The following is a 71,545-nucleotide window of genomic DNA, read 5'->3' on the forward strand; positions in this document are numbered from 1 at the left end:
TAAGCCCTAACCCTAAACCCTTTGGACTAAGGCCTTTGGGCCATGCTGAACCGGGCCTCCAGCCCGTATGATCCCAAGCCCAAATCTGGTGGAATATTCCTAGAATATTCTTGGAATATTCTCTGAAATATTCCTTTGTTGACTTTTGTTGACATTTCGAAATTTACCCAGGACTCTTCTTAGGGTAATTTGACATCATGAACCCATTTTCGCTATTATATAGTTTTATTAATTAGACCCTTTATGTGCTTAGGGGCAATTATTTGTGACGATTCTCTGTAAGCTAGTTTGCGTGGCTCTTGGCGGCTAAGTATCTGTGAGTGGATCCCTTTTAAAAATGCATGTTTTAACAGTAGTAATGCATTCCGCCCTATTCTGCTACAGGGCAAGGGATAGATTCCGTCCCAGGTGATGGTTATGGTGTTGGCATAGGGCTTGCAGATGGTTTTCCTCTGGCTATTAGCACAGGGACGGGGAGCTGGCATGGGGCCTGGGGATGATTTTCCTCTGGCAATTGGCACAGAGACGGGGAGCTAGCATAGGGCTTGGAAGGATATTGGACATTCATTAGTGATTACGATATATATGAGATATGTTTTGAGACATTGCATGGCGTGCTAGGCTTCGAAAAACCTATTTTATTTATCATGTTATTTGTGTTCTCATAAAACCTAGGGGTTAGTATGTTGATAATTATTTTATTATATCTATATCAACTTGGCCCACTTATGTTTGTTTTGCACCCCCTTCATAACTTAGAATCGAGGCATACAATCCTGGCATCCAGGCACTTCCGCATCGGCATCTTTGAGTCCTCTCAGTGTACGACCCATTCTTCATTCAATTTTATAGTATTTCTTTTAATAATCTAGTTAGTTGCATGCTCTAAACAAATTCCTGAAATGCATATTCATTATATTTTAAATTTATAAGTCTTATTTATTTCTTTTTCTCAACATTTGCATTCAATAAATGACTTTCGTCATTCTCGAGTGTCGGCCAGCATGTACCTACTCTGGTATTCAGGGAATATCGGGATCAGGGCATGTCACCTAAGGCCTTGTTTGTGATTAAACACTTATAAATACTTTTGCTAGAAGTTCTTTTGGTGGATTCAAGTTGAAATTTTTATTAAAAATTCAAGTGGCTTTCTAAAAAAGTACTTCGAAGTGCTTCACCGACAACAAATTATTCTAAACTTTGCAAATCCAGGTGATTTTTGTAATCGGGTGAGCTAATGACCTATATTTAGCTTATGTTAAACTGCAAGCAATAGTGGATTGCTTCTTGGCACTCCAACTAATCAAATTGGATCCTAAAAAATGCAATAATTATTTGTAGATCTTCTGTCAAATGGACAGCTTGCCTAGTCAGCATCTGAGAAGGCAGAGAGATGAATTGAACCATTTTTGAACCATAAACCTTGTGTGAGAGAACCTTTAAGAAATCTTAAGATTATTTTGGCTGCCTGCAAGTGAGATTCCCTTGGAGCATGCATAAACTGACAAACTCAATTAACTAAAAAGGATAAATCAAGTTGGGTCCATGTCAAATATTGTAAGGCACCAACTATAGACCTATACTCTGTGGGATCTGAGATAAGTGGTCTAGTGTGATCAAGTTTGATGCTGCTCAGAGGGGTTGTACAAGGTTTAACACCTTCCATTTTTGTTTTCTAAAGCAAGTCAAGTAAGCCTTTACTTTGATGAAGAAATAAACCTTCAGAAGTCCTCTGAATTTCAAGACCAAGGAAATAATGCAAAGAACCAAGGTCCTTGACTGGAAAGACTGAACTAAGCTTCTGAATGAAGAGTTTGCATACATTTGAATTTGGTTCAGTCACTAGAATATCATCAACATAGACCAAAACATAAACCAACACAAGAGCTTTAAGCACAAAGAAAGAAGCATCTGAAGTTGAGTATTGAAAACCGAAAGACTTTAAAGTGTTGAACAACTTGTCAAACCAAGCTCTAAGAGCTTGTTTAAGACCATAGAAAGATAGACTTGCTGAGTTTACACACATGGTTGGGAAAATTGGGGTCACAGAAACCAGAAGGTTGAGTCATAAAGACATCCCCTTTGAGATCACCATGTAGGAAGGCATTACTAATGTCAAGCTGATTAAAAAACTAGTCATATTGAACAGCAAGAGACAAAATAATCTTAATTATGACAGGTTTAGCCACTGGGCTAAAAGTCTCCTTGTAATCCAGTCCCTCTTGCTGATGAAATTCCTTGGCTACAAACCAGGCTTTATATCAATCAATGCTACCATCTGGATATGTCTTGATCCTGAAGACCCACTTACAACCAACAACATTTTGAGTAGAAGTAAACGGCACCAATGACCATGTATTTATGGACTGCAATGCATTGAATTCCTCTTGCATAACATTTCTCCAGTGTGCAAACTTGGATGCTAGAAGATATGTAGTTGGAATAGGATCAATTGAAGATGGCAATGGATGCTTAGTTGTTGAGTAAGCCTTAGGTTTAAAAACTCCCGCTTTAGACCAAGTGACCATTGGATGTATATTGGTAACAACCTGAGGAACTATAGCATTGGAAGAAGTTGCACTTGATGATGATGCATAATCTTCATGTATTGAAGATTTAGCAGTAAGATGATTACTTGGAGTAGGAGTAGACACTTGAGGAACTGGTGCTATAGATGGAGCACAATGAAGAATGTTAAACTCAAGACTAATAGGTGAAAATATTGAAGTTGATGAAGAAGTAGATGCAGCAGTTATAATCTTGTGATATGGAAATTCTGATTCATTGAAAATGACATGCCTGGAAATTTAAATGCACGTAGTAAGTGGATCCAAGCACTGGTACCCTTTATGTTGAACATTGTACCCCAAGAAAACACAATGTTTACTTTTACTATCCAATTTGGAAGAGATGTAAGGTTTGAGCCATGGGAAGCAACTACATCCAAATATTTTCAAATGTGAATAATTTGGAGGAATGTGAAACAAAAGTTCCCAAGGAGACTGGGGAATGCCATATATAGGAAGTTTGTTAATCAAATAGGCAGCAGTTGAGAATGCTTCAACCCAAAACTAATAAGGTACCTGAGATTGAACTAACAAAGTCCTTGCAGTTTCAACTAGATATCTGTGTTTACGCTCAACACAGCCATTTTGTTCAGGGGTATGGGGACAACTGAATTGTTGATTGAAACTGATATTACTAGTGAATTCACCCCTTAAGTTAGATCTGACAATTTTGATTGTATTCCAAGAATATTTTCTACATAACATTGAAAGTTTACAAAAGTGGAGTACACATCTACCTTAGATTCCAAGGGGAAAAACCAATAGTACTTACTAAAATCAACAATGACCAGATAGTATTTATGACCACTAACAGGTGAGGGTCCCCACAAGTCACAATGCAACAAATCCAAACATTTGGATGAAAATGAACTAGTACTACTGAGAGGAAGTTTTATGATTTTTGGCTAAAGCACAATCCTTGCAGAAGAAATCCACCGTAGATTTTCCTTGAAGTGCAAGTTGAGTAGTAGAGAGTATTCTTATGAAATAGAAGAAGAATGGTGGCCAAGTCTGCTATGCCACACTTTTGCAAAGGCTTTATTACTGATTAATACAATAGGGGAAAATACTGAAGAGTGACAGGGTGTAAAGGAGCTTTGAAGAGGGAAGAAACCATCCTTAACTGGTCTTTGTAAAGGCATCATCCCCATAGTACAATCCTTGACATATGATCCACCAATATCAAGAGTTAATAGACATTTGTTATCTTTAATAAATTGATAAGCAGAAAGAAGATTGTGTTACATTTGAGGCACATATAGGACATTCTGCAACTGACATGTAGAGTATGGAGTATGCAACAAAGAAGAACCAATATGATCAATGGACATACCTTTACCATCACCAATATATACTTTGTCTTCTCCATGATAAGGACTGAGAGATTGAATGTTAGAGATATCATTTGTAATGTGAGAAGTAGCGACATAATCAATTAACCAGGATGGAGTATTAGGCTTCATTCAATGATGAGTACACATTGTAGCCAACTTTGCAGAAGGTACTTTAACAACAATCTCAGGATTCATACGATCATAACAGTCGATAGCCTCATGACTAGTGGAACCACAAATTTGACATTGTGTATGATAACCAGTGTATTGAAATTGCAAGAGCCATGATAATTGCCACGGTGATTGGAATTATTACCTTTGGAATGGTAATTGGAACCATGATTGTCATGATTATTGTAGTTATGACCCTGATTGTTGTAGTTATTGTCTTGATTACCACGATTGTGCTTCACAAAATTCTGTGATTGAAGATGCTGAGCATCAAAGACTTATGGTGTAGGAAGAATAGGAGCTTAAGAAGCATAAGTGTGAACTGAAAAGACTTGAAATGGTTATGTGACATTGGAGGAAGCAAGTTTCTTTCTTCGAGACAGGGACAATTCCTTGGTGAGAAGTAAACCGTGTAATTCATCAAGTGTTGTGGAAGAAAGACGAAGCATGATAGAATCGATAAATGACTCAAAATCATCTGGCAATCCAGCACGTATAGCAACGATTAAGTCACGATCGATAACTAGAGCTACAGTAGCAGTCAATGAATCAGAGATCTCTTTGATTTGTTGCAGATATTCAGAGATGGACAAAGATCCTTTCTGAAGAGATTGAAGTCGAGATCTCAATTGATGAATATGTGCATCATAAACACCCCTAAATCGCTGTTTCATTTTGATCCACAGATCTCGAGATGATGAAACCCCAACAATAAACGGGATAACTTCTTCAGAAAGCGTAGAATTATACCAAATAAGGAGATTCTGATCTTTTTCATACCAAAGTTCAAAGGCCAGATTGATTGAACGATTTGAAGCAAAGGAAAGGGACACGGTTCTGTGCCATCAATGACGCCAAGGAGTTTGTAGCGGCGAAGAATCGGAGCAAACAACGCATGCTATAGAAGATAATTAGAGCATTTTAGCTTGATTGGAACCATGCTTCCAATATTCTAAATCGTAAAAGAAGTATACGAATTAGAGAAGTTAGAGTTTAAGGAAGATGAAATTGGGGCTGGATTTAGCACCGACTCGTGAGAGGATTCCGACGGAGAAGCCATTGATACGCACAATACAACTTTGCAAGATCACAAATAAAAGTAACAAAGAGAAATTTTCGTCGAGAATCAAAGAGCGCGAGTGGAAATTGGACGGATCGAAATCCCTAGGAGGCAAATGGCGAGTGATACCATATTGAGACTTACATAGGAAGCTTAGAGAGGAAGAAAACTTTTAACTGAAATACTTGTATTTCTCAATAAAAAATAATTAGTTTCTCAATAAAAAATAATTAGTTATGCACTTGGTACTTATAGCGTAAACATACTTTACATATTTACCCTCAGTAATACTAATAATTACATGTTCAAGTATAACAGCTATACAGAGAAGAAAAGAACATTATACCTATATTTGATTACTCTTTAGTAGTACCATTAAAAGTAGTCCCTTCTCCAAAAAAAAACATTGGACTACACTAAGTGTTAGTCCAGTCTAGTCTAGTGAGACTTAGAGAAGCCAAAAAAATGGGCCCTTAAAAGAATTAGCAACTACTTCTTCAAGTTAGCAAATTGGGTTAGGAATGGAAACTTTTAAAGTAGCACGAAGTGTCAAGTGAATTAGCAAATGACACTTTTAAAGAAAAATTTTGCTTACTCTTTTGGATATGCTCTAAAGCTGACTTAAAAAAAAAAAAAATCACATGAATAATACTTGCATTCTCATTTAAGGATGAGTTTATCCCCCCAATTGCAAATAACATATTTTCACTGTAAAAATTTCATAATCAAAATTGTTGAATTATTTAATCTTCATTTAAAGATCATCCTTGTAAAAAATTATTTGAATCCAAACTTGTTGAGTCATTATCTACAGTGTAGATACTAAATATATTGATGATGAACTGTCCTTTGATATTTTTGGATGACTAAACAATATTTGATTCGAATGATTTTTTTGTAAACATAATCTTCTTTTGAAAATTAAGAAATTATACGATTTCGAATATTGTTAGGAGATTACATTTACCAAAAAAAAAAAAAACATTCGAATCGAATATTGTTTTCAATTTGTTAGTAGATTGCCCTCCTGATGTAATTTCAATTTGGGTCCATTTTTGATTCAATTCAATACCCATTGATCATGGTGTTACAAATTATATAATCTATGTTTGAAATCTATATTTTGAGGCAACTAATATTAATGTTAACCATAATATATCTAGTTGGTGGGTTTTGAATATAAAGGCTGGAACGGGAGTTTCAGTGGCTGAGCAGGTTGAGCTTGGAGGTGGCAGGGCTTGATATTTCCCAATCTTAATTTTGTTTTCCAGTTTATTTGTTCATTTATTTATTTATTTTTATTATTTCATCTTTATGTCCTTTTTGAAGTTATTTTTATTAATATTTTAGTGTTTATGTAAATTAAAAAGTGGGATTCATTGTTGTTACATGCATATTTAATGAGAAAATTAATTGGCACTTAATGAATATAACATTTTCAATAAATTAGATATTTATTTAGAATGTTTATAAATATTGAGACTAATTTGAATCAATGTAAAAGATTGAGGAGTTTTAAGGATTTAAACTTGAAATTTTTACTATCCAAATCGTAACGTTCAGACAAATAAAAAATGTAAGGTAAGAAATTGACTAAACAAGGAAACCGACTTGACTGTGCCCGGAGTGAGAAAGTTTAACCATAGTCCGTAGGAGAGAACTGGATTTTATACTGTGCATGTTTCACGTTTGGCGATGGAAGCAAAGCTGCCGCTACCGAATCCGCCATTATTTTCCCCAATCCTTCTTCCCATTCCCATTCCCATTCCTATCCCATTCACCCCTCCTACTCTCCAATCCCCCAATCCCATTCCCGCCTCACTCTGACTGCACCACCATTCACACCCTCCAAATCCAATTCCATTCCCACGCCTAACCAAATGGACGACCCAAATTCTACCCTTTTCATCACCGGCGGCCTGTTCTTGGAACCCACGGTTCCCAATTCCCTGCTCAATTCCGTCGTGTCCTTTCAGAAGAACTCTTCGTCTGCGGCTGTCGTTTCCGGGTCGGGTTTGTCGTTCGGGTGTAGGCTGAGAGCGGTGGCCGGCGGTGGGTTCTTTTCGGTGAGCTTGAGTAGCGATGGGGTTGTTCGGGAGTCCAAGGGGTGTTTGGTGCAGAACGGAGATGAGGGTTCGGAGGAGGCGGAGGCGGAGGCGGAAGCGGTGGTTACAGAGAGGAAGAGAGAGAAAGTTGGGGTTAGGAGTGGTGGGGCCATGAATACCACCAAGCATTTGTGGGCTGGTGCCATAGCCGCCATGGTTTCCAGGTCTATGTTCATTGCCTTTTCTTCGTATTTTTCATTCAATTTCTTTTTGTGTAATTTGAGTAATTTGTAATTCATAATATATATTGTTTAGAAGAATTATGGAATTGATTTTCCCATGAATTATTTCGGTTGATTGCATGAACTGTTAATTTAAGTAGGTTGATTTTCCCATTACTTTATTTTGAACGGGAATTTTATGAATTGAACAAAACACGTGAATCGAAATTTGAAGAATGGGAATTTTATGCTTTGTATGTTGCTGACTGAAGGTTATTGTATCGAACTTTGAATGGGTTTTAGAGATTATCATATCGAACTTTGGAGTTTCTTTTTCGTTAACTGCGATTTAGTGCTTTGTATGTTGCTGACCGAAGGTTATTGTATCAGAACTTTTGTGGCACCTCTTGAGAGACTAAAGCTGGAGTACATAGTTCGCGGCGAACAGAGGCATTTATTTGAGCTAGTTAGGACCATTGCAGCTAATCAGGGCTTGAGGGGGTTTTGGAAGGGGAACCTAGTCAATATTCTTCGTACAGCTCCATTTAAAGCAATCAATTTCTATGCTTATGATACTTACAGAAAACAATTGCTCCGCGTCTCCGGAAATAAGGAGACTACAAATTTTGAAAGATTTGTTGCTGGTGCTGCAGCCGGAATTACTGCTACCATACTCTGCTTACCTCTTGATACGGTAAGTGATAGTTTCGAATTCGGCCATTTGACCAATTACTAGCTGAAAAGTGGTTATTCTTCCAGGTTGATATATAAATTCAAGTATCTGTTTAATTCCAAAATGTGGTGATACAGCTAAATGATATAGTTTCTTCTTTTCCCTTCCATAACCTAAGCCAATAGAAAGTACACGTAATTGGGAGTGTTTAACGGAGGTATCTAACGTATGATTTACTTGGGAAATGTTGGTCATTTCTTCTTTTCGAATACACTTTATTAAAGCAGAAGAACATACTGCCTTTAGGTATATGAGTTATATCTTTGAATATGCAAGCTATTGTCATCTCAGGTCTGAGATAGTACCTGTAGCATGGCATTATAGCAATAATATGAATCTCAACATCCTTTTCATAAATTCTGCTATATAGCATTAATTCAGGCTTATGTATAAAATTGGGCGTTGTGGATCTTTTAAAAGTATTTGACGTGTCAAATTCCCTGAAGAAAACTCTAAAAATCCACAATTAAGATGCTGTATGGAGTCCCTTGCCTGCTGAAGGTTGTATTGTATCTGTATGCCCACTTTACACGGCTAATGCCACTGTGATATTTGCTGTGGTGAAGCATAAATTGATTGGGATTTGGGGTATGGTATTGCATAAATAGAGAGTTTCCTTTGCATATTGTAAATGAGGTTTAGGGCACGGTGTTGCACATATATTGTGTTTCTTTTGCATATTGAAAACAAGGTCTTCCTTTTGATGCTTAGATTATTTTTAAGGGAAAAAAAATTATGGCTGGCCTTTCTAATAAAAGAGATACAAAGATCTCCTACCTGTAAGCGAAGCACTTTGTGGATCATGTCGGCATTGAGTTTGTGTTCTTCAAAGTTAATCGACTATCACCTAAGACTAACACTGAAATGATTTACATCTAACTTAGTTGTTGTGTGTTTCAGATTCGGACTCAGTTGGTGGCTCCTGGTGGGGAAGCCTTGGGTGGTGTCATTGGTGCTTTTCGCCACATGATCCAAACTGAAGGGTTCTTTTCCCTTTATAAGGGCTTAGTACCCTCCATTGCAAGCATGGCACCTTCAGGTGCAGTTTTCTATGGTGTCTACGATATATTAAAATCAGCATACCTGCATTCACCTGACGGAAGGAAAAGAATTCACAAGATGAGCCAACAGGGGCAGGGCCGGAGTGCTTTGGATCAACTGGAGTTGGGACCGATTCGGACATTACTATATGGAGCTATTTCTGGTGCTTGTGCAGAAGCTGCCACATATCCGTTTGAAGTGGTGAGGCGACAGCTTCAACTTCAAGTCCAGGAAACTAGAATGAGTGCCTTGGCAACTGGTATTAAAATAGTTGAACATGGAGGTGTCCCAGCTCTCTATGCAGGACTTATTCCCAGCTTGTTACAGGTATGTTATTACAAGGATCACCTTTTGCTTAACTGCTTTAGTGTTTTATGGAAGTTAATATGGTCAATTAGGTGCTTCTGGAATCATAAACATGGTCATAGCTTCTGCATTTAAATTGGGGCAATTTAGCCAATTTGCTGGCATATTCTTAGTTAGATCTTGGTTTCCATGGCTTTGAATTTTGATAATATATCTAGATTCCTTGGTTAGAAGTTCTGCTATTTGATTTTATCATTTTGTTTTTTATCATATCTTTGCTCTTGCTATATTATGTTGTTGTGATTTGGCTCATCAAAATACCAAGGCCAAACGACTTTCGGTTTCATATTCCAATTGGTGTTGAGAAAGAGTGCACAGCTTATTTCCCATAAGAATTGTGAAATAGGTTTTTCTTTGTTATCCCAATCAGTTTAGGATCGGGAAATAAGTTAGTTTTCCCTATTCTAAAGGGATTTAGGAATCCTATACTTGTAAGGCATGTCACCATTGGTCTATGCACTATAAATAAGCTTGTCAGTTTCTGTTCATTCACATGAACATCAGAGAGAATACAAGGGTTTTCAGTAAGTTCTTGTAACCAACTTATTATTCTCCATAGTGCTGGTGATATCTCAAGGGGGATCACACGTGGAGTAGGCAAAGTTTGCCAAACCTTGCTAAATTCTTTGTGTTTGTGTGTGGTATGTTTACTTTATCGTTCATATATTCGCATAGCATCATCTTATAAGTTTACCCTAACCCCGGAGACTATCAATAAACAAGATAAACTAAGGGAGATTAAAATCTGCATATGTATTACAGTTGAGATGGTACATCATACATGGCTCCCAAACTGAGTGATTCATTTCCAAATATTGCGTTTCTGTATTAGCCTTCCAAGAAAAACAACATTTTTATTGGGCCATACTAAGATTTGATGTGCTTCCATGGAATCATTTATTCCATTTCCGTAACATTCTCCATTCATTTCCCGTGGTCCATTTCTCTCAAATTTCAAGCATTAAGGTTGTGTCTTTGTTCTTATCCTTGGTGTTTTGCATACTCAGGTACTTCCTTCAGCCGCAATAAGTTACTTCGTCTATGAGTTTATGAAGATTGTTCTCATGGTAGAATGAAGAGATACAATGGGTTATGTCTGAAGGTATATGATTGGAGGTTTCATGGCCAGCTCGGAGGAGCACCTGCTATAAATTCAGAATGGTAGGATTATAGTGATTTTTGCATTGAGTAATGCTGGGGAAATCATCAATTTAAACCATATGACGTGGTTGTTGATGATCGGATTATTATTGAGTGTTGATTATCGAGCTTATATCCTATTGGTGACATTGACACAAACACATCACATGGTTTGCAAATATGGTCAAAAAAATTGGTCCACCTTTGCATTACCACTTATGTTCCCACAAGCTTCATGTATTGCGAAAGGAAGGAAAATACTCCACAGCTGAATCTTTGCTCAATTCATACTAACTCATTTGCAAATCTAACCCTTTGCTCACCGCCGAACTTTCAATGTCATTCTAGTCAGGAAATAGTAATATTTTGGTGCTACTTTATACATCTTTGCTATCACATTCTCATTTACTTGCTGTAACAATTGGGTTGTCATCACTTTTCGTTCCATTTTCCCTTGGGGCATTGATTTTTATGGTATCCTTGTGGGCCTGTTTGGTGGGCTGAATCAGATTAGGTCTTAAGGATAAGGTTAGATTGGCAAGGACGTGTAAATATGACTTGTAATCTATGTATAAGAATAAGTTAGATAATTGACTCTATTGTGGGCTCATAAGTTATAACCCATCATTTTTTGTCTTGTTCATCTCACATTTGACACAACAAACAATAGAGTGGACTTAAATTAATTTTAATTAATCACAACCTATTTCATCTAGCTCACCAAACGATCATGTAGTGATAACTGTGGACCTAAATGCGGAAGAATTTGTGGTATGTGGTACACAGTAGTAAATTTAATGTGGACCTAAGTGCTACTGGTATATTCTTATTCGCTATTATGTGTCCAAGATTATAAATCTCTTTTTGTTAAGCGGTTGGGAATCGAATGTCAAACCTATTCTAATTATAACTCGTTACCACAGCGTAAGCATATGGTATATGTTAATGCATGTGCGGGTATGGTAGAATTTTCGGTATTTTTTGTGCTTTTGGAGGGATGATGGAGATTTCTTTTTTAGGTATATATTATATGTCATCAAAAGGTAAAGCTAACCAAACCAAACAACCATTATTTTCTTATACAATTATTTCTCAATCTCCCAACAAGAAGAAACCTCTTAAAAAGGTAATAAATAATTAATACAAAAAGGAAAGTAGAACGAATGACGTCATCATTTCCAAGTTCAAACCACCTAACTGTCGGACGCTTGTGCGTCTCTGGCTCGCCCTGTGGATTATCGCAAAGCCCTTCCCTTCTCCTTCCTTTCCTACGAACCGTCTTCGGCTTCGCAGCCCCATTCCTGCATGCAAAGCCCCTACTCGTTCGCCGCGATGCTGCCGGACCGCGACCTCTGCACGTGCTTCGCCGGAGAAAATGGTGGCCCCGATGGCGACCGCCACGGATCCGCCGATCCCAACTGTACGCATTGCAGGAAGTCCGATCCTTCACCCTCGTTGCTTTACTATTCTTCCTCGCTCGGATACGTTTCGGCGCCGTTGAGCGACTCCGAGAAGCTGCGGAGAGTCGTGACTGCTTCGGTCAAGGGATTCACAATCGGCGCCGGCCTCAAGGGCGGCCTCGCCATTTTCTCGATCCTAGCTCGGCTGAGACGACGGAAGCTCTTAGCCTCTCTCAGGTGAAAAGCTCACCCAGCTTCGAATTCTCTAAAATCCAGAATTTAAGTGTAATTTTGTTTAAATATGGTAATTTAAGTAAAATTCTTATTAATTATTCAGGACGGAGGGTGTGATCACAAATAGAGAAGCAATTGTTACCGCTTTGAAGGAGACATTGAGATATGGTTTATTTCTCGGAACTTTTGCCGGCACATTTGTTTCGGTGGACGAGATTATTGGTTCGTTGGCAGGTCACCGTAGGCAAGTTCCTTGTTCTTCCATGATTCAACTTCTTATTTTTTCGGGTTGGATTCGATTTCTGTTTGCTCTGATTTAATTGATGTGTTTGGTTTATTCTAGTTCAGGACAGCCAAATGGAGGGCTTTGCTGGCAGGTGCTATAGCAGGGCCGTCTATGCTTCTTACCGGACTGAACACGCAGCATACGAGCTTGGCCATATACATTCTTATGCGTGCTGCTGTGTTGGCGTCGCGGTGTGGGATCAAAAGCAAACGGTTTGGTGGCATTTGTAAACCTCTCACTTGGGCTCATGGTGACATTTTCCTTATGTGCCTCTCCTCTTCACAAATTCTGTACGCACCCTTTACTGCAAACTGTGTAATATTTTGTTAGTGAAGCCTTGAATGTTTTGACATGGATTGTTTTTTTCCCATTTCCATGTCAAAGGTTGTGTCAAAGATGGAAATGCACTTCCGTCAGTTCCATGTATACTTGTATGTGGAAATCAATGAAACTGACATGACTTTTGGATCTGTTTGTGAGTCCATCTCGTTGATCATCAAAGAAGATTTTGCTACTCTGGTGACTGCTCACCAAATCTACTAAAAAGTTGAAGGATATTGTAGTTGGCTCATTTAACTTTATGTCCTTTTGGTTGTGGTGTCACGTTCATTCGTATGAAATTAGAAATGTCTTTTCAGTGTTTTATAGATTATCAAACTTGTGAATTGTTTCTGATTACCTACTGTTAACTTTAGACTGTACTACAACTGAAAGGAGGAAAATTCCATTTCTCAGGTCTGCTTACATATTGAAGCAGGAAAGTTTACCTCCATCATACAAATCCTTTCTCAATAAACACGGAGGAAAGGATACCGTAATATTGCAAGGTGTAAAAGAGATTGCAAGGGGCATACCTTTTACTAATTTGGAAGCAATAGAAAAGCATTACAAATCCATTGGGACAAATATTAAACTAGATCCAGGCATGCAAGTTCCCTGCTCGGTATGCATTCTTCAATTATCATATTACTTCCTTTTCCTACCTACCATGTGAAAACAATTTAAATTTGTTTCTCATTCATATCATAATTATTTAAACTTCCTTAACTTAATTCTCTATGATTCGAAGTGTTAAGCTCTCAAATTCATGCAGATTGTTCATGGAGATCAGTCATGTGGTGGACATGTTCTTTCTTTCCTTATTCAAGCCTATAAGAGAGCATTGCCGGTTTATCTTCCAGTGTATCTGATTCCGGCCCTTATAGTTCATCGCCAAGATCTCTTGAAAAGGTGATTCATATGATTTACCTTCTTGATCATTTTTTCATATACCCGTGATGCTTTAAGTAGATGTGATCAAGTGCTTTCTTCTTCTAGTTGAGGTTTCCAAGAAAACAAAATTGAATTTAACTGGGGAGATGTGTCTTACCGTAATTAATTTGCTACGTACATAAATGCAAATTCCACTTTGATAATCTTGTCATGATTGAGTTTCTTTTAAAATATTCAAACTGGATACGTATGTGCATGTTAATGTAATCTTAGCTTCTGTTTGTGCTCTTATGATTGCTGTTTATGTGCAGGCATTACTCTATACTACTAAAGGGCCTTCTTGGTACTGCAAGATCAAGCTTGTTTCTATCCGTATATTGCTCATCTGCCTGGTTAGCAGCTACTTTCTTTTATCTTGCATTCTGATGGTACCATTTACATGAACGTTGCTACTAGGAAACATGTAAATGAGAACCCAAGAAGTGTCCTGATTCGATGATTAAAACCTAGGTCTTTCCTGATACCCATCATAAGTGTTCAACATTGTTTCTCCTTAGACAATTTTTCATGGGGCATAATTAACCTTAAGGTATCAAGACCAGATGTAGGAACTGATGAAACTGCAAATGAAACGCAGTATTAAATCTTTTAAGCATAGGATACCGAAGGAAATCAAGACTAGGACAATGACTCACATGAAATGAGGATGCCAAGGTGGCAGCGCTTAAACAATTCATGCGATGCCACATGGGAAACTTAAAACACGTGTTCTGTTAGAGATTGACTATACCAGATGAAATATTTTGGACCCTTTTGGAGACTAGATTAATAAGGTATGTTTGTGCACGTCTCTTTTTCCTTCTCTGTTATCTACGATAAATTTTCGATAAATTTTTTAGAATCTGATTTTTCAAGGTAGCAATACATTGTTATATAACATGGTGATGTTGGGAAACATACTGAAATAGACTCAGCTAGTCAAGTGGTCAGGCACATTGTTTGCCTGCCCCGAAATCCCCTCAACCTGCTTCATGAACTGGGATTCGATACTTATAACTTTATTCAAAATGGTGCATCATTGTATTTTCACATTCTCGATACTTGTCATTTCTAACTGACAGACCCAAAAAAATAATCACTTCTAATTATGTTGAGAAAATTTATTTTTAATATTTCTCTCCAGGGCATGGACATGCTTTCTGTTTAGGATTTTCAGGAGGTGTAACGTACCAATGGTCGCAATGGGGACGGTATGAACTTTCTTCAACTCTTTAAATTTGGTACCAAGATTAACTTTATATGTTTGCTCAAGGAGTCTCAATTGTGTTGTTGGGCAGTTCCCGACTGGTCTAGCCTTGGCCATTGAGAAGAAAAGCAGGCGGATTGAGATTTCACTCTACTGCTTTGCTCGGGCCATCGAGAGCTTTTTCACCTGCATGGCTGATATCGGGTACTTGCCGCCTTCAACAAAATTGAAGAGAGCTGACGTAGTAATCTTCAGCTTATCAACAGCAATCATAATGCATTGCTATGCACAAGAGAGAGAAGTTTTCAGATCCAAATACTTGAATGTTCTCGATTGGGTTTTCGGCGTCCCACCTCCATCTTGTGAAACCCCTCGCTGCAAAAACAGTTAGGAAGTAGTGTCTACAGCATTTTCGGTTTAAAGTCATTTTGTTAGAGATTTCCTTTTGCATTTCCTCCAAACAGAATGGAAGGAAGTTATGTACCATGACTCTCACATTTTGTTACTAAAGTTGTAGGGCATTAATTTATACTTAGCGATTTTTGACACACTGAGTTGCATCATATTCCGCACGAATACATGCGATGTTACTTTTCAGTCTAATCTAAAATGCTGGAAGGGGGATTTGGAGTGAAGATCCTCTTCGGATCCTCTTTGTGAGGGTCCTAAGATCCTTACATCTTATCCGTTCATCGTGCAACCAGCTTTCGTTAGCTACAATTTGCGTTTAGTTTTAACTAAACAAATTCAAAATGATTTCTGACCATCCAATGTACAATGAACGGATAAGGGATCCTCACAATGAGAATCCAAATGGGATCCAAATCCGGGGATTTGACCTCGGTTGCATGTTCAGGACTCGATGCTAGTTCTACATGATTCTTCTACTACTACATTCAACAATCCTCAATGCTAAAATGGTTTTCAACACATAACTAAACAAAACGAAAGCATATTCCATTTCATAATGCCAAAATCTGCAGTGCATAAACCCTAAGTTTTAGCAAGTACAAGAAGAGCAATGGCAAGTCCGATCCACCATTTGATGCGAATCACACTTCGTCTTCATGAAGTAGCATATTGGGTATGCCCTTACTAACTGGAAAGCGGCGACCAGTCTCAGGGCAGACAAGCGCCCCCTCCTCGAGATGAAGCTCCAAAAGGGCGTGATGGAACTTGTGAAGAAAATCTTCAGAATCAAGCCTAGACGGCTCAACCTCCTCAGGGAGCTCAACATATCCCATACTATGAGAGGCATTGACAAGTGCCTTCCACTCGATCTTAGGGAACATGTTCTTGAGGAAGTCGGGGTTGAATTCAACCTGCTTTTCGACCACCTTCTCGATTTCAATGCGCAGAGGGAAGCCGTTGGTCACGCCTTTGATGTTGGATGATAGCATGTTGTGGGTTAGCAGCCTCATCTCTCTCACTATCTTAGCCTAAAGGGCAGAGAGTGGCTCTCTACGGTTTTGCCTAACGACCTGAAACCACAAACTAATACCAAATTAGGCATAAATGTTTGGTGTTTTCGCAATTAGATCCGGCAATGAGCAGTGTGTTTTCGCTTGATCGTGTTGCGGAAAAATGTACCAACTCAAACATGGCAGTCTAAACCCAGAAACATTGGCTAAATACATCTGAAAAGGAAGCTAAGGAGACAAATTAAGATGAGTTTTCAGCAAAATTTACAAGGCATATCAATAAAATGAAATGGCAAAACTGATTAAACAAATCCACAGCTAATATGATTACGGATCAAAATTACAAACACAGGGAGCACAAACAGGGATGAATCCTAAAACTACAGCAAGCAAAGAACAATTCCAACTTTCGTTTGCACAATTTCATGAACTTGCTTCTGATTTTCCAATAAGTAAAACAGAAAAAAGGGGCAAGTTTGAGGAAGTTGGGGTAAGCTAAATACCTGTGAGTCTGTGACTCTGCAACGTGGGGAACTGCAATTCCGGCCGCCGGCAATGGAGAGAGAGAGAGAGAGAGAGAGAGAGAGAGAGAGAAGGCGAGAGAGAATGCAGTGAGTCGGGGAGAGAGGTGAGCGTTTGACTGTGGAAGGAGAAAATAATTAGGGTTTATTACATGGTATAATTACCTGAATATCCTTAACTCAAATTTCTAGGAGGTATCGAGTTGGATTTCTCACTTTTACGTTATGGCCTGTATATGAAAAATTTTGCCGTTAAATTAAGGAAAATTCTATTTAAACTTATTTAACCTCTTTCTAAATTCAATTTAAATTTTAAAAATTAATTGTCTATTTTACCCTATTACATAATTATTAATAAGTACAAAATGAAATTAATAATAAAAATCAAATTTATCAATAGACCCATATACCATAACAAAACCTTAGCATCGCTCTTTGTTTATCCTATGTTCATTCCGACTAAAACCCTAACACTATGTTTGGGTGAAGACATTTAAGATTACTAAGGAATTTAAAAATGACGAAAATTGAAACGACGAGATTTTATTTTCTAGAATTTGTAAATTTCCTTGTTTGGTTAACTTAAAATAACAATGGAATTGAATACGGAATTTGTTATTTTTAAACTCTCAATCATAGAAATTGAGAAATGACACATATTTACATGGAATTTGAACTTGGGATTTGGTGGTCCAAAATTCCAAGTTTTTTTTCCACGCGGAAATTCTAAATTTCTATGTTTATGAATCCAAACAAGAGAATTGGTGTCTGTCAATTTATAAATTCCAACTTTTACCAAAATTCCATGTTTATTTCCCTCATCCAAACATAGTGTAATAGTTCTGATACAGAAAAAGAAGCTTTCTATTAATGGATGGTGATTTTGAAGTTTTTAATCCTCTAACTAAGGTATGACTCGATTTATGGATATTTTGTTTGTTTGCTTCTTCTTTGGATTAAATTTCATACTTTTTATATTAGATTGTATTTGTTTCTCTATGTCGTCTATATGCGCCCCAAAACACCAGTGCAAGAACTTTTGATTAGTACTGCAAAGACATAAAACTTAATTCTTGGTGCAAATAAAGATTGCTCAACCTTAACCACGAACTAGTGGGTGGCATGTCTTGCACCTTTTTTATTCGAAATAGCTCTAATTTGTTTATTTGTTTATTAACATAGCAGTAAAACACCCAGTCCTATGTCACTTCAAAGTTTCTTAAAAAGTACATGAAAATGCTTGATTACAAAGGACTAAACTGGAGGTTGCATAACATTCTCTTGCAAATTCAAGTCTATGGAATGATCTATTGGATCCCAAGTCCATGGATGGGTTGTGGTAGCAGAAAGAAAAAAAGTAGCCATGGAAATGCTAGTCATATACGGCAAATGCAATTATAGGGGGCAAAGGACGCCTCTTTTCAATTAGATGTGTTATTTTATAAAGAGAATGGGTGTGCATATAATTTTATATTTTGAATTGGGATTGAGAGGGTAGTTTAGGTAATAAATTTGGGTTTAAAGAGATATTAATTCTTTAATAAAAAACAATATGGGTGAAGAGAGTAAGTTGGATGTAGAAAGAAGTTAGATGGGTTCAAATAAAATTTTCCTTAAATTAATTTTAGACCGAGAATTGTTGCAAGGGCTTCTAGCTTATGAATATTTATTTTGCATTCAAGTTTGATTATTTCCTCTCTCATTTTATCAGATGGTCAAAACTTAAAAAATAACATTTTTGTTGTACAAGCGGTATTTATATTAAATTCATTATATTGCAGGGAGAAAAAATGAATATTATTTTAGTTAACATTTAATATTATTTTAGTTAACATTTTCTTTAATAATATTATTCTAAGATGCCACTTAGTATTAGGTCTTGTGATATACCTTTTCACTTTGAGTGAGAAATCTTAAATTTGATTCTTGTTGAATGCTGAATTTGAGTAGGATGCAACGATGGTCCTCGCGGCTCTAAACATTCATGCAACAGATGACACTTTTTTGATGGATTATGTGGTGAAAGATACGCACTATTTTCTACGCTCAATATCTCGAACAAAACTTTTCCATACCCGACAGGAGGCAAGTAAGGTGGCTCAGAGACTGGCGTTAATGGGACTCATGTTAGATAAATGAAGAGTTTGGTTTGAAGAATTGTAATCTTAGACCTAATTTTGGAGGAGAGTTTAACTATGTAATTTTGGTGCGAGACACTTTTTTTTCTTCGACCAGGTTGAAATTCTCAACAAAATTTTTATTGAAGCCCATTTAATTGCACAATATCCTCTCTTTTGCATGTATACAAAACCTAATTTAAATGAATATCATACTTAATTTGAAAAAGAAAAAAAGTTAAATTAAAGAGTAGTAGTCTCACTTAAAGTAATAAGGAAAAAGTAAATTATTATTATTATTATTATTATTTTTAAAGGATAACTAGTGGCAAGTAAAGGTTATCTAAAGAGGGTGTGTAATCAAATTAGGATTTCATAGGATTTTAATAGACTTTAAAATCCGGATGTAGTCAATTAGATTTAAAAAAATGATTTTAAAGGACTTTGAAACATAGTATAGTCAAATTAGGATTTAAAAGGATTTTGAAGAATACATCAAAATCCAGGAGTAATAAATTACAATTTTAAAGAATACATCTAAATTCAAGTGTAGTGAAAATGTCAAAGATTTGTTAGGATTTTAATAAGTGAAGAATTTAGACGGTTTTGAATGTGGGTGGTATATATACCAAAGGGCATCAAGAATCCAACCCTACCTCCTCAGATTTCTTTTCATGCGACCACATAAACCAACTAAAACCTCCATTTTTCCAAATCATCATAATTGACCAAGCCAATATTGGATCCATTCACACTCAAATCATCAAAATTGACCAAGCTAATATCACAACCCATATTCCAATTCCAAAACCTACTTCACAGAAACCAACTAAAACCTCCATTTTTCCAAATGCCTAGATTCCAACTTGGCGAACATTTCTAAGAAATTCAATACTCACTTAAAATTTCATAGAAAATAAATAGCTTCACCTTTTCGTGCCAAAGCTAGGGCTTTATGTATCGAATTCTCTTTAGTACTATCGGCTTTTGGTGCTTCAGCCATTGGAAGGCACTTTCTTTGGAAGCCATTGAAAGGCACACAAGAGAGGAAAATAGGCAGAGGAAGAAAGAGATTTCTTGAATTTTTGTTAATTGAAGGGATGGAATCACTCTTTTTTTATTTTTATTTTTTTGACATAAAAAATTATAATTTTTTTTGAAAATCCTAAGAAATTGACACACCCCCATCGAGATCAGGCCATGCTGGCCGTCACGTGGAAGTGACGTAACCATATGCACAGTGCGGAAGCTAAAAAATAATAATAAAAGTACGAATAAATAAAAACCAGCTATACACAAAGTAAGAACATACATGTGTGTGAACACGAAAAATTCCTGAAAACAAGAAACAAGAATATGTGTACAAAATAATATTTTTGTGTTTAATGATTTTGGGGTTACGATCTCTCAAATTTGGTCCTCTGATTCGATCTCCGTAAGATGTAGATTTGTTGATCCAAGGGCCGTCGAGGCTTGATCTTGGATGAACAGTTGTAAGTTTCTTCAAGGGCCTTCGTGGCTTTGATCTTAAAGGTTGATGGAAGTTTCTTCAAGGGCCTTCAGGGCTTGATCTTGAATGTTGATGGATAAGTGGATCTTCAAGGGCTTTTGGGCTTGATCTTGAAGAACGGTTGGTTTTCTTCAAGGGCCGTCGAGGCTTGATCTTGAATGAACAGTTGGTTTTCTTCAAGGGCTTTTGAGCTTGATCTTGAAGAATAGATGTGTGGATTTGTTTGTTGATCCAAGGGGCCGTCGGGGCTTGATCTAAGGATGAACAGTTGATGAATGGATCTTCAAGGGGCGTTGGGCTTGATCTTGAAGAATGGGTGTATGGGTTTGTTGAGGTTGTTGATCCAAAGGGCCGTTGGGGCTTGATCTTAGGATGAACGGATGATGAATGATGAACACTTTCTTCAAGGGGCCGTCGGGGCTTGATCTTGAGTTGGTGGGAGTTCTTCAAGGGCCGTTGGGGCTTGATCTTGTAGGAGGATTTGACGAAGAACGAAGAGTGCTTTCTTGATCCTTCGGGATTTTCTTGAGAGCTTTAGAACTTTAAGGCTTCAAGGTTTTGGTGTGTATATTTGTTGATGTTGTTGATCCAAAGGGCCGTTGGGGCTTGATCTTAGGATGAACGGATGATGAATGATGAACACTTTCTTCAAGGGCCGTCGGGGCTTGATCTTGAAGGAGGATTTGATGAAGAATGAAGAGTGTTTTCTCCATTCTTCGGGATTCTTGGGAATTTGGGGGTTGGATGCTTGAGAGCTTTAGAGTTTCAAAGCTTCAAGGATTTTGGATGTGTGGGGAGTATTCTCTTCCATTTTGGGAGTAGAGAAATGTATTTGTGAATTGGTGTGTCAAGGTTTTTTGTGTGTGTCTATTCCTCTTGATGGAGAAGCCTATTTATAGGCTTTGAGAGTGAATCACCACCATTCATTTTTTTGGTGAAGTGAGTGGATGATGTAGGTGAAGTGAGTGGAGGTTGTAGGTGAAGTAAGTGGATGTTGTAGGTGAAGTAAGTGTGTGAGGTTGGTGAAGTAAATAAATGTTGTAATTTTAATACATTGGTTAACATTTATTTTACTGAAATTTCGATGTCTACAAATGCCCCCACTTCAAGGCGCGTCGTAGACATGTGTTTGTCACGTGTAGAAGATGCGTTTTGAAGTCCCTTAATGTAGATGTCAACCCAAGGGCCGTCGAGGCTTGATCTTGAATTGGGCTGGAAATTTCTTCAAGGGCCATCGAGGCTTGATCTTGAGTTCGACTGGAAGATTTTCTGGTTTCCTCCAATCGTTGATTTTCCATAGGCTTAATCTTGAACTGGGCTGGAGGATTCTTTTGGTCTCCCCCGAAGGTCTGAACTTACTCCTTTTATCTGGAGTTGAATTTGATTCAAGGGTGGTGAACACTTGATTTTGAATCGGACTTGTGATTTCTTCAAGGGCCATCGAGGCTTGATCTTGAGTGAAAATAGGACCATGAGCGGTTTCAGGATTCAGACACATGGCAGGCAAGCACGAGGTGGAGGTGATGACCTGTTTCTTTGTTCAATCTTTCCAATTCATATTGAAGAGGGTTAGAGGATGACTCAGCATATGCAGTTGTTGCGTTTGCTGATGATCCACAAGATTGATGTTTCATTGTCACTCGTCTTAGCTGTTCTCCAAGCAGATGTGGTCCCTTCTCTGGAAGTGTATCAACCGTTGATGATGACTACTCGAGAGCAACGCTAGGTAAGCAACCAGGGAATAGATTCCAGGTAGTCGGTTCCAGATCGGAATACTGACTCCAAGTGCCGGCTGATTGCTCTCTTTCTCTTTGCCCTTTTTTTTTTTTTTTTTTTTTTTTTTTTTTGGTGATTTTGATGATGATTTTGCCGTACACAGTTTATGCTCTTGCGGGCCAGGAGCGTTTGGTGCCGTTTGCAATATCAGCTCGTGCAAGCAAGGAGCGTTTGGTGCCATTTGCAGTTTCAGCTCGAGCAGGCAAGGAGCGTTTGGTGCCATTTGCAGTTTCAACTCGTGCAGACAAGGAGCGTTTGGTGCCGTTTGCAGTTTCAGCTCGTGCAGGCAAGGAGCGTTTGGTGCCGTTTTGCAGTTTCAGCTCGTGCAGGCAAGGAGCGTTTGGTGCCGTTTGCAGTTTCAGCTCGTGAGGCAAGGAGCGTTTGGTGCTATTTGCAATTTCAACTCGTGCAGGCAAGGAGCGTTTGGTTGTCACCTTTTAGGCTCGTGCGAACGAGGAGCTTTTTGAATTTGTCAAACGATCTTAGAGAGGCATTCCTTGCAATCTTCATAGCAAGGAGTCTTGACTGAGTGATTGAAGAAGTCTTTGGGGAAGAAATCGCGCATCGTGATGGCAACGGATGATCTTTGTGTCATAATTTCATCATCCTCAACACTTTCATGTAGCTTTGAAGGTTGACGGTAGCTGCTTTGCCCCCTTTCCGATTGGTGAACTTGTGGAGGAGACGTATGTTTCTTGTGCATTTTCTTTGGAGTGACATAAGTCCATCCTTCAACTTCACTTGAATTGACTGACATGGTTTTGGAGCATGCCCCCAGCGGTTGAGGTGAAGATTTTGAGTTCAAAGAGCCAGAAATGACGGTGGTATAGTTTGACTTCACCACATCATTAAGATCTAGCTCGATGATCCCTTTTTGAGCCATTTGCATTTTTCGATGATTTGAGGATAGAGATGAGAGGTAGAGATATCCCACCAGGCGTGCCAAATTTGTGAACACGAAAAATTCCTAAAAACAAGAAACAAGAATACGTGTACAAAATAATATTTTTGTGTTTAATGATTTTGGGGTTACGATCTCTCAAATTTGGTCCTCTGATTCGATCTCCGTAAGATGTAGATTTGTTGATCCAAGGGCCGTCGAGGCTTGATCTTGGATGAACAGTTGTAAGTTTCTTCAAGGGCCTTCGTGGCTTTGATCTTGAAGGTTGATGGAAGTTTCTTCAAGGGCCTTCAGGGCTTGATCTTGAATGTTGATGGATGAGCGGATCTTCAAGGGCTTTTGGGCTTGATCTTGAAGAACGATTGGATGTGTGGATTTGTTTGTGCTGTTGATCCAAAGGGCCGTTGGGGCTTGATCTTAGGATGAACGGATGATGAATGATGAACACTTTCTTCAAGGGCCTTCGTGGCTTTGATCTTGAAGGTTGATAGAAGTTTCTTCAAGGGCCGTCGGGGCTTGATCTTGAAGGAGGATTTGATGAAGAATGAAGAGTGCTTTCTCCATTCTTCGGGATTCTTGGGAATTTGGGGGTTGGATGCTTGAGAGCTTTAGAGTTTCAAAGCTTCAAGGATTTTGGATGTGTGGGGAGTATTCTCTTCCATTTTGGGAGTAGAGAAATGTATTTGTGAATTGGTGTGTCAAGGTTTTTTGTGTGTGTCTATTCCTCTTGATGGAGAAGCCTATTTATAGGCTTTGAGAGTGAATCACCACCATTCATTTTTTTGGTGAAGTGAGTGGAGGTTGTAGGTGAAGTGAGTGGATGTTGTAGGTGAAGTAAGTGTGTGAGGTTGGTGAAGTAAATAAATGTTGTAATTTTAATACATTGGTTAACATTTATTTTACTGAAATTTCGATGTCTACAATGTGCAAGCGTAAGTGTGAAAACAAAGTTCAGAGCACGAAGACCTAATGTAGTCCGAGAGAAACAACAGTACATAAACACACCCAAATGTGGTCTAACACTGGTGATAATCTGTCAGATATGCCGGGAAAATCCTCTGGGAAGCCACCACAAGTGCTAGCCAACTAGAACTTGGAGGGGCGCAAAACAGAAAGCGTGAGTGGGCAAAAACAAAGCTTTTCAAAAACCATTTCATAAACAAAGTTCTAACCCCTCGCCGTAAAACCTGTATACTTCCCAGAAAAATAGAATATATACATATATATAAATCATGCTCGGAAATATGCCATGCAAAATGCCTCGATATAAAATGCAAGTACTCAGGTAATGCCAAACAATGCCATGTAATTTGTCAGCCGGAGTCACCTAACGTGCCAGTACGGCTGAATCTAGAGCCCAAATCTCCATCTCACTAACTATACCTGCACACGAGTCGGAACCACCTAAAGTGGTCTGTACGACAGGACTGGGTGTATAATAAGTACGCTCAAGTGCTACGATCACGTGAAGGCTGGGCGAATGATCGGGGGTCACCTATGAGTCGGAACCACCTAAAGTGGTTTGTACGACAGGACTGTGCACCTAACTTGGATCCAAGATGAGCGTGTGGTGCGAGAGGTGAATATCACGTGAAGGACTGTGCCCAACTCTGGGCGGGAGCACTAACACCGGGGGTGCAGGTTATGAGCTCTCTATACATCTCAAATCACTACTGAATATAAACATAAACCATAACTTACCTAGCACTTACCTGTGCGTCCGCAGCACCAACACACATATAAATATGCAACAATAATGCATAAATAACTGGGCAAACAATATACGTGGCATATAAACATATAAGCATTTCATTTCATTTTATGGGAAAAACATAAGTATATAGGTATATACGGAAAACCAAAAGCCCACTCACTGGTATGTAGAAGGGTCGTAACCCCCTTGCCTCAAGTGACCGCACTCGTCCTCGGGATAGGTCTCACCTATATGCGAAACAACTATAAAAACGTTAATTTTAAAGCACATAACCAACCTTACTAAATAACTTCTCATACAATGCTCAAATGGGGTGTATGAATACACCAACGTGATCTACTCAACCTCAGGAACATCCCCATATTTTTAGAAAAAAATTTCGACGCCACACGCGCCCCCACGCTCTGGCCAAGGCACAGCCACACGCGCTGTCCACGCGCAGGCACGTGCCTGGCACACTGACGGCGTCAGTTAACGCCGTCAGGAATATTCCGTTAAATCTAACTGATGTCGTTAATGCCGTTAGGAATATTCCGTCCAAACTGACGGAATATTCAGTCATCTTCTCCGGCCAAACTCCGGCGCCGTCGCCAGCACCGGAAAACCGGGACATTTTCAAAACTTTGTATCTTCTTCGTTTTTCAACCAAATTTCACAAAATTGGTACCAAAATGAAGCTTACAACAAAGGGAACAAATCCATGCCACTTTCAAGCACTAAAACCCACGAAATCTCGCCGGGAAAACACCACCAACTCTGGCCAAACTTGTAACTCACGATCCCGACGTCCAAAACCTTCAAAAGAACCACCCCGAGCCTCCTAAGGACCTCACCAAGCTTCCTACAAGCTTGAAATTCCCAAAAACACAAGAATTAACGTGTGCATGAACAGTGACCAAAATCGGGGATCCTGAGTTCGACGTGAAAACGAAGGTATCCTTACCTGAAATGGGTATGGTTGAACTCCTAAGGACCTCACGAGCACGAATATGTAATTTGTTTCCTCGATCTGTGAAGGTTTCAAGGGTTTTGGGTGTCGTCCGTACAAAAAGAATAGGAATGGGAGAGAGAGAGGGACTTGGGACAAGGCAGAGAGAGAGGGTGAGTGTGAGGGTGTGTGTATGGTCCAAACTCCACCAACCAAAGCCCAAAAATGACCACACAACGAAACAAACATACTAGGGGCAAAACTGTCATTTCACCCTTACAGTACGAAAAATCCAGGACGAGCTGTCACAGAAATTCATGGAAGACAGTTCATACAAATCCATAGAAATATATATGGAAATTCATATAAATCTGCCGAAATCCATGCACAATGATAGAGTCTATTAAAATCATTTGAAATTTGTCACTTAAAAAAAAAATCTATTAAAATCATCTGAAATCCAAATCGACTACACCCCTCTAACTCATCGGAACCCGGAGAGATTATGGAGAATTTCATCCTGCCCCGTTGCCACAGTCAAACAAACTTACTAGGTCGAAACATCAAACCCAAAACCTCTCATATATTTTTTTTATTGGGGCAAAAATAAAACAGTAAAAGTAATTTATGGTAAAATCATAGTAAATTGATGCATTGATTTGTGGATCATGACCGAAATGCAGTTTTCGTCCTTAAATGAACAATTCACAAAATTGAAATTGGAAATTTGACAAAATGTTGATTATTAGTCTTTCACGCCAACTCGATATATACTTAAAATGGGTTCATTTCATGCGTGCGCGTTTCCCCTGACGTGCACAAACCCCCTTTGAAGAACCAATACTCACTTTTCTCTAAATCTTTGCTCATAACCTATTTAGTTTGGGAAGTGTTATTGACACTCCAAAAATCTCATTCTACACTCCTCACAAGTGTATTTTTCTTTCTAAATATAGAAAGTTTGGAGTGTAGAATGAGAAATTTGGAGTGCCAATAAAAATTCCCTTTAGTTTATTTATTATTACAAGCGTTATTCTAAAGGCATGGGGAATGGTTTGAACGCCGAATGCACCATGATGAAGAAAAAGACTTTAACTACAAGAACAATTCACCACTTGTCATAATCTTTTTAGTTTCCAATGGTCATTTTCAGTTGTCTAATTGAAAAATGAGAAGGTCAAAAAATAATATATGAGTTGTAAGATATAATTTGGTTTAGCAATTTTTTTTTTTAATTTTTATTATTAAGAGGAGAGAGGATTCGAAGCTACTACAATAATTTAGAGGATAAAGGAGTTTCGAACTTGAAAAGCATGAGTTAAAATCCAATACTCTATCCATTAAGATATTGAACCATATGCTTTTGTAACAACTTATTAATTTATTTCCACTCCCAAAAAATACAACAGATTACAATTGTGACTGCTTATAGTCAATGTCCGATGACCTCGTCTTCCTTTCTCCACCGTTATAATTCAATCTCCATGTGTTCAGTGATACCTGCAGTTCATTCATCCAACCATCACTTAAACAATGTGCACCATGTAATGTTATAGACTAAAAATGGTATCCCTTATAACCTCTTCCATTGGGAAGTGGGCAATTCGAACTTTTAACCTCTTGCAATATTACGAAGAGGATAATTATACTAGATTAATAGCTAGTTCAAACTTTTAGATATATTGGATTAGTACATATTTGAATGAGAATTCAAAACTATTACAATAATTTAAGGAATAAAAGAGTTTCGAACCCGGAATGCATGACATAATATCATAATATTTAAGCCAAATTAAGCACGTAAGAAACCAAGAGTAACCAATAAAATAGAATCACAGCATTAGTCTTAACTGTTTTGATATTAGGTTGATACGAACATCCACCACTTGTACAGAGCAAACCCATAAACTGTGGCATAAGCAACCAATCTCATGGGATACTTTCTAAATCTGCAAAAGGGAGAATTCGTCAGAACTCAGGACTGCCTTATAACTTTCTACGCAATCCTTAAACTAATTAATTTACGTTATGATTTTCTTGAAGGTTTATGAATTGAGCACACGCGAACCCTAAATCTCGTTCGATGTTTTTCACTCGTGCAAAATTATTTACATGCACGGCTACAATACCATGTTTATCAACCACTAGCCCCAAAAGAGAAATATAGTTTCATACTCGCCATCTACAAGTTTTGAATCTAAGATTCTTACTTACGAAGTAAAAAAAAAATATCATTAGACCTTAGTATTAAGTGACATATGAAACGGTCCTATTAAATTTATACAAGTCTAGTTAGTATAATGTTTAATGAGGTTGGATAACCAATAAATTTTAGAAGGATTGACCTTTACTATTGACCTAAAAAGTAAACAATTCTTGGTAGTAGGCTAAAACGAGTGGTTAATTAGCACAGTATAATATTATACAAATAAAAGAGAAATTAAATTGGGCAAATTTGGGGCTATAAATAAGCGGAGTCAAATTGAATATCACTCTACTTAAGCCTTAATTGTTTAAACTTTTTTGAGCTCAAGCAAGGCTTGACTTGCTTCTTAAACAAGCCGAGCTCGAGCAAGCTTAAAATTTCAAGCTTGATACCATACTCAAGCTATTTTGAATTATTTACTATAATGTGTTGGTCCCTTCTTGTTAAAAAATTTGCAACATAAGAACATCTCCAAAGGAGATGCCAAAATATACACATGAGCTATAATAGTAAAAAAAAATACCACACTAATATTCTCCAACCAAAGTGCCAAATTCTATGCGGTGATGACATGGATTGGCAGCAAAAGAGGTTGCTATCAAATGTTTTTTTATTAATTATTAAATGTATTTTATTAATTTTTAATTAGTTTAATCATTTATTATATTTAATGTTGAGTTGACCGATGCAATTATCCTACTTTTTTCTTCTTTTCAATCAAGGAAGGTGAATAGATTACTAATTAAACTTTAAATGTCTTTTATTAAATTTTAATTAGTTTAATAATTTATTTTATAAAATAATAATTTAATAATTTAATTTGACATATCGGTTAAAGAATAAAACTTTAAAAGATGTCAAAGTGCAACATAAACTGTCAAAATTTAAATTTTACGTTCAAAATTTGACATCTCCTTTGAAGATAGTCTAACATCACATTTCCATAGTAAAATACATTAAATATCAACAATATACACAAAATATTCAAACATAGTTTTTTTTTTTTTTTTTGATAAGATTCAAACATAGTACTCTAAGATAGGGAAGTTTAATTTGAAACAAAAGAAAACCAAGGGGACTTAATGTCTTCAACAAAAGTCAAATTCAAGATAGGCAATCTAAACTTAGAAAGACATGAACATTACTCTTGAAAAAGAAAATCTCAATCATGATCTTTCATAACTTCTCATATAGAAAATTTAGCTCGATTTATCTGGTGAAAACATATGAGCTATTTACGAATTTTATGAATGGAACATATCAATTTTCAAGCTTAGCTTCTTGTTATTGAGCCGAACATAACCTTGACTTGCTTTTTTTAAGAGCTGAGCTTCGATGAGCCAACACGAGCCAAACCTAACGCAAGCTCAAGTTGCTTCGAGCTGAATTTACAGCTCTAGCTAGGCGATTTCCCGTTCGGCATGGAGATTAACTACAGCCTGAATAACCAACTAGTTCTTAATTTGGTAATACGTTAATTCAATTCGCCTGCCGGCCTGATTTCGCCTAATGAACTATATCGTTCTGTCAAATAGTCATTTTCTTGATATTCTTAACGACTTCAAGTACAGGACCTTTGCATCAGCCAAATCATAGAACCAATACGTATGAACACAAATACGCATGTATCAGTCAATTCCTAGCTAATTTTTTCTCTCTCAGCAATATCAAAACATTAATTAGAAACGCCCCAAAAATCCCAAAAATTCAACTAACCTTGTTATTAATCCAGATCTTTGAGCAATTTCATAGGCTCTCTCCTCGAAGGAAACCGGAGAGGTCCACCGCGAGAAGTCGCGGTCAAAGTAACCCCAATCAGGCAAAAGCAGCCCAGCAATTCCCAGCACACCAACCACGTACGTTAACATCATCTTCTTGAACGACTGAGTATATATTCCAACAACCGCCATAATTACAGCTAACCAAACAAGTGAAGACCTGAAAACGGCATCGTTTGCCATGGGAATACTTAGTGACAGAGACCAGAGAAAAGCTTACTGAAAACGACAGGGACGAAGGTGAAGAAGATGGATGGAAGTAGTAGGAAGAAGGACTAGTGTGGTGGTGGGGATGGAGAAAGTGGGCATGATCAGGTTGTGGAGGCGGCCATGCTACATCAAAAAACCGAACCGAATGAAATTGAACCCGCCCTTGTTTTGAGGATTTGCTTCACAAAATTAAGTGCAGATAAGTGGTTAGAAAATGCTTTCAATGTGAACCCAACTGTTATTATAAATGCATTTATGTTGTTATCACTCTTTCTTGTAAATGAAAAGTTCTAGTGGTATTATAAATGCATTTATGATCTAGTGGTATTTATTCCTTGTAAATGAAAAGTTCTAAGTTAGAATTTTGTGGACTACGAGTTCGATACTAAAATATTCTCTCACTCCTTAGTTTAAATATATCATTGTCTAAATAAAAATAAATAAACAGTAGGCGAGTTTTTGATTTTGACCTAAACCAATTCGGTTCTTGGTTTTGTTATTTGAAAACTAAATTGGATCATTATGTGTCACTTAATACTATTATCTAATGTATTTCTCTTTCTTTTTTAGTAAAAGTTCTTAGGTTCGAATTTTGTGAATTGAGAGGTCGATATTTATTTATTATGGTCGGTCCATCGTATGGCTTAGCCCAAATCATATAACAATTTTGTTTTTAGTTTTCAAATTTCGTTCACTTTTTTCTAAAACTAAAATATTATGTGATAATATTTTTTAGTTTCAAAAAGATAAAAACCAAAAGCTACTTTTCCGCATTTTCAAAATTTGCTTGATTTTGATTTTTAAAATAAAAACAAAAAACAAAGGGATTGTTTGATAACACTTCGTTTTTAGTTTTCACTTTTTTGAAAACTGAAAAAGTCTTTTATTTTTTTATTTTTTTAGCTAATGAAAACTAATATCTTGTTTGATGACTGCTTTTAATTTTCAGTTTTTAAAAAATGAAAATTGAAACCCAAAAAGTGAAAACTCAAGGTAATTTTGAAAATTCAAGAAAATGTTGCAGTCCTATTAGATTAGGAATGTGACTATGTAAATCCTAATGTATCTAGGGATATCTTTGAATATTCCTTTTAGTAGTTAATATTCTATTAGAGTTGTAATCTTATAAGGGTAATGATTTAACCTATCCTACTACTATAAATAAAGGCACAATGGGGTGATACAACACACATCTCAGAATTACATCTCTCTCTTCTTTCTCTCTTGCCGCCAACCCTCTCCCTCTCTAGTCCTAAATACAGTTCAGTAAATTAGGCCTATAACACGTTATCAGCATGCTCTTACCAGAAGCTAAGGAACTGAAGGATCTTGGAGGAGGCTTTCTTCTACAACATCAAAGGCTTTCAATTATTTCTTTTCTTTTAACCGTTGACTATCTTTCGTAGTCTTGACGCACTTACACTTGGGTTCCTGAAGCAATCCACAAATTCACTACACTTTATTGTATATTGTATTCTGTGTTCTTGCAAGCACCCCTATATATGAACCAAACGTTCATAACTAAATCTAACCTGTAGTTTCGAATTTAGTGCCTTTGAAACCCGCAGTTTTCATTCAAAACTTACCACATGAAACCCGTAGCTTTCATACTTAAATTAAACCAATACATGTCTATAAAACCCGCATGGTCTACGATATATGTCTATGGTTTTCCATACAACTAACCACGTCTTAATGTACCCTCTGTTTTAGGGACATGTCGAACTTGAACAAGCTCAATCTCAACACTCTGGAAGTGTCTAGAAGAAACTATCTAAAGTGAATTCAAGACGTGAAGCTCCATAGCAAAAAGTCTTAGAGCTTGATAGGAGCATATTTATGCGACTTACTTAGCTTGTTTTCTTGCATTTACATAGCTAACTTCTACTTATTAGAGTGTTTTAGACTATTTTCATGTGTTTTCAGGTTTAAATGACAAAGTTGGCAAGAAAGTGCAATTTGGAGCATTTTACAGCATTTTTGGGCTTGGAATGGATAGCACATGCATGGAGCAAGATAGATGGATGTTTTTGAAGATTAAAAGAGGCTAGGAATGCGCTTATGAGTTGAAGAAATTAATTCAAGATCAAAGAAGATAAGGAATCAGCTAAAAGGAGGGAATATTATCCAAAACCTTATCCGTTCCTATTTTATCTCAACATTATTCTAACCTTATCTACCTTAATTCCAGCTGCAAGGAGGACATCTAAATGACATTAGGATACCTACAAATCAGGTTTCTAGAAGCCAAAGCCCTATCCCTAAATCTATGTCGCATACATCCTTTCTAGAAGCCTTGTTTTCTACCGCAAGCACCATTCCTTTTCCTCCCTGGAATCTGAATGAAAAGTGTCATTTTTCCTTGTTGATTTGGAGTCCTAATTCCCCTCCTTTTCAGCCTTTGCCATGCCTTCCCTTCTCCCTATAAATACCTTATGTCGTAGCAATCATAAATCACCCATCTCTCACATCAATTCGCACCACACATCCATCATACATAGAAATCTCTCTAGTGTCGCAGCCTTGCAAGGAGAAAGGAGAGGAGACCCTTGGAGCCGTGCCCTGCCATTCAAGCTTGGATTGCTGGAACGTTCTTAGGTGTATTCTATCTTTTATTTTCAATGTTTAATTTAAGTTATCTTTGTTTAAGTGCGAACATGAGGAGCTAAATTCATTTTAGCAATAGGAGGATTCAAAGCCATGAACATATATGTGATATGAATTGATTTCCTCTAGTTATTGTTTCGTAAAACATGAATGCGATTTACTTATCTATTTGATTGATAACTTATTCTTGTATGTTGATTAAGGATGCATACTTAGTTTGCATGCATTAATTTGATGCTTAAATATAAGAGAATTTCACCTAATCGTTATGACCTTATATTTATAAGTAGTGGAAGTCACTAGTCATGATTATGTTAAGTGAATCCATGGCAGGAGTATCATGCAGTTTATAGTTACGAATGCCTTGTCATTGCTTATGATTTTCATAGAACTTAATGATCTTTGATATGTATCTCTATCATGCTATTCATATAGGGAACTTGATAAGAATAATTTGGTTGCGTCACTGAGTCCAATTCAATGAAATTAGGAAAATCTGAGAGTTAATTTGTGCAGTTCACGGTTAACTTGGGGCATTGCCATTCATGGTTTATATGAATAATAACTGGAAATCGATTTGCATGCATATGTGTCATGTGTGGAGATGAACCCTCTAGCTAGCCATTCATCCATTAAAACACCCAATTTCGTCCAAAATTGTTTAGAGTCTTTAAATCTGTTTGCTTTTACTTTAAATTCGTTAAAAACCACTTCCCCTTTTATATTTCGTGTCTTTTAGTTAGAATATGTTCAAATTGGTCTTTTTAGTGTTTTGAGTCAAGTTAAGTTAAAATTCGTCCAAATCACTCCTTAGTGCTTGTTTTGGGTTATTTGAGTCAGTTTTGTGTTATTTAAGTTAGTTTAGCTTGTTTTGAGTTGTTTAAGTTTAGTTTTCTGTTTTTGAGTCTAGTTTAGTGATTTAGAGTATAATTTGTGTAGATTAGCGTCTCTTCAAATCCTTGGCCTAAAACGATCCCTACTTTCATATACTACAACTATCTAAAAAGGGTTTAATTTGTGTGCTAGTTTATATCACATCAAAGCTACTATCGAGGAAAGTATCGACGATAAACCCGTCGACGAAGCTCAGAACTTTCTGCTATGATCTTCATCCGAAGACACATCCCTGATGCACTGCAGTCCGAGTACCTCGTAGAGGAGGATCCATGTACCCTCTGGCTCGCTCTAACTAATCGCTTCGATCACCAAAAAGACATTTACTTGCCTGAAGCAAGACATAACTGGCAGCATTTACACTTCCAAGACTTTAAGTTTGTGAATGAATACAACTCTGAAGTTTGTAGAATCCAATCACTGCTTAAGTTTTGTAAAGATGACTTAACTGAACAGGATCTCCTAGAGAATACCTATTTGACCTTCAATGCCACCAATATTGTCCTACAACAACAATATAGGGCACAAAAGTACACCAAATTTTTGGATTTGATATTTGTTTTACTTCTAATTGAAAAGCAGAACTAGCTTTTGATGAAGAATCATCAAGCTAGATCGACTAGGTGGAATGCTCCGCCTGAAGCGTATGCAACTAATTTTAGCAGCCATAACCGACGGAAACCTAGTCCTGGCAATGGAAAGGGGCAACAAGCTCCACCACGGGCCCAAGGTCAACAAAAAAAAGGCATACCTAAGGGAGAAAATTTGACCCAAAAGAGCCAAACCATTTCCTCTAAGGCCCCAAACTAAAAGAAGAAAGGAAAAACTACCATTTAATCAGCTTCCACTGAACTAGACATGTGCTAGCACTATGGATCAAATGATCATTGGTCACACATATGCCGAGCTACCCTCGAGGTTATTGCCAAGTATCATTCCCGTCGTGAGATTAACTTTGTGCATGTAGAACATCCCGAAGATGTTATTATAACTCTGGAGGTTTCAGAATTTCAGGAGGCATTCGTTCCCATAGAAGAATAAAGTTTTATTTTTCTAAGACATGTTAGTGTGTTTTTACACCCCTGGTGGCCAAACCCACCCACCCCCCCCCAAAAAAAAAAATTTAGGTTTACGGTTTAATTTTTGGACAATTTTTCTAAGTCTTTGGAATTATTTGTTTTGAATTTTGGATAATTATTTTATGGACATTATTTCTCGAATTGATTAATTGAATGAACGGAATTATATTTATGCATGTGACCGATTCAATTAATTTATTGCTAGGTATGATTAGTTAGGAAGTTAGTTGTCTGGCTGATAGTGCCACCACACACATCATATTGTGTGAGGAGCACTATTTCACTAACTTCGTACCTAAAAATGCACATCTTACAACTCTTTCATGACCATCCAACCTGATAGAAGGAAACGGAAAGGCCCGTATTATGTTGTCTAATGTTACTAAATTAACCATTAAAGAGGCACTTTATTCTCCACATTCTGGAAGAACGTTGTTGAGTTTTAGAGATATTCGAGATAATCAATATCATGTTGAAACCACTGAAGAAAATGGTTCTGAATTTCTTTGTATCACTTTTTATGAATATGGCCGCAAGCATATTCGCAAAAAGCTGGAACCTCTCCCGAGTGGGTTGTACATAACAACCATTTGATCGGTAGAAACCCATCATGTGGTCGGCCCTATGGCTTTCCTGATTTGGCATGATCGAATGAGACACCCTGGACGAGATATGATGTGACGTATCCTCAAAGTATCACATGGGCATCACTTAAAATCTTATCTCGCCCATCCGCTTTGCAAAGCATGCTCCCTGGGGAAGTTGAACATTTTGCCCTCACTTACAAAGATTATTCATAGACCCCTTAAGTTTCTTCAGAGGATTCAAGAGGATATTTGTGGACTTATCCAACCAACATGCAGACAATTTAGATACTTCATGGTGTTGGTTGATGCATCGACTCGATGGTCACTTGTCTGCTTATTGTCTACACGTAATACTGCATTTGCAAAATTCCTAGCATAAATTATTAAGCTTAGGGCTCACCACCCTAATTATCTGATTAAGTTGATTTGACTAGATAACGTTGTAGAGTTTACGCCATAATTTTTTTATGATTATTGCATGTCTGTTGGGATTAAAGTTGAAAATCATGTACCTCATGGTCACACTTAAAACGACCTGGCAGAAGCTTTCATAAAGCGCCTTCAAATGATAGCTCGGACTTTGGTTATGAGAACCAACTTGCCAGTATCTGCCTGGGGCTATGCAATATTGCACACAATTATGCTGGTCCACCTGAAGCCCACCGCCCTCCAACCTCATTCACCGTTACGGTTGGTTACTGGATACGAGTCTGACGTCTTGCATTTACTTGTGTTTAGGTGCGCAGTCTATGTGCCAATAGCGTCGCCATTATGTACCAAAATAGGTCCTCAGAGAAAAATGGTAATCTATGTCAGTTATAATTCACCATCAATTATTCACTACTTAGAGGCCTTGACAAGAGATCTCTTTACCGCACGTTTTGCAAATTGTCACTTTGATGAGCCAGTCTTCACGTTGTTAGGGGGAGATAATATCACTAACGTTCTTGTAGAACACCGCGAATTGTAGTGGAATACTCCCACTATGTCTCATTTAGATCCTCATATCTTTTAGTCTGAAACTGAAGTGTGATGTATTCTAGATCTTCAGAGCATCGTTCAAAGCATGTCGGATGCATTTACTGATCTAGAAAAGGTAACGATATCATATATATACCCGTTGCAAACACACCTGCAAAGATGGACGTACTCAACGTACACTGTACCATTGCCTTAGAAGGCCGGATCGTCCCCGAGGGTGGGGCGGCTGCACACCTACGTGGCCCGGTACACTAACGATTAGCCAATCATTTACTTCTACCCTGAAACGTGGCAAACCCCCTGGTTCAAAGGATTCACAACCCTAGAAGAAGAAAATGGCATAAACTACTTACCCTAGTTTGAATCCGACCGTTGCTTATTCATCTGTTCCAACGCATGAGGTTATTCTAGATTACAGTGATGTCTTAGATGAAACAAACCAGTATCCCGAGAATCATGAGATTTTGGTCCATTACGCAGCTTTGGATGAGGTTTGGAATCAGAAAGAGATGATTGTTGATGATGCATTTGCGTATATAGTTGCTTCTGACATCATGTTTAGCTATGACATGGAACCATATTTCGTTAATGAATGTCGATCCAGGCTGAACTCGATTCGCTTGCGAAACGTAAGGTGTTTGGGAATGTAGCTCCTACTGCACCACATGTGAAGCCCATGGGCTATAAATGGGTTTTCGTTTAGAAGCGTAATGAGATGAATGAAATAGTGCGATACAAAGCACTCGTCGTAGCGCAAGACTTCTCTCAACGCCCTGGGGTTAATTATGAGGAGACGTATTCCCCCGTAATGGACGTCATAACATTCCAATTTGGTAGTTTCTGAAAAACTAAATATGCAGCTTATGGACGTGGTAACTGCGTATCTCTATGGGGATCTAGATACAAAAATCTACATGAAAGTTCCAAAAGAACTTCCGTTGACTGGTTCAAATAGTTCTAGACCACGAAACACTTTCTCAATTAGATTAAGGATATCACTCTACAAATTGAAACAATCCGGGCGGATGTGGTATAACCGTCTGAGTGAATATTTGACAAGTCAGGGTTATGTGAACAATGAATTATGCACATGCATGTTCATTAAGAAGTCACATTCCGGATTTGAGATCATTCCAATTTATGTCGACGACATGAAGCTAATCGGAACTCCCGCAGAGCTTAAGGAAATTGTCGTTCACTTGAAATCGGAATTTGAAATGAAACATCTTGGGAAAACTCAATATTGTTTCAGCCTGGAGATCAAGCATTAATCAGATGGAATCCTAGTACATCAATCGAACTACACCCAAAAGGTGTTGCAACATTTTAATGAGGATAAAGTGAAGCCTTCGAGTACTCCTATGGTAGTTCGGACTCTAGATGCTAAACGAGTTCCATCCTAAGGAAGATGAGGAAGAGATTTTGGAGCCTGAAGTTCCATACCTAAGTGCAATTGGTGCTTTATTGTACTTGGCTCAATGTACTAGACCTGACATTTATTTTGCTGTTAATCTTTTGGCTAGTTACAGCAACACGCCTACATGCAGACACTGAAATAGTGTTAAAGATATTTTCCTCTACCTCAAGGGTATGATAGATTTGGGCTTGTTCTACAGCCATGAATCCTTGAGAAGAGCCTTCGCCCTCTTCGGTCATCGGGTTGATTCCCGTCTTGTTGGTTACGCAGATATTGGTTATCTGTTTGACCCACATATGACACGTTCTTAAACGGGCTATGTGTTTACTGTTGGAGACATCGCTATATCTTGGAGGTCTACGAAGCAAACGCTAGTTGTGACTTCTTCGAACCATGCTGAGATTTTCGCTTTGCATGAAGCATCGCATGAGTGCTTTTGATTGAGAGCAATCATGGAACATATTCGAAGCACTAGTGGTCTTACTTTTGTCGTTGACCTTCCTACGACGATCTTTGAAGACAATGCAGCATGTCTCGAGCAGTTAAAGAAGGGATACATTAAGGGAGACAACACTAAGCACATAGCGTCGAAGTTCTTTTATTCTCACCAGCAACAACAGCATCAGAACATTGTAGTCAAGCAAATTCATTCTTAGGACAACCTAGCCGATCTTTTCACCAAGTCATTCCCCAAGTCTACTTTTCAGAAACTCGTCTAAGGAATCGGTATGCGTAAATGATCTGAGTTGAATTGTTTGTAGTTCTCTTATTTGGAAGTTATGTCAAACTCAGAGAAGTATCCTGAAGCATACTCACTTGATCTTAATGTACTTATTTTCCTACGATTAGGAGCATTTTTCCCACTGGGTTTTTGCTACTTAACGAGGTTTTGATGAGGCACCCATCCTAGGATGATCATACTTCATTGAGTTCACTACTTTCGTCCTGTTTGACGTTTGTTTTAGACATTATGCATATTTCTCACTTTTCTCCTTAGTCTATAGGTTTTTACCTACCTTAGGTTTTACCATAACAAGATTTTATGAGTTTTACTACCCATGCATACTTTCTTTTAAATTTGAGACTTTCATTCACCCGTTGTGCTGACGACTTCATCAACTGTTCTACCTCACCTACTGAAGATCTAATGTGATGTTTTGTTTTAGTATTTACACACCCAAGATGGAGTGTTGCAGTCCTATTAGATTAGGAATGTGATTGTGTAAATCCTAGTGTATCTAGGGATATCTTTGAATATTCCCTTTAGTAGTTAATATCCTATTAGAGTTGTAATCCTATAAATAAAGGCACAATGGGGTGATACAACACACACCTCAGAATGACATCTCTCTCTTCTCTCTCTCTTGCTGCCAGCCCTTTCCCTATCTAGTCCTAAATACAGTTAAGTGAATTAGGCCTACAACAGAAAATAGTTTTTAGTTTTTTTATTTTTTTATTTTTTAAACTAAAAGTAGTTATAATATATATTTTTTAATTTTTTTAATTTTCAAAAAAATAAAAATAAAAGTTCAAAACAAAATAGTTATCAAACAGTCCATAAATATTAACGAACGAATCTTTTTATTTTTTATTTTTTATTTTTTGATGTGAACTTATGTGAACATCATGTCGATAACACATAGATTAGCAGATACCAGATGTAGAGTAGCTTAATTCTGAATCGCATTCATTAAGAAGCTCATCAACAAACAAGTGATGATGTTCTGGTTGGAGCTAAAGGGGGATAATAAAGTAATTGGGCCATTTGGGCTCAATAATTATAGGACCTAGTCGACCGAGTTCGAAATTTAGATGTAAAATTTTTGCTGCCATGAAACCCATTTCAGAAGGTAAACAATTGGTCAAATTGACAGCAAAGAGATAGGTAGTTATGGATCAAGAAGTTAAAGTTTCATTATAAAATCAAGGGAGTTTTAATGAAAAGCCCACGGTAATGTTTACTTTAACGAAAAACCACATTTTTACACTAAAAAGTCAATCCTAGTACTATTCACTTTACCCTTTATTTTGTCCTTATCATTAAAACTCAAAGTTTTCAAGCCTTTTTCATTAGTTTTCCTTAAAATCAATTGGTGATACAGAGAGCATCTCAATTTACTTATAAGCTTATACAAGGTTCCTCATCTCATTAATGTGAGATTCATTCTCAATACGCAATCTCATTTGTGGTCAAATTTCAAACCTAACACATGAACAACACAAACATGGTGACATAGAGGACATGTGACCGTTAGGCTTCACACATGAGACAACTTGTTTTGATATCATGAAGAAGTTAAGATCCCACCATAGAATTAATTAGTAATATGAGGAGTAGCCAACTTACTAAGAAGCTATGTAAAGTCGCTTCTCTCATTATTGTAGGATACATTCTTAATAACAATAAAGTCGGGCTCAATCACTAAAAAGAAGTCAACTTTCATCATCCTTCAAAACCTTATTCACAGATAATTGGTCACCTGACAAGTAACACTGGCTAAGGACTAGGACTATATCAAACTCATTATTCACGTAAGTCGAATTTAATAAAATAAATTACAATTTATATTGATGATTCTGCTCCTAATTGTAGTGGGGACTAAGGAAATTCCACATTGAAAACTTAATAAAATAAATTACAACTTATATTGAAAATTTCATTGAGACATTTTGCCATATGGCTGTTATGGTGGCCACTAGGTTGTTAACTTGGTTTATATTCATTTTGTGATGGTTTCTTAGTTAGTTTATAATCATTGTATGATTTTGTGCATCAACATACATCAATATAATGGATATCAAGATCATTAAGATCAAAGAGACTAAGCTAGAGCTAACTCCTTAAATTTGATTTATATATATTTTTATACAAGCGATATTAGTGAAAAAGTGATCGAACTTGATATCTCAGTTTTAATTGTTGGTGCATTATATTTCATTTTGCATTGCCTTCGTGCAAAGGACACTGGCTTGAATTAGGGTTATGTTATTTTCTATCTTTCTGCTTATTGTGGGCTTTTGTGCCTTTAGATTCTTCCAATAGTTTAGATTTTCTACCTTCCTTTGAGTTGGCCTATATAGCCATTCATTTTATGTTTAACGAATTTAATTTGAGAATTGTTATTAACACTTCAACAATCTTATTATATACTCTACATAAATGTATTTTTCTTTCTAATTATAGAAAGTTTGGAATAAAAAATGAGATTTTTAGAGTGCCAATAATAATTATCTTTAATTTTTTACCCTAAGAAAAAAAAAAAAAAAAAAGACACTGGCTTGTACTAGAGGATAACCTTTTACTTTAGTGGTTGATTCAAACCAGAAGGTTATACCAATATATAGGAAACATCGAGGGAAAGTATGCATAAGAAACAAGATGAAAGAGGACAATCGCTACCAACAAACACCATAGATGAGTTCTCAAGCGTGTCGAGAATGGTTGTGTGTTGCACTGAAACAAAAGAGGAAAAATTGGTGCAAATTTGGGGCATTTGCTGCACCAACTAATTCCCCTCTAACTGCCCCACCCTCCAAGTCAAATGGGCCCCATGGAAGCAATCTTCTACTGTCTCTTTCTAACAATATATCTAAGTGTCTAATAATTAACACCAATAATTTTTTAATTTTGTATTTGTTGGGTAATGCCAGAAAATCATCTATTTAAATTGTATTTTATAAATCATACGATGTAATTGTTAATAATTGAATTATTATTTAAGTGTTTGATGAACATGTTTGTTTTTTATTAATGTCACATTACATAATTTACAAATATGGTCTAAAAAGATAATTTGCCTAGCATTTTTCGTATTTGCTATATGTTCTTTTGTTTTGAGGTGGAGAGGGGATTGGTACACAGGGTTTTCATGGACTTTTGTGGGTTCTTTAGATTAGGTGATTGATTTAACTGAAGAGGTTAGAAATAAGTGACGTGTGCCATTTTATGATTGTTGTATAGGCATATCATCAATGAGGTTAAAACACATGGACAACATTGTGTGCATTTAGTCTTCCTTTTCCACTTCTAGGGCAGGTGGTTTTTATATAGGTTGAACTCATGAATATTATATGTAACTTTCACAATTTTAAGTGGATATAAATCGAAGTGGTGCGATATAGTAAAACACCAAGTTCAAAGGTACCTGAGAAATCTCGTATTGTCTTCTCATTCATTGTAAATTAAGTTAAAATACCTCTATTTACATGCACGTACATATATTGTTAGATTGTAAATTAAGTTGAAATACCTCAATTTACATGTCAAATTAGTGTATTATATTTTTAAATTGTGAACCTAAATTACACATTCAAATGAAATATAATAACATAGTGATAAATTTACTATATGTACAAGATAGAGATCTATCATAAGTCTGATAAGAGAATTTCCATATAAATTTTACATACAAACAAAATATATGTTTACATACTAAATGTGGGAATATTATTTTTAAGTACTTTTGCATTTTGGCTTGTACATGCGGGTATCCATAATCTCTAGTATGACACACCCCAACCTAGATCGAGGTGTGCTGGCCGTCATGCCTCAATCTAGGTTGGGGTGTGTTAGTTTGGTATCACCAGGGGAGTGGATCCTGTAAGCCTTATATATATATTCTCATCTCTACCTAACACGAGGTCTTTTAGGAGCTCACTGACTTCGGATTCCGTAGAAACTCCGAAGTTAAGCGAGTTCGCGCGAGAGCATTCCCAAGATGGGTGACCCACTGGGAAGTTCTCGTGTGAGTTCCCAGAAACAAAACCGTGAGGGCGTGATCGGGTCCCAAAGCGGACAATATCGTGCTACGGTGGAGTCGAGTTCGAGATGTGGTGGGGGCTCCTGCCGGGATGTGACATAGTATATGTAAATGTACATTCTACCACACATATATGATATTCATAAAGGTTAGGTCAATGAAATTGTCCCACACCATCAAGATAGCCCCTGAAATTGAAATCAATCAATGTAGTCCCTGAAAATAGATGTTACAAATCAATGTGGTCATTCCATCACAATTTTGTCAAAAAATTATGTTCTGTGCTGATGTGGCACATAAATGGATCCCAAATTAAAGTCTTTTTTTTTTTTATCAGAAATAGTCTATGAAATTGACCCCCAAGATGGTCTCTGAAAATGAAAATCAATCACTGCATCCTACAAATAACTGTCTCAAATCAATGTGGTACTTCCATCACAATTCTATAAATGGATCGCAAAAGTTTAATTAAATTAAAAAAAAAGTATCTTTAATAATTTAATAATTAATTATAAAAGTTGTCAACCCAGAAACCAAGTCCTGCAATCACTTTCCATCCCAACCCATACTGCTCTACCTCCGTCTATGGTAGCCTTTGTACTCTTTTCTCTAAAAAAATTCTCAAGACACCCATCTTTACACCCTTCACCTAGGTAATTGGACCATGATCGAGACCACCTTTGGTGACGGCTTGGACTGGCAATGATTTTTGTGACACCACTGTCAATATTTGGATGATCAACAACCTCACAACCTTAATCTTTGAGATCTTGTTGGTGCTCCCTCGGTGATCTTGGTGTTGGGGAGAACGGCAAGTTCTACCTTGAGATAATCTCACTGTGCAAAAAGGTGTTTTGACAACTTTTTTAATTGATTATTAAACACACATCAACACATAAGAATTTTTTATAGAATTATAACAGAATGACCATATTGATTTGCGACACCCATTTTTTAAAGACTACATTGATCAATTTTTAATTTTAAAGATCATTTTGATACGTGGGTCAATTTCTAGGAACTTTTGTGATAAGAACCTTATTCATAATAAGTAGTAGACCGTAGATTCTCAAGGTTAGGAATAAGCACTTGTAAAGTTCAAATTTAAGACGTAGTAAGCGTAAGTCGTTTGTGAAGCCATGCAAACAATGACGTACGAAAGGATCTCTGCTTGCGTGCATGAGTCGAGTTTTTTTATAAAGCGGTGACCTGCAACGTTGACATTGTGATTTGAAAGTTTCGCTCTTCAGCTTGGCATTAAAAAACTTAGTTATCGAAATTAGAGCAGCCCATGTTCTAGTTAATTTGTGTATAAATAGGCACCCCTAGTTTTTCAGGAAACATCAGGGAAGCAAGGGAGCAGCTGACCAAGTTAATTAAGCAAATTACGATCATATTCAGAAATTGATTAAACACAATGGGGAGATCTCCCTGTAGTGATGAAAGTGGTCTCAAGAAAGGACCTTGGACTCCAGAAGAGGATCAAAAGCTTGTGCAATACATTGAACAACATGGCCATGGAAGTTGGAGAGCTCTTCCAAAGCTTGCAGGTTTGCTTATAATATATAATTAGCATCTCTTAATTTGTTGATTAAATAGTTAGTTTACGACAACTATCCTCGACAGCTTAAGCTAACATTATTACTGCCCATAACACGCAAATGCATCGTTTCTCACCACCATTATATTGAGATTTGAGTTTAGGATCTCTTTTATGACATTGGGTGGTAAGATTTGTTGATTTTATCAATTTCAAAAGGGAATATTTTTTCTCACCACTCTATTTATCACCATTAGATGAATTAAATCTCCAGATTTGTGTAATATATATATATATATATATATATATAAATCTCAAAATTTTAAACTCATCCAACGGTAATAAATAAGGTGGTGAGCATTATCACCACTTGATGGTAGTGAGCAAAAATGTACCCATTTCAAATATCATTTTCTCTTTTGTAGGTCTCAATAGATGTGGCAAGAGTTGCAGGCTAAGATGGACGAACTACTTAAGACCTGATATCAAAAGAGGCAAATTTTCTGAAGAAGAGGAGCAAACAATTCTTCATCTCCATTCTATCCTTGGAAACAAGTAATGCTTTATTCTACTTCTCTTGGTTCCATGATTAAATACATCAAGGTTTTCAACCGTTCCTTCTATATATATGCGTGTGTTTGCATAAATATTAAAACTTGTTTTTTCTTACTTACAAGATGGTCAGCAATTGCAACACACTTAGACGGCCGAACGGACAATGAAATCAAGAACTTCTGGAACACACATTTGAAGAAGAAGCTGATCCAGATGGGTTTTGATCCAATGACCCATCAGCCAAGAACTGATCTATTTTCCAGCTTATCTCAGCTTTTAGCCCTAGCTAACCTGCAGGATCTCATGCAGCAATATCAGCCCGTAGATCACATTAATCAACATGCTGCAACATTACAAGCAGATCAAGCAGTTCAGTTGTCCAAGCTTCAATACATGCAGCATTTACTTCAATCCGTACCTTATACAAGCAACACTGACAATTACAGGCACAACAGAAACACCGAGATGGAAATGGAAATGGATGATCAGGCTTTTAATTTGCTAAACTCAATTAATATTTCTCCCAGCAAAGAAAACCCAAATTTTAATTCACCACAACTGGAAAATCCAAGCTCATTTTCTGATCACGGATATGGTCGTAATTCTTCTCAACCACTCCACCAACATCAAACCCTACTGCCTTATGACCTAGCAGACCCACAAGTCCCTTTCAGTTCTCTACCATCTTTGAATAACAGTGATCAGGAAATGGGCCAGGGCTCCAACTTTAAAATGGTCAGTAGTCAAGAAAATAACCTACCCGATGAATCTCCATGGTTTAATAATCTTTTATCTCCTACTGCTCCCTCTATTCCTCCCTCTATTCCTCCAACCAGCAATGTTCCTGGAGATGCGTGCTGCAGCAGTTCTACCTATGGAGGCAGAAGTAGTACTTCTTCATCCTACTGGCCTGAACTATTTCTTGAGGACGCCAATTATGGTTGACAATTCTTAGTTAAATATTATTTCACAGATTCTCCATATATATGGTGACTTATTGCATGCATTTGCAAGCGTGTATATGCCAAATACAGATAGGTGTATGTCATGCATATCAATGTATACTTGTACATGTACAACTAGCTTGTATATTTACGCATTATATACATATATATGGACATTATTGTTTTGGGATGAGTATTTTAAATTTACTCTCCTCCCTCTTTGTAATTGTGAATTATTTGTTCATTCGTCTGTTTAATTCTCTTTTTTTTTATAAAAACTGTTTTGAAAAATTTATGGTTGGACCACTTTTTACAAGACCCGGACTTTTGTCATACAGTATAGTGCTAATTTCTCATCTTTTAGAAGGAAATCTTTGTGTGCGGTAGTTTTTTTGTTGCACTTTAATAAGTTATTAATGTATACGTGTTAAATTGTGATTTGCAAGTATGTAAAAATAACTTCTTACATGTTACGAGCCAAGCAGTGTAAACTTCAATTACCACATTTATGTTGAAGTCTGGTTGCTTAAATTGTCGAGCCTTATGATTACGGTATGGTTTTTGGACATAGGGCTGTTTTATTAGTCAATTTTAAACTTAAATCAATGTCCTAAGCCGCTACTTACCCCAAAATAGAGGAGCACAAATTATGTAATTCACACTTTTTTTAACTTACTAACACATCACCCACATTATCATACGGTGTTACTGTTACTCAAGAAAACATGGCAACCCATGATCTTGGCAATGTCGCAAAATATGTTTGCAAAGTTGTGCATTTCTCACTTTCTTAAGACAATCACTAGCTGACGAGGTCTAATTTATTTATTTTTTTATCAACAAGAGGGATTCTAGAAACTCCTGTCCTCCTCCTTTTCTTTCGTATTCATGTGAAGAGTGCTTGCTTCCTAGTCTTATTATGCAAGGTTTTATCTTCTCCCTAGGTTTCGATAGATTTGTGTCAAATTTACCTTGCATGGTTAGATATTTGACAAATCTGCTATTTTAGGCTTAAGCAATCACATATTTGATAAATTTGATGTTTTTTTTCCTAAAAGCCAATCAAGAATAAATCACACACTAACATGTAACATGTGTTTTAACTTCTCACAACTACCTTTGTGGCGTTCTGAGCCATTAGCTTGTCCACGTAGAGAGAGCCTTATAGATGGCCTTGTATTAATGACCCCAGAAGGTGCCAATGTGTCTAAGCACATAGCAATATCTAAGGTGACATGCGTTTTAATTTTTCACAACTGCCTTTGTGGTGTCCTAAGCCATTAGTACAAGGCCATGTGGAGACATTCTTACACATGACCTTGTATTAGTGGCTAGGGATAGTGATGGACTGGTGGTGAACTCGTTCATTGAAATCTCCCTCTCCCATAGCAGTGTATCATTGACTTTGAACACCATAATGATATCTCGTTGCATATAAGTGAAAAACATTCATAGTAGAAGCAACCCGGTTATTTATAGCTTTTTTCTTTTGGTTGAAGGCTGTCATATATTAATTATATTTAAGTTGTTCATGGACTCATGATTGTCAAAGCAACATAGAAATGTAAGGTTGATTAGGTTTCTTCCTCCAACCATTTTTCCCAACTGAAAGAAATAAACTTCAGCACCACCTAACCTATCCCATGGTTGTACACCACTCCAAGTTTCTGATGTCATAGTAATCATGTTAAAGACGTTTGTTACGTCATGGCAATCATGACAAATAACATTTTTGGTCTAAACAAAGCATGGAAAGGATGGCTCTTTGTGTCCTAAAATTCAATGGCGATATTCTGCTTAATTTTTGTATTTTTAAATAAAGATATAATAGTTAAAATATCTGAAGCATCCCATAATATGGAACAGCGTGGAAAATTCTGTTTGTTAATAGTACACGGCACTTATTCATTGCTCTGATCAGCGTATGGTCTGTGTAAATCTGCTAGCGAGACTAAAATGTTAAATCAAATAATATGTCGTCAATAAGAAATAAGTATGTTAATCTACACTTAATTAAAAATTCAACATCTACAACCACATCATTTGGTTTGCAAATTTGGTATAAGATCTCTCTAGCATTACCCAACGTGTTTTACGTCCTTTATTGTAGGAATTATTGGAACTCGATCTGGGATGCTACTCACCTAGAAAAGGAAAAAAGAATAAAAAGCAATGCACCAACGTAATCGCTCTTGACAAAGTAGTTTTAAGCATTTACTTCTACACTCGAGGTTCTATTCCCGACCCCTTCTCCCCAGTATACCTTGTATTTATTCTGGAAACCTTGATGGCCAAAGGCCCTTGAGAGTTCAAACATGATTGACCGAAAGACAAGGGAAGACACAAAAACATAAATCTTCCTTTCTAATTATATTGGACCAAAGGTCCATCTCAACCGTTCCGATCTGCATATAGAACGACGAACGACCCACGACCATTAACAAATTGTTAAGTGATTTAGCCAAACCCTCCCCACAAACTAGGGTAATTAGTACTTAGTAATTACCACCAGTGCCTACCCACTCACCACCAACCCTCCTAATGACCTAGAGCTAACTTAGTCAGTCTATCCTTTGGTCCTCTATCTAGCCAATGCTACATGTTTTATTCAGTACCCAATAGATGCCTAATTATTAAAAGAAAAGACCTATGATTGCCATTTACCATAACTATCTGAAGTTTTAGCAATCCGAAAGAGAAACTACTTGGGAGTTAATACGAAGTTTGACAAGCAGTTCTGATTACCATAAATGATATATCATTCACCATTGACATGAGATACTAAAATCAAAGCAATATACAACCTCTACTTATAAGGTCGTACCCCCACCATCTGATAAAGAGATGCAGCAGCCGCAGCAGCAGTAGGAACAACCCCAGTTGAAATACCCGGTTTTGACAAATGCAGGAGCCTGAGAGATCAATTCCAGGTGTACGAGTCAAGTAAACAAATTTTCATCATGTGCATCATAAACCTTAAAATCAGTTTGCCTAATCATGGTTAAGGACCAACAATTATCAGGTTTATGCAAATAATATGCACTCTCATGTAGTCTCATCACTTATAATATGATCAACCATTGTGCAAGAAATAGTCAATTTGGATCGCTTGGGCCGTTATGACTGCTGATCAACCAACCAACCAACTCTTATTTATGAATAAGAGAAGGTAGAGGTTGTCCAGCCTATAGATAAACCAGACACAAATGGACCATTCTGTTTGGTTTTCAAGCGTAGACAGTTGGGACCCCTAGCCATGAGACATACAAGGAATTAATGCTTCTTGATAGAAAAAGGAAACTTACGATGCAAGATATTCACAAAAAGATGATACTGCAGCAACAACATCAGTATAGTTTTCAGATGTAGCAGGAGCTGTTACTTCAACATCAGTATAGTTTCCAGTTGTAGCATCTTATTAACTGATGACACGGTCACACTGATCTGCGTGCCCTTCTGGAAATGGAAGGAAAATCCCACCCTTAGCAGCTCATGGTCCAAATTGTATCCAAGTGCATAAAAAAAGCGAAGCACATTCTTTCTTGTTTTGCTTTCAACCACAGATCTTACTAGCACTGAAAGTTGCTCAGCACCTGCACCTCTCATTGCACCCCCTATCTGCCTTATACTACTGCAGAATCTAGAATTAGGCAAATATGCAAAAGTATGAAGGTAAAACACAAACTCATACATGTCAATGAATATGACAGGGAAGGGTCATACCATGTTGGTTCAGTTTGTTCAATATCGCATATAATCGAACCTCTGATGCTACAGCCTCTATAGAAAGGAAGATCATAACTAGTGACAACCTACAAAATAGTCTCTTTATGTGCTATTCATCGGATATCTACTGAACCAGACCATACTAACAAAAAATAATGAAAAATTAACATGATCGTGTGAGAAGTCGTAGTCAATAAATGAAAGATACTGTATACGATTGTTGTCAGTCCTAAAGACTTCAAAGAAATAAGAAACTCTAGAAAATTTCATCCAACAGTCCCATGCATCTCACATTGGAAAAGTAACAGATAAAAAAGACAACAGACATCTGGGAAAAATTTCTTAAAATGCCCACCACTGAGTCTGACACCAGGGGAGGCTTTCAACATATCTTAAAATGAGCTCACGAAAGGCAAAAGAGCTGTAATGAACGTGGCTTAATTGTGTAGTAAATGTGTTTAGCCATGGTATCCTAACCACTCGGATCGAAATTAAAAGAGGAAAGAAATCAATTACCAAGGTTTGGGCCACTTTTAAGGCATAGGACCCTCAATTTTTTCTTGCTAACACCACAAAGGCCCTGAAAAGGGCCTCAACAAGCTGCAAAATGCAAACCATATTTTAGATGCAGCTCCAAACACTTCCCACAGAAAGGGGGGAAAAGGGATTCTTCTAGTTATTTTAATTACAACTATAAAACAAAATATATCCAATAAACACGAATAATTTGTGCATGCAAGGGGAAAAAAAAAACTACTAAATCAAATGACCATAACATAAATTCTTTTTGGGATAACTACATTTTACACGTCCGTATATATTGCGAATTTTAAAATGAGCCAACAAGGTTTTAATTTTCTCACATTGCAGTATAAGGTTTTGAAATTGTATCACTTTATGCTTGTTGTCCATTTGTCTGTCTCACCCTTCATTAGATTGATAACTTGGCAAATGTGAACCCGCTTCTAGGCTGCGCAAAAGCCACACTTGTACCATTGCGACCAAATTGTACAAACTGTTTGTCATTTTGGGAGAACTCGAAGCTCCACAATGATTATTTTTAGTCCACGTATCGCTGTTACCAAGTCGTCAATTTAACTCAGGAATAGAATGTCAAACACCCATAAGGCACAAATTACTATGATTCTAACGCATTGACCTCAAATGAAGCATTTGGTAAGCTTGGCTAGTATATATCCACCAAAAAGTGACCACCAAGCAAAAGATTCAATTTTTTTTCTCATCTAAGAGCAAATTTGCAAATGCAGAAATTGTATACCAAAATATAGTCCAATTCAACCCCCAAAAGTAAGTAAAAGACTCACCTGTGTTTCTATAATTGCTTGGACCATGCACTCCATGAATTTGGTACACTTGATCTCACACTTGCAGAAGTTCCTATGAATTCCTGAAAGACAAAACGAAGAGAAAAACGAAAACCCAATAAACTGTAAAGTAAAATAAGTAGAAATAAAAGGACAAAATGTGAGAAATCAAAACATAAATTTCTGAGAGAGTAAATTAAAGTATAAGAAAATACTAACCAGGTTTGCCGCACCTATATTGCGGAAGCAGCAAGGTGAAAATATGGAGAGAGAGAAAAAGAGAGAGAGAGAGAGAGAGAGAGAGAAGAGGGGGTTCGGGGTGTTAGAATTCAAAAGCTTGGAGAAATCGAGTGAATAGCTATGGTGGCAAAGCGCATTTGATTGTGGCCAATGGCCATGGACACTGTAAAAAGTGGAAAGCGTGAGTGAACAAAACAAGATGCCTTTGCTTGGTTCAACATTTTTGGGCCCTTGAATCGTACTTCGAAAGCCCCTTTTTGTTTTGGGTCTAAACGAGGTGAGGATTTGAACTCGGCCGTAAATGGAGAAGCACACTATTATAGAGGAGATGTCGAACGTCAAATATTAAAATTTAAATTTGATCATTTATGCGACAATTTGATATATGGTAAAATTTTGACCTACACTCGATATGTCAAAATAAGTAATTAATAACAGTTTTTGTTCGATCAAGTCTTTGTTGTTCATTTTAGATGATTTTGATGACGTAGACATAATAATTTAGTATCGAACTCGTCATTTATGAGAGTTAAACCTAAGAGCTCCAACTTAAAAATGAAAAAGAATACCATTGTACGGTAGTGCTCAGTGATGACAATAATGAGTTTAAGTCTAGACAAAATATTGAGGTGTTGTGTTTTTTTTTCTTGGCTATTTATGATTAAGCACTCTAAAATAGTCAACCTGCAATTCTATCTCATGAAAAGTCTAGGAGAAAGAAAACACTATGAAAGAATGCAGAATGTGTGATAGCCCGTCCCAAAAACATTTTAACGTACGTGTGAAAAGACGAAATTGCCCCTAGTTTGATTTCTTTACGTTTAATTGTCATTGTGAGCTTTGTTGGCATGTGTGGAGCCACACACACACTCCCACACTTCCCACCTGTCCTTGTCCCTTTCCCTGTGATTTCCCCGAGCCCCATTTCCCTTCCCTTTCACCATAAATGTACGGACACACACACAAGCACACTAAACACCCACAGATCGAAGAAACTAAACCCATATTCGAACTCGTGGAGCTTGTAGGAACCCAACCGTACCATTTTCAGGTAAGAATATCAACGTTTTCACGTCGATTCCACGAAGTCCGATTTGGGGTACTATTCATGCAAACGTAATTTCTCACGTTTTAGGGAAAATGAAGCTTGTAGGTAGCTTGGTGAGGTCCTAAGGAGTCTCGGAGTAGTTCGTTTGAAGGAATTGGACGTCGGGATCACCGTATTCGAAGTTGGTCGGAATTGGATTGTGTGGACAGGTGAGATCTCGTGGTTTTTAACCCTTAAAAGTGGTATATTTGTGTTCTCCTAGGTCTAAGCTTCAATTTGGTAGTAATTTCAAGAAATTTGGACGAAAAACGAACAAGATATCAACGTTTGAAATTTTTCCAGTTTTCCGGCGCCGGCGACGTTGCCGGAGTCTCGCCGGGGAAGGAGACGGAATATTCCGTCAAGTCTGACGGAATATTCCTGACGCCGTTGACGGAATCCGTTAGAACTAACGGAATATTCCTAACGGCGTCAGTTGACGCCGTCAGCATGCCAGGCATGTGCCTGCGCGTGGCCGGCGCGTGTGGCCGTGCCTTGGCCAGCACGTGCGGCGGTGGAAAATTTTTCTAAAAATTTGGGTGTGATCTTGAGGTTGTGTAGAGCACGTTGGTATATTCAATTGTCCAATTTGAGCAATGTGTGAGAAGTTATTACGAAAGGAAGGTTATGTGCTTTAAAATTAACGTTTTTATAGTATTTTCGCATATAGGTGAGACGTATCCCGAGAACGAGCGTGGTCACTCGAGGCAGGGGGGCTACGATCCTTCCACTTATCAGTGAGTGGGCTTTTGGTTTTCCGTATATACCTATATACTTATATTTCCCCAGAAATTAATTTAAATGTTTATTAGTTATATGCCATGCATTATATTATCGTCTTTTATGCATTATTAGTTGCATTACTGGGAGTATATATTTATATTCATATGCATATTTGGTGCTGTGGACGCACAGGTAAGTGCCAGGTAAGCGTTATTTAATATCTGCATTCAATAGTGATTAGAGATGCTTAGAGAGCTCATAACCTGCACCCCCGGTGTTAGTGCTCCCGCCCAGAGTAGGGCACAGTCCTTCACGTGTTGTTCACCTCCCACACCACACGCTCAGCTTGGATCCAAGTTAGGTGCACAGTTCTGTCGTACAGACCACTTTAGGTGGTTCCGACTCGTAGGTGACCCGCGATTATTCGCACAGCCTTCACGTGATCGTAGCACTAGAGCGTTTATATGTATTACACTCAGGCCTGTCGTACAGACCACTTTAGGTGGTTCCGACTCGTGGGCAGGTTTAGTTATTGATTTTGAGATTTGAGCTCTAGATGCGGCCGTACAGGTCACGTTAGGTGACTCCGGCTGCCAGATTATATGTTATTGATGTGATTTATACCTGAGCACTTGCATTTCATTCTGAGGTTCCGACATGGCATATTCTTGAGCATGATTGGCATATCTATATATACGTACATACGTCTATTTTCTGGGAAGTATACAGGTTTTACGGCGAGGGGTTAGAACTTATTTGTTAAAATGGTTTTAGAAAAGCTTTGTTTTTGCCCACTCACGCTTTTGTTTTGCGCCCCTCCAGGTTCTAGCTAGCTAGCAATTTTGGTGGTTCCCCAGAGGGCTTTCCCGGCATTTCTGACAGACGATCATCAGCGTAGGGCCACCTTCGGGTGTATTATTGTCACATCTTTTCCTTTTGGACTGCTTTAGGCGTTTTGGCTCTGAACTTAGTGTCTCACTTATGCTAGCACTTATTACTTTTATCTTATGTTTGCTAGTTTTTATTTATTCGTACTTTTACGTTACTATTTTATTAGCTTCCGCACTGTGCACATGGCTACGTCACTTCCACGTGACTGCCAGCACGCCCTGATCTCGATCGGGGTGTGTCAGAATGACTTTTTAACAAGTTCAAACTCAATATATTTAGAGTAATGCTAGAGAAACTAAATTACATGGAAGTTGACAATTGGTTTATTGATTAAGTGTTGATAAATGTGCTCATTTTCTATTGGCAATACACCATTTAGTTTATAAATTTAGTCTACAAATTTGGTCTCCTTAGCATTATCCACACCATAAAAATGGTATTACTAATTATCTTTAAACTTCCACTAAATTCTGGTTAAATTGTTTTATCTGGGAGGGAGATTCGAATTGAAATATCTTTCAACAAAGTGAACAAAAATATGAATAGCATTTTGCTCCCGAAATGACGAGGAGGTGTTCCTCCTTATACCACTTTGTAATCAATTCATAAGATGTTTGTGTTAATGATTGGAACAATCCATATTATAAATCATTATATAAAGATCGTCTTTACAAAAATCAATAAGGTATGAGATCGATTGATCATTGTAAAAACATATGGTCATAATTGGTAAAAGTATTAGAGCTTTCTATATATTTATTAAAATTGATTGCTAAACAATTTTTGTTTTACTTGATTTACAATATCAACACTTATGATCATAAGCACGAATCAACACTGTCGATCATAAGACAAAGTCTTATAAATAGGTTACTAAGCATTTTTTGAAGATGAATTTCTTCTCATCATTAAATTAACCAAGCGGTGTTCCAAAAATATTACTACAACACTGGTCAATGGGTTTAAATGTTAAGCACCAATACTTGCAACACAAAACGATGTACTAAATTCTAGGTCACAAATATAGAATAAGACTTGAATGGGGAAAAAATTGGAAAAGAAAGGAGTAAGACTTTTTGATTAGCCAGCAAAAAGTGTTGGGTTGGATGTAGACATTTTTACCTTGTAATTGTATATAGCTCATATATGTTCAGTCGTCAGGGCACCTGCCCTTCCAACCCAAAAGAATTTGCAGGTTCCAAGAGAGGAAGGAAAGAGGATTCTCTCTTGATCATTTTCGTGAGAATCTCGGGTATTTTTAAATCATGTTCGTTTATCGTATGCTGTATAATTAAAAATTATTTTAAAGAATTTTATTTCAAATTAAATATGAATAGTATTTGATAAAAATTGGCATATATAATGTACACTGAACGAACACAATTTATGAATTTCTGAAATCCTTACAATGAGGATCCTTCCAAGAGAGGAGATGTGGTCCAGACGCAAGTGTGAGACAATGAGTCTGATGACCTTTCACCAACAATTGTTATCGGAAATATCAAATCAGAAGGTATTTGTGTTTGAGGATATTTTTCAAAGTTTAAATAGGCAGTGTAAATTTATATATTTCTTTTTATTTCTCATATTTTTGTTAATTGATTTTTTTTAATTCATTTGATTCAACAGCTAAAAATTAAAATTTTTTTGTAACAAATAAAAATGAATGTGTGAATAACATCACCCTTCAAATATTATAGATAAAATCTTCATATAATTCTTAGAGACACATTAATCAAACGTCCCACATCATTGCATACGTACTAAGAAGGAAAACGTTATTATTGACCTCAAACCTGACATAGATATTTGAGAGCGATTATGGATTTCGTTAAATCAGTATTTGCCTATTTACTTCTTGAGCTATATTTTCTTTTGCTTGATACAAACACAAGACTCTGGTGTAGATGAGACTAAAAGTGAATACTCTTAACCAGAGTGGCTATATCTTCCCTTGCTCGAGTGTAGATTCACCTTATCTATGTAATTGAGCTCGTTTGTGACTGTTTCTCCATGAAGCAATTTTGCACAAATGTTTTGCTAGAAGTGTATTAAATTTTTATTCGTAATTCAAGTGCTTCTTGAAAAAACATATGACATGTGATCCTCCAGTAAATGCTTATATGATTCAAAATGATTTTGTCAAATGCAGGTTAGAAGTGCTTTTAGTTATTCACTCTCATACGCAATTCCAAACAACTCACAAAACCTTGAAAATCAACCTTTTTTAATTTGACCTACATTTCAACCAAACCAATCTAAACCGTTTTTCTTTCCCTTTCCTTTATTTTCCTTCGTCCAAATTCATTGTGTAAGGGTATAATTCACGAGCCAAGATGCACCGTTGATACTTGGAAGCTTGGTTGGTAGAGGTTGGAGATCAAGGGACCTTGAAAACATGACTATCATGTCATTAATCTGTACAAACAAAAACAGAACTGACCACTACCACTGTACCACATGACATGTGCACCAAGTTTGGCACAAAACTGACCTTGTCCAACTTTTGTGTTCCTCTTTCGTCTTTCCACACGGATTGAGAGTGTATTGGATGCAGATTGCTGTGTACTTAATTAAGCAGCACCGCCTCCTCCTTGGTTCAGGTATCTGGCTCTCAATTATTGATCACTCAACTTTTTATTTTTTGTCTATAATATCTTAGATAATTACTGCTTTAATTAGCAATCTGTCCCCTAATCAAATTGTGATGATTGTCATTAGCCACTCAATTAGGACTTGTGTTCAAGTTTCTGCCTCATGATTCGTAGTTTAGGGTTTTTATGGGGTTTGGTGGGATCCGCGGTCACTTCCAGCCTATATGTGGTTCCATTACTACAACGACTATCATTCTAATTAATTTTCTGAAAGGTAATTATCTCGGTTTCATATACAAATTGATATAGAATCTTGACCTTCATATTTTAAGTTCAGTTTCTTAAATTAATAAGAGATACAAGTATTTGTGAAGTTATGAGAGGGTGCCAAGAATTAGTTCATGAATAAATATTTTTGGCTACGTACAGAAACGATATATATACAAGCTAGGGATATATACTTTGGAAAACCAAGGTTTGTTGATACGCCATTCAAGTGGTTCAGTATTAGACCAAATACTCGTGCTTGAAGCATGGTTTTGGAGTTCTCCATATGCTAGATTGCTTGATTCATTAGAAAAAAAATGTTGGTTTCTATAAACTTGATGGGATTATTGGAAATTGGAATGAATATGCATGGAGAGAAATCCAATGCAATGAACCTAACGCATTCATGTCTTACGTGATTGTTTGACAATCACACGAAGAAAGAGATATAATGACCTATGCATGTATTTATGACAATACTAGTAGGATTAGACTTTCATATTAACGGACCGAGATTTTTCTCTACTTCTAAGTGTCCTTCTCTAGTATATAGATTGTCTTTCTTCCGAGTATTAATCTTAGACTTACTCAACAAAGCTAGGTCTGTACATACTGTTCAAACCAGAAGGGATGAGAGACTAGGCTAATGCCTCAGGATGAAAGTGCACCAGAGACCTGCAAATAAATTAGCACTTGGGGAGTTTGCCTTCTTTAATTTAGATATGACATTTGAAAAGCTATGACCCGTCATATCAATAGTGAAAAATGTTCTCTTGGATCCTCATACCTTAGAGCACTTCCGCCGTGTGCTCTAGCCTGAAGGACAGGCGTAGGAACAGGGCCAAAGAGCCCGAGTGATGAAGTCCAGCGTGTGCTGGCGAGCGAGCCCGTGGAGAGTTACCAGCCCGAGAACCCGGAGTGGGTTTGATGCAAGGCTAACGTCAGCCATGTTTTGCTTCTGTTTTGCGTCAGCCGCTAGAGCCCGGATGCGCAGGCCTTCATCAGTGACCGTTGGAGGTCACGTGGCGCCTTGACATCCGTTGGATCTCAACGGTTATTTGTTTTATACCGTTAGATTTCCAACGGTAATAATAATTTGAAAACCTTATTTAATTTCAACTGTTGGATCTGAGATCAACAGTCCACATTATTCACCTTTATAAATTAAAAAATAACAGTTTAAAAATCAGAAATCTTACTGATGTGCCATGTGGCATAATCTAGAGTGTTGTAATTCAATTTTTTTTTAATCCAACGACAGAGATTAATTAGGTGAATAAAATTTAAAAAAAATGTAAAAAATTAATAAAAATCCAAAAAAAAAAAAAAAAATTGATTTTACTTTCCTATAAATACCTTCTCATTATCTTCTACCTTACACCACAATTTCATATTTTCTCAACTACTTTCAACCACATTCCTATCTTTCTCTCAAAAGTTTCAATCCAATTTTTTCCAACAAAATGACTACTGATGCAGGTACGAATTGGACGTTTATTAAAGATGTTGCATTGTGTACTAATTGGGTTGAAGTTACTTATGATCCTTTTACAGGTAATGAGATGCAGTTGTGAGAAATGTGGAGTCTTATATTCATACCAATTTTCTTGACAAAATTGGTGGGAAAAGAACCAAAGAATCAATGTCTAGTCGTTGAAAATTACTTAGTCAATCGTTTAGTATGTGGAGAGACGCCTTAACACAAGTTAGTAGTAATCTTCGAAGTGGGGAAAATTTAGCGGATTAGGTAACAATATATTATTTATTTGTTTGTACTATACCCAAATTTACATTATAATTATTTGTTTGTATTATTTATTTGTTAGCTAATTTGATTATAATTATTTGTTTGTATTATTTATTTGTTAGCTACTTTGATTATAATTATTTCTTTGTATTATTTATTTGTTTTATTTGTTAGCTACTTTGATTATAATTATTTGTTTGCATTATTTATTTGTTACCTACTTTCATTATAATTATTTGTTTGTATTATTTATTTGTTACTTACTTTCATTATAATTATTTCTTCTCTCGCATTGTGTAGGAACTTCAAGTACAAGCTTGGTATAATGCCAAAACCAAAAGCAAAAACAAATAATTCAACCGGTGGGAATGTTGGAATATTGTCAAAGATTGTCCTAAATTCAAAGTTGTGTCTGTCGGTCCAGAAGTTTTTATGAACAACACCCCTCTACACTTTACATCCAATCACGGCTCGCATGTTCATGAAGATGACGCAGAAGAAGTGCCCGAAACGCCCCCCCTGAACAAGCGTCGGGGTCAACCCGTTATCCAATTAGGCCTCAAGGTAAGAAGGCTTCAAAGAGAAAATGGAGTGCTTCCAAGAATGATTATGCAAAGTATATGGAAGAACTTGCTCGCCAATGTGAATTGACTTTGGTGCGGGAAATGGCGAAATTTGAGGCTGATAAGGCTAGAGAGAAGACAAAAGCTGCAGCTGTTGAGAGAGCATTTCAAGCTAATGAGAGAGAAAAAGAGCTACTTAGGCAAGAAAGGGAACAAGTTAGAGAAGAAAAAATGGCTCAATGAGATCGTGACATTATGAACACGCCTTTAGAAGGGAAGTCTTCAAATTCTAAATATTTTTGGAAGTCGGAGAAAGTGGATGTGGTGCGAAAGAAGCGTGCAAGAGAAGCGAAAGCAAGAGGAGATGGTCCTAGTACGACAAGAGAAGATCATCCTAGCACCACAAATTGGTTAAGTGATGATGAATAAAGTACTTTTTGTAATTGGAGCCCATAATTTTCCAATCACTTTGGGTTGTAATTTATTATTTATTGAATAAAGTACTTTATGTTGTTTCCAATTTATTGAATTTAGTACTTTATTTAAAGTGAGAGTAAATTTATTTAATTTGGTAATTTATTTATACTAAGAGAATCTTTATTCAAATGTCATAAACACACCAAATAAAATTACATAAACATACCAAATAATAAAAAAACTCACTAAATGAACTAAAAAAAAACACACCAAATAAAATTAAATAAACACACCAAATAAAAACAAACACACTAAATGAACTTAAGTATCTTGAGCTTGTTTCAAATCCCACTAGTGCTCTATCAAGTCAATTTGCTAAGCATTATGCATATATGGCCATTGAAGTGCAGTATATCGTTGAATGAGCCATTCATTGTAACATTCATCCTTTTCTAATGGCTTGTGTTGCATGGGTTCTTTGGTGGCGTCATGAGCACAATATATTTATGTTCTGGAATTGTTCATCGTGTCTGGCTCATATTCATCAACGACATCATAATCGTACTCATCTTCCACAATCATGTTGTGAAGAATGATGCACATCATCATGATGGATCGAAGCGACTCTACATCAAACATTCTAGCAGCACCCCTGACAATCGCCCATCGAGCTTGGAGGATACCAAAACAACGCTCCACATCCTTCTTGCACCCCTCTTGACAGCTTGCAAATTGTTTTTCCTTTGCACTTCGCGAACGTGGCACTGTTTTGACAAACGATGACCACCTTGGGTAAATGTTGTTTGCTAGGTAGTATGGCCCGTTGTATTTATGGCCGTTTACCCAACACGTGACTTTTGATGCCTTTCCTTGCAGGACATAGTTGAACATTGGGGATTGGCAAGGACATTGAGGTCATTTTGAGCTCTCGAAACTCTGAAAAATGCATGCCAAATCCATGTATCAAAAGATGCCACCGCCTTCAAAATGATACTTTTTGCTCATTTTCTGTCCCCATAAGCGCCTTGCTACTCACTTGGACAGTTTTTCCAGGTCCAGTGCATACAGTCGATACTTCCAATCATCCCAGGAAAACCTTGCATCTCTCCCTTCTTCTGAAGCCTTTGCAAGTTCATATCATTAGGTTTCCAGATATACTCTGCAATGTAGAGACATTCGATTGCTCTGCAAAACCTCATCAGGGACTCAAGAATGGTTGATTTCCCCATCCTCGCTATCTCATCCACTTGGTCTACAGATGCTCCATATGCAAGTATTCGCAAGGCATCAATAATTTTTTGCTCAGGAAGGAGACCCATGGCACCAAAAACATCATTCATTTGCACAAAATAAGAATCATGGTTGCAAACAACAATCATGATTTTGTTGAACAAATGTCGTTCCATTCTAAAATGATGTCTAAAGTACGTATCAGGAAATGTACTGTTACAGACAAAATAATCGTCCAAGAGTTCCATACCTCGTCGTTGCCTACTTCTATCAAGGTTTCCGGAACGGCTGGGCCTACAGATCTGACCCACAACTTGGATGATTCGACGGGAATGTGAGGCTCTGCCCATTCTTACTTCGTTATCTCTCATTTTACACTCCTTATCCTCTTACCTCTCGTTTTGGGCCACCTGGAGATTGAACATTCCTTCTGATTGGTTGAACAATTCTTCCTCTTATTGATCGATTTCCCACATCATCCTTAAAAAGAAGACATTGTAAGAAGGAAGCAGAAATTATGAATAATGATACAGATTTTGATTTTGGTGAAGAAGGGTACATAAACTATGAATAATGATAGAGATCTTCAGAAAATTGGTGTGAGATTTCTGAGGATGAATGGTGGATTATATGGAGGATTTAGAAAGGATTAGGTTGTAGATAATGCCACGTGGCATGCCGTCATTCATTAAAAATCTGATTGAAATATATCCTTAAAGATTGTAAATAGAATGTGACAGGCAATGTGATTGGTTAAAAATTTTATCGAAAATCTATCATCAACGAATTCTGAAAAGGTAACGACATGTGGCACGATGACATTGGATAAAAATCTTATTGAAATCCATCACCAATAATTGTCTTTTCGGATAATGACACGTGGCGCAGCGACAACGATTAAAAATCTTATCCAAAATTACAAATTAAATTATTTTGTATTATTTTGTAAATAAATAAAAAATACTAATATTTTATTGCCTATTGTTAGGGCTATTCAGTGTGGGGGTGGAGATGCAAAAGATAATTACTGTTCATTAAGGGTAGTTAATGTTCACTGGATGGATTAAATAGTGAATAGCCTGGGGGGGCCTTTGCCACGGTGGAACTGCTTTTATCTGATCCTCTTTGTGAGGATTCCGAAAATTCTCCAATCACATGCGTTCATCGTATATCGTGCAGTCATCTTTTGTCAGGTACTATTTTTATTCAATTTTAAAATAAAAAAAGTTACAATGATTTCTAACCGCACGATGTACAATGAACGAACGTAATTGGAAAATCCCCATAATCCTCACAATGAGGATCCGAAGATGATCCTCATTCATCTCAATGTTATATTGCATATTAAATAAAGTTGAGGTTTCATATAAAACTAATTGATAATATGTAAAGTAATTTAATTACTTATAAGCACATACAATGTTTTTTCTTTTCTTGAATATAGGATTGACACTCCTAACATGCTGACAACACAAATCGGTTGACGTTGAGCACGTGTAACTATTCAGCTTTATACATGAGACAATATGCTCTGATACTATGAAGAAAATTGAGATTTTATCATAAAACTAATTGATAATATGAAAAGCAGCTCAATTACTTATAAGCATATGCAAAATACTTCGTTTGTGAGATTGATACTCTCGCATATATTAACCAGTCACCACCATCACATTTTATGGCTGCAAAATGGTTGAAAATTTTCAATAGATATAATGCTTTGTTTAGAATATGACATGCTGACGTTCAAACGGATTAGGCGGTATTGCGTTATGCATAGAGATTATAATAAATTGAATTTAGGTTTTTTTTTTTTTTGTTTCACACACAAGGGGTAACATATACTAACTTCATTTATATTATACATAACATTGGAGTTGATACACCGGATTACACATAATCAGTCAACTATAATTTGGTATAAATTGTCATTTATTAGAATTGAATTTAAGACTTCCTACTTATAAGTGGGACGGAGAATAACTATAACGTAATGTAACTGGTTCATTATACCCCACTTTTAAAAGTGTTTTTGTTGTTTTACTACACCTCAACCAAATTACTCAATACTTACTTTTATCTTTGCTCCATGTACTCTAAAATCTCATCATCCATCTCCCTTATTACACTATTATGGCAACTGAGTTCGGAGAAGCGATAGTCTCTATGATGTCGCAGGTCTTTACAATTCGTTTTCACATTTAGGGCATCTGAAGCCACAAAAATCATCCTGCACGAGACAAAAACTAAATTCCCCGCCAAATTACCCCAAATTCTCTGTGTGGAACAATAAATGGCTCAATTTCTTAAATTGTCATTAAAACTATAATCGGTCAAGTCAAAGTAATGGTTGCCTATGAGTGTGAGAATAGTTGTAGAATGTTGTGGCATAAATTTTCGGATTTGGATCCTCTTCGGATCCTTTCATTGGGGATCTCGGGGATCAATGCACAAGGACCGTTCTAGGGATCTTGGGGATCAATGCACAAGGACTGTTCATCAAAGATCGTGCGGCCACAATTAAATGCTTTTCACGTAAAACGAGGCTGCTTTGCTTTTAAAAATATAAAAAGCATTTAATTGTGGGCGCACGATGATCCCCGAGATCCCCAGTGAGGGGATCCAGAGAGGATCCAAATCCCTTATTTTCCTATGTGACAATTTATGTTATTTATGGGTTTTTTATTGGATGTTTATAACTTTATATATAGGTGGGTTTTGGTCTGATGAATATGAGTTGTAAGAGGCTATATTTAAAGAACTATAACGAGCACTATTTCAAAGAAATAGTACAGATGATGATACAAATATGCAGTAAATGTAGCATTACTCGATAAAATTTGTCTATGGTTATATGGAGAATAACTACAGCGAGCACTATTCCAAAGAGATAGGTTGGAATAACTCTTGGATTGGATTGGTTCTCTGAATCCAGCGATTGGTACTGGACTGGACTTATGGCTTAAATGACCTCTATCTTGTTTTATACTATCATCTATTTATTTTTTTCTCATAAAAAAAGTGGTTCAGAAAAGAGAACATTTATAGAAAATAAAATTTCCATTCAAGATATTTTTTTAAGAAAAAAGAAATTTAATGTTGTAAATTAATGAGGCAGTTTAGAAAAGAGAAATGTTAACGAGATCCTCTCAAAAGTGAGATTTTTTATGTACGCTCCGTCACCTTATATTTTTTGTACAATTTTCATGTCAATATTATAAAATATTGCACGAAAAACATAAGTGGACAAAATTTTTACAGAAAATTCCATTTTGAGAAAGTAGCTTTAGCGTTTCCCTTTGAAAAAAAAAAAGAAAAGGAACTTGTTTAGGCAACAGACTAGAGATACAGAGAAGGCCACATCATAATTCACTTTCAACAGTGACCCATGAACGGAATCTGAGCACCAAGCAAGCTTTATCAAGAGGTGGAAGCCAAAATATAGAAAAATGCCAAATGCATAGGAGTCAGCATTCATCAATGCCTATCTTTCCCATGCTACATGTCCCTTTCCAAAATCCAAGCTGCCAATGCAATTCCAAGTTGAGACAATGAGATAACATGTTTAATTATAGCAACAAATCCCCCAACTAAGCAAAATATATTTGTATATTGTAATTGGAATTAGATTCAGTTGCAAGCAAAATAAAACTGCCTTTTCTGTTTAAAGAAGGCTTTGACAATAATTGGCACCCAATGAGTTTCAAAGTGAAGTCACAATTATAGTGATTAAATATTAAGCAAAGAGATTTTTCTTGAATTAGTGATTTGTCAATCATTAATCTCATAGGTTTTTGTGGTGCTTAAATGACCGGAACATATATTAATTTAACACATATTTGTAAGTGACTTTGTACGACAGTTATAGTAAGGAGAATTTGCAACCAATTTATTCTGTCACCTCTAGTGTAGATATATTGTTGTATCTAGAACACATATGTGCAAGTGGTGGATTCTCTTAATAGTTAGACTTTCTCTTTCAACCCACTGTGTCTTGAGTTCAAACTCTCTCTATCTCTTTAATGTAAATTACCGTAGAATATAGCTTGCAATTGAAGAAAAAAAACCATGCACTCTCATATTATACCTACAGAGACGTTTGATGAAAATAATAAGAGAAACATAGCCATGTATTGGCTTGCATGGATCTATTCCACAACAAAGATTTTCAGGACACGGATAGCTGCCACAATAATGTTTTATGTTAATGATACAAAATTATGTAAAAAAATTTCCAAAAAATATTATATTATTAGCACGAGATACCACATTAATAGCATAGTTGTTTTCTTTCGCTCTCTAACCTCATCTTCTAAGACCTAAATTTCACTCTATCCTAGATGGAAACATAAAAAAGCGCACCCCCATATAATTTGATTCTTAGCTTCGCCTTTGTATACATACAACTTGTTGAGGTTGTGTAACTTGATACAAGCCAAAGATGTGGATAGACTTGCCTCACATTGAGAAAGTACCTCAAGAAAATATAATATAGATCAATAGATGGTTTGTTGCTATTAATATCGAGGTTTTTTGAGATAAATTATACATTGGTCAGAGTTCAGTGATCTTTCTTTTTCTCTTTTATTCAGTCAATAAGGACTAATGAGCTTGAGCCATCTTGGCTTGTTAAGTTGAAGACAATATCAATGCTTGAATAATATGGTGTAATAAGCTCATGATGATCGATTTACAAACACAACTTTTTATCTAACTCTTCACTTAACAAAGACTCATTTTCTAGAAAACAAGATATGTTGTTTTTGCTATGATTGTTTTTATTATAAACACATTATATTTTTGTTTAAAAATTCAAGTACTTCTCGAAAAATGGTAAGAAGTGATTCATAAAAAAATAAATAGAAGTGCTTCAACAAAAAAAGCACTTAGAACTTAGAAGTGCTAATTCTATGCCCTTAAAAACACTTCAAGCTTTTATGCCAAATATAGTCATGCAAGTGGCAATAAGAATTTTGATGCCAAGTTGCAAAAGTAGTGGCTCCAAAACACAGAGTTATAACCAATAGTTCCGAGAAAAGTAGCAACAATTTCCACCCTGTCAAAGACACAGGATTTGAGAAGGAACTAGAGGTTGGAACTTGGATGAGATTTGTTTTTGTTGCACAATAAGATAAGAGAAATATAAAAATCTAGAAAATTAAACATGTGGCCGCAGTTTGCCTATCAATTTGTCGTATACCGCCCACTCCATTGGCGTTAACCAATCCCCTTCACTCACTCTGGGCTCCCAGCTGACTTCTCTCTCTCTGAAAAGCCTTCTCCTGGCAACTGGCCTAAAAAAAGACTAAAACCCATCTGCATGGGGCAGACTTTCACCCAAAATATTGGAAAAAATGAAATAAGCAAAGAAAAATAAAATATACGTAGAAGAAAATCACATCTTTCACTCCTAAAAAAAGAAATCAACCTTTTTGTTGTTGATGGGTCGTAAATCCCATCCTCATAATATTCAAAAGTAAGAGAAATATAGCAAAAAGCAACCCCCTGTTGTGTGCTCCTAGAGAGAGAGAGAGAGAGAGAAGAGAAGGATGATATGTCCATATGGTATAATATGTGTTTGAGATAGAAAAATATTGGTTTGCTGGGTTTTGTTTGTTGGTCAAAAATATATTTTTGGAGATGTCAGGTGGTGGTTGCAGTGTGGTTTGGTTCAGGAGAGATCTGAGGGTTGAAGATAACCCAGCTTTGGCAGCTGCAGTGAGAGCAGGAGGTGTGGTTTGTGTCTTCATCTGGGCTCCTGAGGAGGAAGGCCCTTTTTATCCTGGAAGGGTTTCAAGATGGTGGCTAAAACACAGCTTGGCTCATCTTGATTCCTCCCTGAAAAATCTTGGCACTTCTCTCATCACCAAAAGATCCAATGACAGTGTTTCTTCTCTCCTTGAAGTTGTTGTTTCCACTGGTGCCACTCAGCTTTTCTTCAACCACTTATATGGTAAAACCAATTTTCTTAATTAATTATGCTTCTCAATCTATTGGTTTTGTTTGTATGATTTCTGTAGGCTTTTGAATTCATATTTTTCTTTCGGGTATGTGATTTTTCAATGAATTTGTTGGTTTGGTGTGCTAAATCTCTGGTTTTGGCTGAAAGAAATTGAATTTGTTCTGTTTGCAACATCAAAGGTTGGTGCTTTGATTGATTTGGTGGAGGTGTCTGTTAAGTATACCTACCATGTTCCTAATTTTGGACGATTTACTGTTCATTTAGCTGCTGACAGTATTGGGGTTTCTTGATTGGGGGATAAATGTTATTTGATTGTTGGTAGTATAGTGGTCCCTTTGTTATCAGGACTGGGTGCTGATTTTATTTATGATCTGTTCATTTGGCCTAATTGGATTTTGTTTTGGTACAAAGCCTAGTTGAATTTTGTCTATTCTATCTAAGGATTTTTCTGTTATCCAGTTGATGAACTCTTGTATTCGATTTTACATGGCAATTTGATGCTTAGTGCTATCTTTGTGTTTCAGATCCTATATCACTGGTTAGGGATCACCGGGCGAAGGAGGTTCTGACTGCTCAAGGTATAGCTGTGCGCTCCTTTAATGCGGATTTGCTCTACGAACCATGGGATGTTAATGATGTCCATGATCGCCCGTTCACAACCTTTGATGCCTTCTGGGGAAGATGTCTTAGCATGCCATATGACCCGGATGCGCCACTTCTCCCCCCTAAGAGAATTATTTCAGGTTGGAATGCATTCATATTCTTCTTGAACCTCAACTTTATTCAGCATACAGCTAGCCTTTTATTTGATCTCATGTTCCGTCTTTGTTATTTTCCTTCAAATTATTGAAGGGCTGATCCACATTTTTCATTGGTGTGGTTGGTCATTTAATGTTCTGATTTTCTTTCCCAAATGAGTCAAACTGAAGAGAATCGACAACATGGATGGAAGAAGGTTCTTCTGGTTCCTATTTTTCACCCATGGATTTAGTAGTAATAAGATCTACTTGGTGACTATCAACAGAAAAATGTTGACAGTGTCACACAGTACACTTCATGTGTGGGAAATAGCAGATGTTTTAAGCACTTCAAGTTCTCCCTGTGTGAGTATTCCACCTAAGTTAAGATGATAAACCCTTTTGATGCTGGAGTTGTGTCGCTTCCTCTATAAGCCTCATGATATTGGTGGAGTAGTTGTCATGAGTCATGTCCATGTTACTGGTGAACATGCAGGGTTCACTGACGGCTTAAGTTGCGATTATTTTCCTTTCCTTTGTTTTTGCTTTTTGTGTGTTATAGGTTTCCTGATTCCTTCAGTGTGCGTACTTTTTATACAAGTATTTCCAGTTCTACTTTCACAAGTTCATAACCACCTTTCAGTTCATGTGTTAGATTCACATTCAGACATTCATGAACTTTTCAGGTGATGTATCAAGGTGCCCTTCTGATACATTGGTTTTTGAAGATGAATCCGAGAAGGGAAGTAATGCACTTCTTGCTCGAGCATGGTCACCTGGGTGGAGTAATGCTGATAAGGCTCTGACCACATTTATAAATGGACCCTTACTTGATTACTCTTATAACCGCAGAAAGGCTGATGGTGCTACAACATCATTACTTTCTCCCCATTTGCATTTTGGGGAGGTGAGTGTGAGAAAAGCATTTCATCTTGCTCGCATGAAGCAGGTTCTTTGGGCCAATGAAGGCAACAAGGCTGGTGAAGAGAGCGTAAACCTGTTTCTGAAGTCTATCGGTCTTCGGGAATATTCAAGATACATTAGTTTCAATCATCCTTACAGTCATGAAAGACCTCTTCTTGGGCACCTAAAGTTCTTTCCCTGGGTTGTAAATCAGAACTACTTTAAGGCATGGAGACAAGGTAGAACTGGCTATCCATTGGTGGATGCTGGCATGAGAGAGTTGTGGGCTACTGGCTGGCTGCATGATCGAATACGAGTAGTAGTTTCTAGTTTCTTCGTAAAGGTTCTGCAACTTCCATGGAGGTGGGGAATGAAGTATTTCTGGGATACACTTTTAGATGCTGACCTTGAAAGTGATGCTCTTGGCTGGCAGTATATATCTGGTACTATCCCTGATGGCCGTGAATTTGACCGCATAGATAATCCCCAGGTACGGATATTGAGCTTGATTATCCTGAATTATATTGAGCATGTGCTTCTGAACGAACATGCACCCTGTTCTAAATTTCAACGATGGAAAAAATTTTCGATGCGTTTTTATTCATGTTTTGCAGTTATTGCTTATTTAAGTGTCTTCATCTAGGGTCATCAGCAATGAATAGAAATTCTAGTGCAGTTGTTTGTCCGTGCTCATGACTGTTCATAAGATTGCATTTTTTTCAAAGTTTCGGGGAAATAGTTTTGCCTTGGTTCCACTCTCACATGATGAAAGGAAAAGCCTGAAAGAGTCCACCTCAGTAGTGACTACTAGGTTTATATGGGTAGTGGCATAGTGCTTTCAAAATAAAATCAATAGGAGTGGTACTTAAATTGTCCACCATCAATCGTTTTGGTCATTCTGTGAAAAATGTCCATTAAATTGAAGAAACCACCAGTTCTTTGGTGGGGTTGATTGACAAAAAAGGCCCTCAATTTAATGGTGATTTTTCAAGGAAGGACCAAAATGATTGACAGTGGACAATCTCAGGGACCACTTCTATCGAATAGTGCTTTCAAAATAGTTGGATTCCTTTGAAATCTATACTCTACAGTATCAATACGTATTTTTTTTTTGCTTTTTTCTTTTTATGGAATTTGACATCCTGCTCTCTATAAACTATTAGAAAAGAGGAATCACAGAGTTGTTTTCACACATCACTACCAGACCATCATACATGAAAACTGCAAAAATCTAGTACTGAAAATTTTTGTTTAACTATTGTTTGTTCACTTAACCAATATCTTGGTATGAAGCATTCACTGATATAAATTGACTTGCTCCTGTTGTTCTGAGAGGATTTATGCAATATTGCCACTCTTATTTGATCAAGTTTGTGTACTGAAAATTCTTGTATTTGTTTGATTTCTACAGTTTGAGGGGTACAAGTTTGATCCAAATGGAGAATATGTGCGGAAGTGGCTTCCTGAACTTTCTAGGCTACCAACTGAATGGATACACCACCCATGGAATGCACCAGAATCTGTACTCCAAGCAGCTGGAATTGAATTAGGATCGAATTACCCTCTCCCTATTGTAGGAATAGATGCGGCAAAAACCCGGTTGCAAGAAGCTTTATCAGAGATGTGGCAGCACGAAGCTGCTTCAAGAGCTGCTGTTGAAAATGGGACTGAAGAAGGGCTTGGAGACTCCTCTGAATCAGTGCCAATTGCCTTTCCTCAAGACATACAAATGGAGGAAAATAATGAACCAGCGAGGAACAACCCTCCTGGCACTCGAAGGTATGAGGATCAGATGGTCCCAAGCATTACTACTTCTTTGGCTAGAGCTGAAGAGGAAGAAACTTCTTTGGAACTTCAAAATTTAACAGAAGAAACCAGAGCAGAAGTGCCTACAGATTTAATTGTGAATCAGGAACCAAGAAGAGACATGTTAAACCAAGGGGTTTTTCAGACTACTCATAACAATGCTCTTCCGCCACCCAATGCTGCAGTAGGGATGCAACATGCTGTTGAAGATTCGACTGCAGAATCTTCCAGTAGCACTAGGCGAGAGAGGGATGGAGGTGTAGTTCCAGTTTGGTCTCCTTCAAGTTCTAGCTACTCAGAGCAGTTTGGGAGTGAAGACAATAGCATTGGAACAAGTTCGTACTTGCAGAGACATCCTCAGTCTCACCAAATAATGAATTGGAGGCGGCTATCTCAAACTGGGTAAAAATTCATGAACGATTCACCAATATCCACAATGAGACTACGACTGAAATAAACAGTTTGTTGGGTTCTTTGTTCAACCAAACAATTTTGAACCTGCATCTTGCCTTAGCAGTTAAGAGCTTTGAGACGTACCTACAAATGGAATCGATCTTCTGGTCTCGTATGCATTACTAAAATTTCTCAAGCTTCTAAGCTCTGAAATGATATATCACAAAGCAATGAGTGAATGCCAATTTTTTTGAGATAGAGTTCATCTTTACATTCACACACAGGCAGTCTCATTTTTTTCTTCATTGTTTCTTTTACAGGTGAAACATATAGATGCAAGTAGGAAAACGAAAAGAGTGCTGTGAGGCGTAATGATGCACGCCATCAAATGCATTCGGGTAGGGGAACTTGCCGTCCACATTGAACTTCCGATCCTTTCTCCGCCACGAGTGCCCTCAACAGCAGCTCTCCTGTGTGATATTTTCTAATTAATACAGGCAACTATTAGCTATCCTATTTTTTTGGTTCCACCATAATGTAGCACTGGTGTAAAGCAATGTTGTATTTATAAAGGAAACAAGTGAAATAAGATATGTAGTCTTTGAACAAGCTCAGGGTTCTCTCTCATTCTATTGGCAACAGATGCTTGTAAGATATTATATATATCCACATTTACCTCTTCTTGTAGGTTTGAAGTTTTACTGGTCTGTTAATTTGGATTTTGCAGCACAGTTATCTGCTTATTTTCATATGTGAAGGAGATGAACTACAAGGAAAAAAAAAAGGTGGTGCTATCCACACTTCTTTTTACCTTTCAAGACGCGTTATTAATTTCTATCGTTTGATTAACTTCAATTTATTCGATTCGACGGGAGGAATTGAGAGGTGTGTGGAAGGTACAAAGCAGTGTGTGGATATGTCTATCCAAAAATAAAGAACAAATTGTACTCGTTTCTATTAAGCAAAATAATTAATGCTGGAATTTGAATTCTTCTTTTGGTGGAAATCTTCACAAATATTTTAAGATGGGGACTCTCGAATGTGGCTCTCCTACTGGAGGTAATATTTCTCTAAGAACACAGATTTCTGTAAGTCCCCTGACAAGAGGACGGGGATGGAGATCCTAAAATATGGTCTCATATTTGAAAATGCTTTAGTACTAAATATAAAACTTAACAATATGACAGATTTAAGTGAAAACTTTTTATCTTCAGCGATGCAACACGTAATCCTTGGCATCGACGGCAAAAGTTCAATTCTTACTCAACCCTCATTAAATCAAAATCAACATATTCGACGTATAATTTATGATATAAGGACCAACTGTCACATGCAGAACTTTCACAAATTTTAATTTCTAGTTGAAGAAAAGACTCTAACTACCGAAATAATCTATGACTTTGTAAGAATGATATAATTTTATTGGTTGTGA

At 37.0% G+C, this 71,545-nt stretch overlaps 6 protein-coding genes and 1 pseudogene across 10 annotated transcripts; 4 read left to right on the top strand and 3 right to left on the bottom strand.

Moving 5' to 3' along the window:
* Positions 1-6,756: 6,756 nt before the first annotated feature.
* LOC103962224 (probable mitochondrial adenine nucleotide transporter BTL3) lies at positions 6,757-10,951 on the top strand. The gene is given in 5 exon segments (XM_018651137.2): positions 6,757-6,948; positions 6,951-7,401; positions 7,789-8,092; positions 9,032-9,499; positions 10,546-10,951. Coding segments are annotated over 5 exon segments (1,413 nt in total). The 5' UTR covers positions 6,757-6,827; the 3' UTR covers positions 10,615-10,951.
* An 888-nt stretch (positions 10,952-11,839) lies between these two features.
* On the top strand, positions 11,840-15,604 carry LOC103962196. Of its 2 annotated transcripts, XM_009374873.3 has the most exons (8): positions 11,840-12,315; positions 12,416-12,556; positions 12,661-12,888; positions 13,334-13,541; positions 13,692-13,828; positions 14,122-14,202; positions 14,994-15,060; positions 15,148-15,604. In XM_009374873.3, the coding sequence occupies exons 1-8, from the start codon at positions 11,984-11,986 to the stop codon at positions 15,445-15,447; spliced, it is 1,494 nt and encodes a 497-aa protein (XP_009373148.2). In that variant the 5' UTR covers positions 11,840-11,983; the 3' UTR covers positions 15,448-15,604. The 2 variants fall into 2 exon arrangements, with proteins under 2 accessions (XP_009373148.2, XP_018506651.1); XM_018651135.2 differs by lacking the exon at positions 11,840-12,315 and having other exon boundaries at positions 12,422-12,556; positions 12,656-12,888.
* Positions 15,605-15,992: 388 nt separating this feature from the next.
* On the bottom strand, positions 15,993-17,137 carry LOC103962195 (multifunctional methyltransferase subunit TRM112 homolog A). Of its 2 annotated transcripts, none has more exons than XM_009374871.3 (2): positions 16,981-17,137; positions 15,993-16,537 (listed from the first exon to the last, which is right to left on the bottom strand). In XM_009374871.3, the coding sequence occupies exon 2, from the start codon at positions 16,475-16,477 to the stop codon at positions 16,109-16,111; it is 369 nt and encodes a 122-aa protein (XP_009373146.2). In that variant the 5' UTR covers positions 16,478-16,537; positions 16,981-17,137; the 3' UTR covers positions 15,993-16,108. The 2 variants fall into 2 exon arrangements, with proteins under 2 accessions (XP_009373146.2, XP_009373147.2); XM_009374872.3 differs by having other exon boundaries at positions 15,993-16,550; positions 16,981-17,135.
* A 10,125-nt stretch (positions 17,138-27,262) lies between these two features.
* LOC103962194 (signal peptidase complex-like protein DTM1) lies at positions 27,263-30,387 on the bottom strand. Of its 2 annotated transcripts, none has more exons than XM_048581324.1 (3): positions 29,867-30,387; positions 27,783-27,893; positions 27,263-27,444 (listed from the first exon to the last, which is right to left on the bottom strand). In XM_048581324.1, the coding sequence occupies exons 1-2, from the start codon at positions 30,109-30,111 to the stop codon at positions 27,806-27,808; spliced, it is 333 nt and encodes a 110-aa protein (XP_048437281.1). In that variant the 5' UTR covers positions 30,112-30,387; the 3' UTR covers positions 27,263-27,444; positions 27,783-27,805. The 2 variants fall into 2 exon arrangements, with proteins under 2 accessions (XP_048437281.1, XP_009373145.1); XM_009374870.3 differs by having other exon boundaries at positions 27,796-27,893; positions 29,867-30,384.
* A 13,343-nt stretch (positions 30,388-43,730) lies between these two features.
* LOC125476057 (transcription factor MYB53-like) lies at positions 43,731-45,735 on the top strand. Its single transcript, XM_048581785.1, has 3 exons — positions 43,731-44,013; positions 44,429-44,558; positions 44,681-45,735. The coding sequence occupies exons 1-3, from the start codon at positions 43,881-43,883 to the stop codon at positions 45,501-45,503; spliced, it is 1,086 nt and encodes a 361-aa protein (XP_048437742.1). The 5' UTR covers positions 43,731-43,880; the 3' UTR covers positions 45,504-45,735.
* A 2,454-nt stretch (positions 45,736-48,189) lies between these two features.
* LOC125476072 lies at positions 48,190-51,718 on the bottom strand (annotated as a pseudogene).
* A 13,850-nt stretch (positions 51,719-65,568) lies between these two features.
* Positions 65,569-70,814, top strand: LOC103927183 (cryptochrome-1). 2 transcript variants are annotated; one of them, XM_009336078.3, is made up of 5 exons: positions 65,571-66,265; positions 66,799-67,017; positions 67,698-68,404; positions 69,326-70,122; positions 70,434-70,814. In XM_009336078.3, exons 1-5 carry the CDS (start codon positions 65,953-65,955, stop codon positions 70,435-70,437), a joined length of 2,040 nt encoding a protein of 679 aa, XP_009334353.3. In that variant the 5' UTR covers positions 65,571-65,952; the 3' UTR covers positions 70,438-70,814. The 2 variants fall into 2 exon arrangements, with proteins under 2 accessions (XP_048437282.1, XP_009334353.3); XM_048581325.1 differs by lacking the exon at positions 70,434-70,814 and having other exon boundaries at positions 65,569-66,265; positions 69,326-70,128.
* Positions 70,815-71,545: the final 731 nt, after the last annotated feature.

The sequence above is a fragment of a genome, unplaced genomic scaffold (genome assembly GCF_019419815.1).
Source record: "Pyrus x bretschneideri cultivar Hongxiangsu unplaced genomic scaffold, Pyrus_bretschneideri_v1 Contig17, whole genome shotgun sequence".
Lineage (NCBI taxonomy): Eukaryota > Viridiplantae > Streptophyta > Magnoliopsida > Rosales > Rosaceae > Pyrus > Pyrus x bretschneideri.

Coding starts and splice junctions, on each gene's coding strand:
- LOC125476057 (XM_048581785.1), top strand. CDS start 43,881: ATGGGGAGATCTCCCTGTAGTGATGAAAGTGGTCTCAAGAAAGGACCT. Junction 44,014..44,428: donor AGCTCTTCCAAAGCTTGCAG/GTTTGCTTATAA, acceptor TCTCTTTTGTAG/GTCTCAATAGATGTGGCAAG. Junction 44,559..44,680: donor CATTCTATCCTTGGAAACAA/GTAATGCTTTAT, acceptor CTTACTTACAAG/ATGGTCAGCAATTGCAACAC.
- LOC103962194 (XM_048581324.1), bottom strand. CDS start 30,111: ATGGCAAACGATGCCGTTTTCAGGTCTTCACTTGTTTGGTTAGCTGTA. Junction 27,894..29,866: donor AGATCTGGATTAATAACAAG/GTTAGTTGAATT, acceptor TCCCTTTTGCAG/ATTTAGAAAGTATCCCATGA.
- LOC103962196 (XM_009374873.3), top strand. CDS start 11,984: ATGCAAAGCCCCTACTCGTTCGCCGCGATGCTGCCGGACCGCGACCTC. Junction 12,557..12,660: donor TCGTTGGCAGGTCACCGTAG/GCAAGTTCCTTG, acceptor ATTCTAGTTCAG/GACAGCCAAATGGAGGGCTT. Junction 13,542..13,691: donor GCATGCAAGTTCCCTGCTCG/GTATGCATTCTT, acceptor AAATTCATGCAG/ATTGTTCATGGAGATCAGTC.
- LOC103962195 (XM_009374871.3), bottom strand. CDS start 16,477: ATGAGGCTGCTAACCCACAACATGCTATCATCCAACATCAAAGGCGTG.
- LOC103927183 (XM_048581325.1), top strand. CDS start 65,953: ATGTCAGGTGGTGGTTGCAGTGTGGTTTGGTTCAGGAGAGATCTGAGG. Junction 66,266..66,798: donor TTTCTTCAACCACTTATATG/GTAAAACCAATT, acceptor TTTGTGTTTCAG/ATCCTATATCACTGGTTAGG. Junction 67,018..67,697: donor CCCTAAGAGAATTATTTCAG/GTTGGAATGCAT, acceptor TGAACTTTTCAG/GTGATGTATCAAGGTGCCCT.